This window comes from Myodes glareolus, chromosome 2 (assembly GCF_982192425.1).
Source record: "Myodes glareolus chromosome 2, mMyoGla1.1, whole genome shotgun sequence".
Classification (NCBI taxonomy): domain Eukaryota; kingdom Metazoa; phylum Chordata; class Mammalia; order Rodentia; family Cricetidae; genus Myodes; species Myodes glareolus.
In genome coordinates, this window is record NC_142027.1 from 108,205,931 (window position 1) to 108,274,282 (window position 68,352).

At 38.2% G+C, this 68,352-nt stretch overlaps 1 protein-coding gene across 3 annotated transcripts; it reads left to right on the forward strand.

Annotated features, from left to right (window-relative positions):
* The first annotated feature begins 23,062 nt into the window (after positions 1-23,062).
* LOC125398810 (uncharacterized) lies at positions 23,063-41,577 on the forward strand. Of its 3 annotated transcripts, XM_048431790.3 has the most exons (5): positions 23,064-23,223; positions 24,424-24,550; positions 27,386-27,478; positions 35,680-35,789; positions 36,524-41,577. In XM_048431790.3, exons 1-5 carry the CDS (start codon positions 23,221-23,223, stop codon positions 37,892-37,894), a joined length of 1,704 nt encoding a protein of 567 aa, XP_048287747.3. In that variant the 5' UTR covers positions 23,064-23,220; the 3' UTR covers positions 37,895-41,577. The 3 variants fall into 3 exon arrangements, with proteins under 3 accessions (XP_087759530.1, XP_048287747.3, XP_087759529.1); XM_087903404.1 differs by lacking the exon at positions 27,386-27,478 and having other exon boundaries at positions 23,063-23,223; XM_087903403.1 differs by lacking the exon at positions 23,064-23,223 and having other exon boundaries at positions 24,412-24,550.
* The last annotated feature ends 26,775 nt before the right edge of the window (positions 41,578-68,352 follow it).

A 68,352-nucleotide genomic window follows, 5' to 3' on the forward strand; every position in this document is an offset into this window, starting at 1 on the left:
CTGGCCAGTGGGGACAGCACCAGAGCAATGAAGATTTTTGTGTTGTTTCTTTCTCTGGGCTGTGACTTGTGCACTTGGAGTTATTTTGTTGTTGTTGTTGTTTTTATTTTATATATTTTGTCTTGCAAGTTCAACTCTTTTATTTCAGTGTTGGAGATTGCTGTGCTTTTAGAGGACTACCTTGTACTTAAGGCTGAGGGATATTTCTCACTTGGTACTATTGTGTGTAGCCAGAAGTTCTATCTCAGGCTTTCCATGTGAATCATGGGTTGACCTGTTTCAGTTCAGGTCTCCTGTCTGGTTAAGCAGCTTATGCTTTGTGCAGTGGAACTCACCACACTCCTATGAGCCTTACCCAGAGCCAGATTCTGCACCACACTGAGTTCACAGCTTCTGAAACTGCTAAAAAATGTGGAAATTCCAAATGACCAAATGGCTTTATGTGTGCTCAAAATCGGTTCACACACTGAGTCTCCAGCTTCTGCTGAGGATTGTGGGAACTATGGAGTTTCTCTGTGTCTATGGGTCTAACTCATGTCAAATATGGTCTTTGACCTGGATCTTCAGCTTCCCTTGAGGCCTCAGTAAGATGCTTAAATACTACAGCACTTATGAGGCACACATACTTGCATTTTAAGTTATACTGCCTATGAGTTCATAATTTCTGCTTATAAATGATCATCTTTGATTCATTTCTAATTAACTTTTAAATAGGGGAGAGCCATAGATTTAGTTTCTTTTTCTGCATGGGGACATTATACTTTATCCGGAGCATTTGTTGAGTAGATTTTGGGTTTTTTTTCTTTTAAAAATAGTATTCCTTTGTGGATTTCATATGATGTATGTTGATCTTATTCACCATCTACCTAAACTTCACCTAGACCCACAGTCACTGTTCTACCCAAAAAATGTTATGTGGCAAGAATAACTTTTCATCACACCTGTAGACTAGAGCATATCTCAACCCTCATTAGAGAAGTTTGGATTTTTAGCAGTAGGTGGCAATGTACCACAGATCTGCAACTGGCCAAGGTGCAGAGATTAAAAGGTTGAAAAATGTTTAGCACTAAATGGGTCAGCTATATTATATGCCCACTCTCCAAAAACCCAGAAATCATCATGGAAGATGGTCCATAAAGATAATAAAATACAGAGGCTGTTTTTGTGATTAAGTGAATGATGTTTGATGTATAATATAGGCAGTTGTGTAGTGCTATTTCTTTGTATTTTAATAAATAAAGCTTTCCTGAAGAGCAGAGAGTAAAACAGCCACACTGCTCAGTCTTATATATTAGGCAGTGATGACACACATCTTTAATCCCAGTAGCCACACTAGTTTGCCATAGAAACCAAATGGTAGGGTTACATGAATTTAATCCCAGCCCTAGAGAGGAATAGAAGATGGGAGGAGACAACTCTCAGGCAAAGTTTCATTCTGAGAATTCTTGGAAGCAAAATCATTATTTTGAACTTTGGTAGATGTAAGAGCCAGTGGCCAGCTAGCTTACTTTTCTGACCTACAGGTTGAACCCCATTATCTGTCTCTGGGGTTTTCAATAATCATACTGCATTTTGGTACCCAACATTTGAAATATGAATTCATGAAAAGAGCCATTTTCCTGAGGCTTTTTAGCCATCAGCACAGGCCAAAGCTTGACCCAAACCTAGACACCTGGTTTTGGGAGAAAAGCTAGCATCACCTCAATGTAACTTCTTTTTCTGCCATGCTCATCTGCCTGCTGCATTCCTTGGCACCCCCAGCTTGCTGCCACCCTGCATGGCACATACAGACTCCTTCTGAATTTGTTGTTTAAAAGAAAGCTGTAAAATGGAGAATGGTGACAGATCTAAGAGTGCTTAATAAGGTGATTCAGTCAATGGGATCTTTATAATCTGGAAATTCTTTGCTTTCACTATTGCTTAAAGGATGGCCTTTTACTTATTGATTTAAAAGACTGTTTCTTCACTATAACTTTACAGGAAAAAGACAAAGAAAAAAATTGCATTCACAGTGCCTACTTATAATAGTTCTCAGTCTGCTAAAAGGTATTAATGGAAGATTCTACCACAGGGAATGTTAAATAGCCTGATCTTGTGCCAATGTTTGGTAAGTCAGCCATTGGAAATGATATGTAAGCAATTTCCTGAATCATTAGTTCACCATTACATGGACATTTTGCTATCTGATGCAAATGTAGATACTTTAGGAAGAATAATTGAAGAAGGAAAGAGAATTTTTCCTTGTTGGGGATTGCAAATTGCTCCTGAAAAAATACAGAGAATAAATTCTATAGATTATTTTGGTTATAAAATACATTTACAGAAAATTAGACCACAAAAGGTTCAAGTTAGGAGAGATCAATTGCAGACAATTAATGACTTCCAATGATTGCTAAGCAACCAGCATGGCCTGGATGCCAAGACTGGCAGGAGGGTTTCAGGATTGAGACACGGAGGCTTCTTTTCAAGTGGAAGAAGAGCAACCCTTATTCTGCCCCAGCCAGACTTTTATACCTCTACCACCATGGCCAGAAAGAACATAAACATCCTTGTCAATTACAAATCACAAGGACGCTCTGCTGTTAGTCAGGGGGAGTGAGGGCAGCTGAATCACAACTCCTCCCCACCCCCATTTTATTTTATAAAATAAATGGTGCCTGTCTTGTTACTTTGAGTGGAATACCTTGCCTGTCATAAGGAATAGCCCTCTAATATTCCCTGTCTTAAGTGACATCCTGCCCCCAAATATTCCCCATCCATGGCTACCCAGACACATAGCCCTCATGCACTAACTGGGTGGTAAAATTAACAAAAGCAGTATTCCAAACCCCTCTCATATGACGGTTGAGCTCCATAACAGTAGCAGAAGCATTCAATACAGTGCCATGAGTAATACACATAACATGATTAACTGTTGAAAAGTCCAAAGATATTTCACTTGCTCCTGAACCAGAGCCACTTGTTGGTTCAAGGTCAATATGCCCAATTGAATATGTTCACTAGGATCATTTTGAATGTCCAAAGCATTGCTGATGCTTTCAGCCAGCTGGTTGACAGTCTCAGCCGTCTGCACAGTCTGGGAGAGAGCAACTCCAACAGCAGTACCTGCGGAGGCAGAGATAGCAATAACGGCAATCATAGCTGCAGTGATTCCAAGGTCTCTCTTCTGCTGATCTTCTATGGTCCAGCACTTGTTGCCACATTTGCTGATATTCCTGTCACTGCCATGGTGTCCCCTAGGCGGGCACTGACTGGGCCAGAGCAACATGCATTTCGCCACAGCCACCTATCAAAGTTCTGCTCCAGCTTCCTTCTGGCCCCAGACGCACTCTCTCTGGGTCCAAACTGCTGCATGGAGTGGAGCAAAACTCAGGGAAGCAGGCTCACTGCTCCTGCTCTGAATCCATTGAAGGGGCCCCACTTTAACAATCTTTTAGGAAATTTGGGTATCGTCAACCTGTCTGGCTACTTTGCTAAGCGGGGGTGCTGCATTTTCGGGGGGTATTTTATATCAACATTTCAGGGGGTCTCAGTGACTCAAATCACATAAATTTGAAATGAATCCACAGGTTCTCATTCTCTGTGGAGACAAAAGCAGAACCCCTTTTCCAAAGCATCAAATCCTTAGGCCCTTATTTTAAAGTCAAAATACCTTTCTTAGCAGTTCCCAGAATCAAAGGTCTTTCTCCAGTCCAGAACACAAAAGACAACATAATAACATACATCTGTACACATTCCATTTTCTGAAGCCCTCAGTTCACCCTCCTGCCTCATCTTTCCTTTTAATCTGACTTGGCTTGTTCCCAGTCTGGAACATTTAAACCCCCTCCCATAATAAACCACAGGCTAACTTGAGCTATTGTTTGTATGAAATCTTCGGCTGTCTTCCTTGTTACTTCGGTGCCTTGTTACTTTAAGGCTTTCAGTTACTTTTTGAGGCCTTCAATTCAGCCTCCTGCGTCTTTATACGTGCCAGTCTTTTGGAGGATGTCCCTCAGAGTATCTCTGGGGAAGAAGAACACATTACCTTTCCCAATATGCTCCTCTATTTAACTGGCAGACAGAGTGACCCCATTCACAAATACTCATTTTCCAGATCTCGGTGGGACCTCTATTTGCCTCACCACTGGCCACGCCAGCGCAGCCTGAATACCAAGACTGCTGAAGGTGGGTGCTGGGATTGAGACACAGAGGGTTCTTTTCAGGTGGAGGAATAGCAACCTTTATTCTGCCCCAGCCAAAGCCTTTTATACCTCTACTGCTTCTGTGGAAAACTACCGGCCAGAAAAAACACAAACATCCTTGTCAATTACAGACCACAAGGAAGTTCCGCTGTCAGTTGGGGGAGTGAGGGCAGCTGGATCACAACAAAGGTTCAAGTTAGGAGAAATCCATTGGAGACAATTAATGACTTCCAAAGGTTGCTAAGCAACATTTCACATATATGGTGTACTATTAGAATAGAACTTGGTGACCTGACTAATTTAAATAGAACGTTAGATGGTGACAAGAACTTAAATAGTCCCAGGGAATAATCAGCTGAACCTGAGAGGAAATTGTCTTTGAAGAAAAATTATAGGAGGCACAAGTAAATCAGCAGGATCCAAATATTAACTGCTTTCTGGTTATATTACCATCCAAACATTCCCATACATGATTTTTAATGCAGAAGGACGATATCGTCTTAGAATGGATCTTTCTACCGTGTAAACTGAGTAAAACATTTTTTAAAAAATGTGAAAAAGGTCTCTGAGTTAATTATGGAAGGAAAATTGAGTCTTCATCAATTAACAAGAATAGACCCAGCAGAAAATATAGTCCCATTCACTAATGATGAAATTGACAAATTATGAGAACAAAGTGAACTCTGGCAAAGAGTTTGTAGTAACTTTTTGGGAGAAATTAACAACTATTCCAAAAGTAAGAAAATTTGACTTACAAAGAGAACTAATTGAATCCTTCCTTGCATTGTATGTGACACACCAGTAACTGGAGTCTCTAAGTTCAATTCTGATGCAAATAAGCCAGGAAAGGCAGTTTACAAATCAGTTAATTTAAGTAAAGTAGAATAAAGTCCTTATGATTCTGTCCAAAAGTCAGAATTATATTCTATTCTTATGGTACTAAGGATTTTAAAGAAACTCTCTATATAGTTACTGATTTGCAATATGCAGAAAGAGTTGTTTTGCATATTGAAACCCCTGAATTTATAGTATATTATGCAGAATTGACTTTATTATTTCAGTTACAAGATATAATCAGGACAAGGCATCATCCATTTACATAACACATATTTGATCTCATACGAGTCTGTCAGGTCCTCTAGCACAAGATAATTCAGAAATTGATTAATTATTGGTTGGAATTGTGCTGGAAACCTCAGAATTTCATAAAAATGTCATGTCAGTAGCATAAGTTTTAAAAGCTTACTTTCCCATCACATAGCAACAAGCCAAGGAAATTATAAGGAGATGTCCTACTTGTTCTTTATATAACCTGCAGTAAGTAACTCAAAGGGTTCTCAAAGGAATGAAATCTGGCGGATGGATGTATTCCATTTTTTAGAATTTGGAAATTTAAAATATGTACACCATTGATAGCTATTCAGGTTTCAATGGGCAACTGGTTTGAGTTCTAAAAAGACTGATTCAGTAATCACATTTACCAGAAGTTATGGCTATCATGGGTATACCTGAACAAGTAAAGATAATGTTCCAGCATATGTCTCTAAAAAAATCAAGGAGTTTTTGCTTATTATAATATAAAACATTTTACAAGTATACCACACAATCCTATAGGTCAGGCAGTTTTGAAAGATCAAATTGAACTATAAAGGCTATGTTAAATAAACAGAAAGTGATGATAAATACTCCCAGAAATAGATTGCACAATGCTTTATTAACCTTGAATTTTCTTAATGCTAATGAGAAACGAACAACAACTTCAGAGATACATCGTACAGTAGGAAAAAATTCTAATTAAATCAGCTGGTGTAGTTCAAGGATGTGTTGAACACAGAATGGAAACCAGGAAATGTGCTATGTTGGGTAAGAAATTTCTCTCTTTGTTTCCACAAGAGAAAGGAAGCTATGGATACCACCAAAGTTACTCAAGATTCGGTTTGAAATGAGAAACCTCTTAATAAGTAGAAATGAGAGCTCACCCACAGAGGTAACAATTCCACAAATTGTAAGGAAACCTCACAAGTGTTGGAGCAAGATTCTGCCTAAAAAAAGAAAAGACTGTTATCTAGAAAAATAATCACCAAAAAAACTGATTTATGATATCAATACTCTCTACAGGGTAAAATTTCACTAACTAAACATCCATATCTCCTTACATTCAATGTAGTGGTAGTCCCAGCTTGCTTAAAAATCAAAGCTTGATTTGTCCTATAAATTCAAGCATATTGTTAAAAGAAAAAGTTAGAGTTTCTGTCTTATGTCAGAAGAGCAAACTGGTATGGGACAAAAGGAAGATAAAATCTAGGGACTAATGTTATCAAAATGATGCTTTCAAAAATTCTATGTCCCCATACATATTTTTGTCTATTTGGTACCTTTCTTTGTATATATGTCTATCAAAATTCAAACTTTCCAGTTTGATATGAATAATGTTTAAGTTTTCCTAAGTGAATAATGAATTTTCCTATAGTAATCTCTGAAGTCTCCAGGAAGAATGTGGGGCCCCACAACAACAATTCCACCTGGTTCATATGATGCCATTCAGCTGATAGCACCACTTAAAGACTGGATTTGGACTTCTAAGCTCAGGACAACTTCTAGGTGGCTAACTGAGATGATCCCGCCTAGCAGACTACTCTAGCCAGGACTTGAGACAATCCCTGCCCTTTCCCATTATGCAGAGGCTGGACAACAGTTGATAAGGCTACCTCTTTCAGGACTTGACAATTGACCAAAAAAATTTCTTTTCAGGATCCCCTAAAGATACCACCATCCCAAGATAGCAAAAAATAAATTTAAGAATGAGACAGCCACATTTCCAAGAGGTGGCAGGTTGGTTTTTGATTGTTCAATGGATTGTGGGTATTTGTCATTGTTTAGGGGAATTGATTAAAAGTTATTATTGGAAATGGTCAGAAGCAAATCTAAACAAAGGAAATTAGATTCAAGGTTCTTGTTTTGAAAAGAAAAATGGGGATATAAATATGAAAGGATAAAAGGGTAGACTGTTGAATATACTCTGAAAAGAAGAAAAGGAGGATATACAGATTCTAAGAAAAAAAGCAGATTATAGTTTTAGAAAGCAACTACTAGTTTGAAATGTTTTACATTGGATCGAACTTTTGTATGTTTTATACAAACTTTGTATGTTGATACAAATTTGAAATTGATTTTTGAAACATATTGTACATATGTTTATAATCTTGTTCAACATATTGTACCTATACAGTTCATTTAACAATGTAATGCCGATTTCTAGTATTTGAAAGTTATTTGTTATCAACTATTTAAGATAAGAAAATGCAGGTTAGTAATTAGTCACCTATTATAATTGAACTTGTAGTCACATTAGGTATGTTTTGTTTTGATTTGTTTTTTTATTTTCAAGGCATGGTTTCTCTGTAACTTCAGAGCCTGTCCTGGAACTAGCTCTTGTAGACCAGGCTGGCCTCAAACTCACAGAGAACCACCTGTCTCTGCATTCTGAGTGCTGGGATTAAAGGAGTGTACCACCACCACCCAGCCATAAGGTAAGTTTTCAAGGTCAAACAAAAATATATTTTAGATAGACAGGTCACCTTCAAACACTTCAGATATCTACAGAATATGGCATTTAAGATCTTTTAAAAACATAGGCTCTGTTTTATGATATCGAGACATGTCTACTCCTGGCAGCACCGTTCTACTTGAGAGAAGATAATGGGCTTCAAAGAAACTCCATGAGGAGTTTACTTTCTTTGTGGCAAAAGTAAACCACTGGGCAAGAAAATGCCCTTGCCTTGACTGCTGACAGTATTCTGTCCAAATTGGACAAGCAATTTACAAAAGAAAGTGATTGCCAAACATTGTGAAGACAAGGAGAGACATTCTTCAGAATACTCTGTTTCACAGAAATGTCTCTTACATATGCTAAGCCTGTAGGCTGAAGATAGATGCCCCAATGTTGCAGAGGAACTTTGGGTGACTATCCAGGCATCCAATTGTTTCTGTCACTTCTAACATTTTTGGAAGTTGCTTTCTCTTGCTTCCTGCTTACTCAGTTTATTATTTCCTTCTCGTGTCTCAGAAGGAGTTGAAGACTATATAGTTATACTGAATAATTTTTCTTGTTTGCCTGATGTAGAAAGCAAGTTATGATAGAAAGTAAATTAGGTACAAAACTTGGGACTCACAAAGACAGGATAGATAAGGAGTATTTTTTCTGAATTTGTCAAATCCAAATGGATTAGGCACTGCTAATATATTTTTTGCCTGTATATATTACATATCGTCAGTGTACTAATTGTGTATAGTTTTCTTATATTAGTTATACTCTTCTATATTTTAAACAAAAGGGGAAAATGTAGTGATATCTCATTTGTATTTTAATAAATAATGCATGCCTGAAGAGCAGAGAGTAAAACAGCCCCACTGCTCAGCCTTACAGACCATACAATAGTGATAGATGCCTTTGATACCAGTAGCCACAATAGTCTGTTACAGATACCAGGTGGTAGTGGTACCTGCCTTTAGTCCCAGCCCTAGAGAGTAATATAAGATGGGAGGAGATAATTCTCAGACACATTCTCATTCTAAGGATTTCTGAAGGCAGGATCACCATTTCAGTCTGAGATAGAGGTAAGAGCCAGTGGCTGGCTCTTTTGCTTTTCTGACCTTCATGTTGAACCCCAGTATCTATCTCTGGGATTTTATTAATTGTGCTACACATTTGCACATATATACCCACAGTAGTGGTGAGAGTGGGCTATCCATATTTTCAGTTCATGTTTCAAATACTATTGCCATATCCATGTGCATTCATTTCTCTGTCCTCTTATATTGGTTACTTTTCTATTTCCATTATAAACAGCATGACTAAGGCAACTTAGAGATACAAGGTTTTATAGGCCATACAGTTCCAGATTGTTTAAGAGTCCATGGCAGTAGCAAGTGCCAGGCACTGTGGCAAGAACAGATCAGAGTGCACATATCCTATACTAGGAATAATCACATCCTTAAAGAGTAAGCAGATGGAACAAATTGGGAATGACCCAAGACTTTTAAACCTGAATGTTATCCTTAATGATATGCTTCCTCCAGCAAGGTCATACTTCCTAAGCCTCCTAAGACTCCTCAAACAATATCACCAACTAGGAATCAAATATCCAAATGTCAGAGTCTATGGTGGATATTCTCTCTTAAACCACTACACACTTTCACTGATCTACATGTATATTTTATTTCAGTATAATGCTGTCTTTTTCACTATGGCTTTATTGTATAGTTTGAAGTCATATATTTTGATACCTTTAGCAGTGTTCTCTCTGCTTAGAATAGCTTCATCTATGTGACTCTGTGTTTCCATGTGGTTTTGAAATTTTTCTATTTCTGTGAAGTATGGTACTATAATTTTAATGGGACTTGCATTAGAATTTTGGCATTATTCACAATATTAATTATGCCAAACCTGGAACATGGACAGTTTCACTGTCATCTAAATTTTTTCTTCACTTCCTTTTTCTACACCTTAATGCTTTTGTTGCAGAAGTCTTTCACCTTTTTGGTTATGATTATTTCTAGGAATTTTGTCATTTTGTAATTATTGTGAATGTGATACTTTTCCCCAATTTATTGCTTAACCATTTATATTACTGGTATACATAGATGCTACTGAAATTTACTTTGATTTTTTTATCCTGTCCCTTTACTGTACATATTAATTGGGCATAAAATAAGTTTTTTATAGAGCCTGGGGCTCTAGTAAGTATAAATACATGTCATCTGAAAAGAGGAATAGTGTGAGTTTTTCAGTTTCTTTTATTTGTCCCATTATAACTTTCTCTTTTTCTCATTGTAATAACTATGACTTCAAATGCTAGATTAGATAAAACTATTGTATACACAAGACACTGATTTAAAATAGAAATAGAAATTTAAATGGAGGAATACAATATATTTTATAACCACAGTGTACCTATATTATATTACAATAAAGGACGATTAACTCATCATATATTGTGAGATGAAGAATACATATTGAAAAACCAGTTTCTGATTTTCCTTCACCATGAATTTATGTAACAAACTTTGTATGCAAAGCACAATGTTTCTTAACAGTAATAAAATTTGTTAATTTTTAAAGAAGATAACCTTCATTTGTTATATATGTCATTTTAAATTAAATTATGCTTAAATGTGTACTATCAGATGATTGAATATTTTGAAGAATTTCTTGACAAAATATAGGAAATGACAAAATGAAGATGGCTGAATATCTTGTTGATGTTTATTCATGATGTCTGTGTAATGCAAGGGGTGACAAATGGCCACATATCAGTCATAAGCCATTATGGTAAGCAGTAAAATGTCCAGTAGTGAAAAGAATTGAAAGGAAAGCATTTGGGTGATGCAGTCTCTATATATTATGAACATACAATATAACTGGAGATTCACTAGCATCTTTGGTACAGTGATGGAGGTGAAACAGATGACAAGTTAGAGAGGAAGAAGTTCACAGGTGTGTGCAGGTGAGAATCTGAGACTGTGATCCTGATGATGAGCAGGTTCCCAAGCACTGTGACCAGGAACATGGCCAGGAACAGTCCAAAGAGGACAAGCTGCAAACTTGGGTCCTCTGATATTCCCAAAGAAGAAATTGTGAAATTTGAAGGTTATGCTTTGCCTCCATGTTATTTATTTTACTAAAAATTAAAAACAAAACAAAAAACCAAAAAAAAATGTAATGATGGAATAATGTAAAGTTACAGATCTACTATCATATTCTATGGGCAAGCCCTGAATTCTTGGGTTTTGCATGTGAATCTTATTTCGCATAGTCCTTCCTCTAGCCATATCTGATGTGAAAATCTTCTCTCACTTGAAGTCTTTCTCAGGAAGTTATACTATGAAATCTTTAAACATTTACCTGATGGGGGAATCTCTTAACCAATTACACCTAGTTGAGGCATGGCTACCTGGAACCCAGGAAGAAAACTGGGATGGACCAGGTGTGAGCTCTCTCTGTGTGATTCCCGCTGGACACAGAGGAAGTTGGACTCCCCATTCTTGTGCCTTGAGTTTCCCATTGTAACCATTAAAAATATAATTGTTATCTTTAAGCTGGCCTGGTTATTTTCCATATCAAACACGTTTGCAACATCTGGCGCCCAACATGGGGCCAGTGGAGTCTCTGGTAGCTCTGGCCAGCTGCGGCCACACTGCCTTCATTTGGGCATAGACTGTCCTAGCTTGGCACACAGCTCTGAGCCCCATAGCCATCCCCGGATGCTCCCCCTTTGGCTCCCCTTACTACCGCCACTGCAGGAGCCAGAGCTATCTCTGCTGCCACTGCCGGAGCTGGAGCTGGAGCCAGAGCGGAGTGGGAGACTTGTTTAGTGTGGCTACTGAACAGCCAAAGACCTACACAGAGCACACAGTCTGTGATTTATACTAACAACTTCTTGATTTGAGTGTATTTTTCAGTATTCCACCTAAATTCAGATCCAATCCGAGCAGGTAAATTCAAGTGCACTGTGACACCTACTGGCAGACAACGGTTACTGCACCTACTCCAACTGATTAAACCACAGGTGAGATTTATTATTTTTTAAGTATAACTAATACATTACTGATTTTAAAAGGGGCAATGTGTCAAACAATCTAACCATCCAAGGTTTCAATAGCCTTTTCACTTACACCACTGCGTGCTTGCTGTCTCTTTGAATTTGGCAGCTCTTTTCTCTAATCCTAATGCTGTGTATGGGTGACACCCCCCTCCCAAAAAAGTTTGTCCTCAGTGTTGGGAACACCGTTTAGGGGTTGTTGATTATTACTTGTAACAGGTAGAGGGTTGGGGTGGAAACTATGTTTGTTACAAAAAAAGGGGGTTAATAATAGTGGGTAATAGAATGAATACTTGTTAGCTATTATTTATGGATAATTTATATTGGTAAAGTTTTTTGTATATTGATACAAGTTCAAATTATATTTATTTCTGTTTACAATATTTGTGCACCTATGCAAAATTATTCTGTTTCTACTTCTGTTTAGGACATTTTGAATATTGATACAACATTTAGGATATATTTTCATATTTCATTATATATTATTCTTACCTCTGATCAAGATACACATATATTGTTTACATTTTGAGGTCATTTTCCTCATTTGCTGCACATTTGTTTACAGATTATTTAATATTCTGACATGAAGTTTTAGTCTTTAACTTATATAGGTATTAAATATTATAAATCAATAGTTGTTCATGTTTATTATACATAGTCAGATTAATTAGGTTCTTTAGATACATAGAGATTATATTCTGTATAGTTAGATAATCTTCAACCTCTTTAAAGAGCTCTAGAAAATGACATTTAATCTAACTTAGAGCTCTGTGGTGGTGAGACACAATCACTCCTGGCAACACCAATCTATTCACGAGAGAATGTCGAACACCAAAGACACTCCACTGGGAGCTTGTTGTCATCTTGGCAGAACTGGCCTTTGGACAAAGAAATGCCCATACCTCAACCACTGACGAAGATACGTAATATCCATGAATGGATAAAACAGGACTGTCAAATCCTGCCAAGACAGGGTAAGATAGTTCTGAAAAGTTTCTTGTCTTTGAAAATGGTATGTCAATTATGTTAGGCCTTAGCCAAAGTTTGTTGCCTCAACATTGCAAATGAGACTTGGGGTGACTGCCCAGGTAGCCAGTTGTCTCTATCATTTGTTGCACATTTTGGAAGTTTCTCAATTGTACTTCCTGTTTACTCAAGTAATATTATTTTCATTCTCAGGCCTTCGATGGAGTTGAAGATTAGATAGTCATAGTTACCTTCCTCATGATTTAGCCAAGCTTATTTTTAATGCAAGATTTAGATTCCTTGAGATAGAATTTTAGTAAAACTTTTATGCGTTCTTTGGTTAATATTATTTATATTGTTTGTAATTTTATATTTGGTATCTGTTCCTATTGTATATAGTTGGTTTGGGTTTGGATCAATCTCATTTAGACAAAAGGGGGAGATGATGGAAAAGCTCTGTTAACCAGTCATGCCCAGTTAAGGTGTGGCTACCTGGAAAACAGGAAGAAAACTGGTGTGGACCAGGTGTGTGCTCTCTCTGCACAATTCCCGCCGGACACAGAGGAAGTTGGACTCCCCATTTTTGTGCTGTGAGTTTCCCATTGGAACCTTTAAAAATATAATTGTTTTTTTTAAGCTGGCCTGGTTATTTCCCATATCGAGCGCATTTGCAACATTTATCCTTGAGCTGAATGGTTTTTTTAACTTGAAATAAACCTAGACATTTCTGAGAAGAGAGAATCTAATTAAAAAATAAAAGAAGAAGCCTCCATAAGATTGTCCTGTGTTCGAGCTTGTGTTGTGTTCTCTTGATTTGTGATTGACATGGGTATGCCAATCCTATGAAGCAGTGTCAAAAAGTAGTCAAAGAATCCAAAGTCTTTTCAGTCCCCATAAAGAAGCGGATACCTGTGGTTATGTTTATAGAAAGCCTTTAAACAAGAAAGGTAAGAAGACCAGGGCTAAATAAACCAAGATCCAGTGTCTTGTTATTCCTACAAGCCCTGCAACGCTAATGGTGATGTATTTCTCTGAATAAAGAACATACTAAGATGAAGAAGGAAGAGATTGCAGAATATATTAAGTTTTCACTAAGATAATTAAAGAAGGCAAAGAATTTTGAATAGAGTGTGTAGAGAGGGAGTGACCATAAAGTTGGGGGGGAAGAACAGGATCAATAAAAAATTTAAAAAATAAATTTTAAAAAATAAAGTCTTTGAAAGTAACAAATGATAAAAATTTGGAACAGGAGAAAATGATGAGAAACAAAGTACCTTTGATGTTGCTAAACCATGAAGGTACTGGTGGTGACTCTGATCACTAATTTAAGATGCACGTTAATGTGGCTGAAAAGGTGCTTTGTCCATTGACCTCTATGTTATTTACATGTGTCACTTTTTTGGTGTGTTCTGGCATCTATGATATGTGTCTCATTTGGCATATATTGAGCAAAACATGTCTTATCAAATCTACTCTGGTCTCCACTGTCATATAGAACATACACACAAACATCAATGTATGCATTCCTGAAAACAAGTCACAAAATGTGGTCGTATGACCTCATGTGATTCTTGGTCTCTTATTAACATCATGTGCTTCTTTCCCCTTCCACACTATAGACAATTTTCTTGTGTTACTCTAAAACTTTCAGTTTTGAAATCCTAACAAAATCCAATAAGCATATTCCAGTTCTGCTATTTTTTTCTTTGAACATGCAAAAAGCTCCCCTCAGCATGTTCTCTGAAATCCTGAATTCATCAGAAAACTATTTCTTCTCACTTAATTCAGTTATTTCTGTGGCTAATCCCTGCTGCCATCACTGTTGAATTCAGGCATCATTCTGGCCTGGCCTGTCATCTGCCAGGATGTACCTAGACTATGCCCTGGCCAGTCAGGGTCCTAGTGTGTAATCAGGTGCAAAGATCCCTTTAAAAAACAAGCTCTACCCACTTGCTTCTTGCTTCCTTTCCGCCATTCTCTCTGAGGAGGCAGCTCTCTGTCTCTCTCACTCTCTGTGTGTCTCTCTGTCTCTGTCTCTCTCACACAAGGAAATTAAAATTTGTGGTATGTAAAGAATTCCAGAGACTATAGACAAAGTGAAAGAATTTCACACAACTGTATTTTAAAGATTTAGATTAATCAAGAATTAAATAAGTACATAATACAAATAACTGAATGTGATAGTTATCTCTATATCTCTCTATCATTACCATCATCTATATATCCATCCATATACTTATCTATCAATCACAAATCTATCATTTATCTATCTATCCACTTGTCTTCCTATTACATAGTAATAAGTATACTAAAAGACTCAATGAACGATGACCCTCTAATATTTTGACCCACTGAAGCAACTTGCTAATTATGTACTGACAATGATATTTTTGAACATTTAGCACATGACAAGAATACATTTTAGTTGAGTTTGAAACCTTGAATAATTAAATAAAGGTTAAAGTTCATGGGTGGGTTAGATGAGATGAAAAACTCAGAAGAAAAAAGATAGACTTATTTCACTTAGGAAATTTTTGTAATATGTTGCCATATTCTGAAAGCACAACTGACTCAGAGGCACAAGTGGCTCTGCCATGTTGGACTGGGTGGGGCAAACTCATAGTACCTGTTTTTTTGACCTAGGAATGTCACAGCTTAGATTCTTAAGTGCTTAGCAATTTAAAAGCACAAAGCAAAAATGTTCCTGGACAGTAAAGAATTACAGACAATGCAATAGGACAGATTCAAACATAAAAGACCTCTAAATGGGTCACAGTCTTAGCTAGACATATGTAGGCTTGGGAGAGAGAAAAAAAGAATATAGAGAATAAAGTTAATGCTTTTAAAAAGGGTAAACTCTTTAAAGAGATAGAGTACAGATAGTTATAGATTAAAAGAAATAAAGAAAATAAGCCACGTAAAAATGGAAAATTCACAGAGAGTTTGGATTCTGTATATTATTTTATTTTCTTTCAGTTTTTTGATTGTGAAGGAGCTAAATACAGAAAGACATTTCATTGTGTGGTCTGCTAAACTAATCTAACATGTGTATTATGAAGCTATCTTGACTTCAGAATTTGGATCTAAGGATATGATGCTTTTGAAAAGAAGTTCTTCCTTTGTTTTCACAGAGGATGAGACCCTATGGATTGCATTTAGACCAATATGGTATGATAGACTATGCCCTCCTGAAAGGTTGCTGTGAACACCCTCAAAAAATTATTTTGCTCAACTGTTGACTGAGAGGGACCTAGAAAACAGGATATACCATGAAAGACCTGATTAACAGCACCCCCGTCTAGCATGAAGCAGTTTGGAGAGAAATGACTAAATCCATATTCCCAAATATTGCTTATTTTATTGTTCTTTTACATTAAAATGGGCTATGATATAGATATGAATAATTTGCATTGGTATAAATTTTGCCTTATTGATAGAAATTTAAGGTCAATTTTGTTATATGTATATGTATTTCTGATCTTGATTAAGGTATTGTGATTGTGTAGTTCATTTAAAAATGTAATGTATAATTAGGAAATATAGGTTGTTAATTGATAATCATCAATAATGGTCAAGATTGTAGTAATGTTGGTTAGATTTTCTAGATATATAAAGATATAATTCAGTTAGATAGGCATTCTTCATATCTTTCAAACACTACAGAATATGGCATTTAAATGTTTTAATAACTTAGGACTTTTTATGACAATGAGACACGTCTGCTCCTGGAAGCATCAATCTGCTTCAAGAGGAAGATGGGCATCGAAGAGGCTCCTTATGGAGTTGGTTAGCCATTTGGGCAAGAAACTGCTCTTGTCTGGACTGTTGCATAAACTGGACATAAAGAACCCACAGAGAGAGGACTGCTGAACTTGCCTAAAGGTGAGATGATCCTTCAGGGTTCCTGATTCATGAAAGAATCTGCAAGACATTCTGAAGGATACAAAAGAAAGTGACTGAACTGTCTTTGAAATTTCCTGCTTCATGGAAATGTCTGCTAAACACTATGAACCTGTAGGCTGAAGATGGATGCCCCAATGATACAGAAAAACTTTGGGTGATTGTGCAGGCTGTGAGATGTCTCTGTCATTTCTAGAGTTTGGAAGTTGCTTATTTCTTGTTTAATTAGGTAATATTATATCCTTCTGGAGTCTTTGATGGAATTAATGAATAGATAAGATAGTTATAGTTTTTCATTATTATGACAAAGATAAAATAGATATAAATATTGTAACTGTAATTCTTGCTTGATAACTGTTTTGTTATATATAATTTTACTATGTTAAAATGAAAGCCTTTCTTTTTTGTTTAAACAGAAAAGGGGGAAATGGTGTAGGAGGATCTTCTTTCTGTGTGTTGTTTTCATTGGTCAAATAAGGAAACTGCCTTGGCCTTTTGATAGGGCAAAACTTAGATAGGCGGGAAAAAGAGAACTGGGTGCTGGGAGGAAAGCAGACAGAGAGCTTCCCACCATGAAGCTGCCAGGTCAGACATGCTGAATCTTTCCTGGTAAGCCACGAGCTCATGGTGATACACAGATTTAATAGAAATGGGTTGAATCAAGATGTGAGAGTTAGCCAATAAGAGGCTAGAACTAATGGTCCAGGCAGTGTTTAAATGAATACAGTTTCTGTGTAATTATTTCAGGGGTTAAGCTAGCTGGACAGCTGGGAGCTAGGTGCCTGGAACACAGCCAGCCACCCTCTTAACTACAGAGCTTGCTTGAAATTTCAAAGGTTTAGTCCATTATCATCAAGGCAGGTGAGCATGACAACATGCAGGCAGATACAGTGCTGGAGAAGTAGTTGAGAGTTGTACATCTGGATCTGCATGCAGGACTGGAAGAATATCCACTGGACCTGGTTTGGGCTTTAGAAACCTCAATGTCCACTCCAAGTGATACACTTCCTCCAACAAGACCATACCTCCTGCTCCCTTCAAATAGTGGCATTCCCTAAACATTCAAATATATAAATCTACATGGTTTATTCAAACCATCACAGTGGAAATAGATGAAATATTCTAGCTATATGTTTTGTTTCTTTATTTTTACCATTTCCTCCCACAAATTAATATTGTTGGGAATTTTTTATTTTTCAAGTCTTTTAGATTTATATTTTCATTAATTCACATGTATTTTTTAATTTTATGATCCCCATTTTAACATCAGATTCTGTTCTCTGACTTTTTAATCTTTCTTTTCCCCCATTCATTTCTTTCCTTTTTGGTGTTTCAATTTTTATTTTACTTTATATTTTGTTGTTGTGACAAATACCAAAACAAAAAGTAACTTGGGGCAGAAAGGCAAGTTACAGTTCATAATTTTGTGTGTCAAGGCAGGAATTGAAGCGGCTTGTCACATCAGATTCATAGTACAGCGCATGGGGAGAATATATGCTACCTGCTTGCCTATTTAGTGAATAAAAAAGAAATAAAAAGAAAAGAAAAGGACATTACTGTTCCTAGGTGTGGTGGAGAGGAAAGTTTAGAAAGTTTATTATAGTTGTGTGGGAGAGTACATCCAGAGCCAGGGGCATCTGGGAGTTCAGTGTGGACATGACCAGAGTGAGGGGGACCATGAGGGGAGAGAGGGAGAAGAAGGAAGAGGTAAGAGAGGGCAACCAGGTGCAGCAGCCAGGAGGCCAAAGGTACAAAGGGGTGGGTAACTAAAATGTCAGGATTATACAAGGAAGAGCCTCTGGGATAAAGACAGCCCACTTCCTGTGCTGAAGAGATCGGGGTAGGGGAAAGGGCATACCAGCCATACTCTGTACCAGGTAGGGACTGGGAGGAGGAGCTCTAGGAGAACCTGCTAGCCAGGGCTGAACTGATTTGTTAAACAGGCACCTCAACTATTTGTCACAGGCTTGAATCTCAATATTTAGCACTCAGTTTTTCATATTCTTACCCAGTTCAGCGCCTAGACCATGAAATGGTGACCCCCACAATGGGTTGGATCTTCGGACATCAATTAACAATCAAGACATATCCCACAAACATGCCCACAGCACAGCCTGATCTAGATAATAGGTTTTTAATACTCTCTTCCAGGTGAGTCTAGTTCTTGTCAGGTTGACAGTCAATGCTAACTTTCACACTAGCCTATTTTACTTCATCCTCCCAACTCTATTGTCTTATTTTTCTTTAAAAAAAAACTTACCATCATAAATTGGTCTTTTTTTTAAAACATATTTTTGTAGTTACTGGTGCTTTATATGTCCTTAGTTTTGTTTGACTTTTGTCTGATTTATTTTGGTATTGGTGTTCTAGAAGTTCTTTCTCTTCATGTAGCAGTGGAAATTGAGGGTTACACAGAGGCTACTGAGAAGATCCTTTTTATAAAATAGGAGGAGCTCTTCATACCTGCACAAATGGTAACATGGAAACCCGGGACTAGGACAAAAAAAAAAGGCAAGTAACGATACCTCCTCACAAAGTGTACATGCAGGCAATAACTGATTCTGAAAATACAGAGGTGATGGGAGACCAGGTCCAAGATGCAAAAGTGTAACTTTAGTGACTTAGTAATTAATTGGGAGACTGTTCAAGTAGATGAATTACCTGGAGTCCACTGCAAGCTTCCACAACTCATTCAGCATCTCAGACGACAAAATCAGCAAAGGGAGATTCTGAAAGAAAATACAATCTGGAATCTTTAAAGGAAAAATCTCAATAAGTAAAACATCCATTAGAAACTAGCAATGGAGTAGATGATGTCGCTGAAAGAATAAAAAGGAATGAAGATAAGGAAGCCTTACAGTGAGATGATTGTCAATGAAAACGAACACTCACGAATATGGCAGTTAGGACTCCCTTGTGAATGATTAAGGGATAGCACCTCTGAGTCTGTGGAGTCCAAGAGGATGTAAAGTACATCCAAGACATTGAAAATATATTCTGAAGATTTCTATAAGAAAATCACATCACTCTAGTCTTCCTCCCAAACCAACTAAAACAAAACCAACACAAAACAAAAAGACAATCATCCAGCAATGGAAGCCCTTAAGATAAACAAATTGATGTGAATAAGTACCAAAAGGACTTTCTTCAAACCATCACTATACGGGTAGTTAAAATGTCAACAGTACAGAACAGTGAAGGTTGTAACAGGAAAGGGTGTAGTTACCTATTAGCATAAGAGGTTTTTAAACTGAAACTCTAGTACCAGAAAGCATGGGCTTACGTTTTTCATTCTCTGAAACAAACAATATTGCTAAATGAGCAACTATATCCTGCAATGTCATTCATTAAAAATAAAAGAATAATTTACAGCCTTTCATGGTAAACCTAAGATAAATAATTGTGTAAATCCTAAGGTGCTATTGCATAAGACCCTTAAAGGAATATTGAACGCAGAGAAGAACAAAAACAAGCAAAATTTAAAGCTTAGGAAATAATGAAAGTTACTAACACCACACATCAGAATGAAGAAAGCACTAAACATTAGTAATTCAACAAACTAGAAAACCTTTCAGAGAAATAAGATATGATGTAAATATATATCATGCAAGAACACAAAATGTAATTGGCGTTAGGTTTCTTATTTAAAACTAAAAACGGGCAACCTGGATTTAAAGAAAAACTTATCTGCTGGGAGGGGTTTCACTGCCTGTCAGCAGGGATCTACCTTGTCACATGGGTTCCTTCACCTCCATCCTCCAAAGGGATAGGGGACGGGTCAAATGAGTTAGCTCCTGTCAGCACAGATCTGGGACAGCATAAGGTCTCAGTGCAATATGGCTGCGGTGGTGCACTACTATAATCCTAGCACTTGGGGCAGGTGCAGGAAGAAAAGAAGTCAAGGCTGTGGAAAGCACTGTCTCAGAAGAAAGCAAGGGAGAATGGACTGTAACGCAGTCATGGAGCACTCACCTACCATGGACAAAGCTGTCTCTTGGATCCTGAGTGGCACAAAGAAAACAACAACAAAAAAAGCAAGCAATCAAACTCCTACTGCAGAGAACAAACACCTCCACAAAATAGAACAAAATAATGTGTCATTATGTGGCTGACAGAGCATACTGATCTGATTTTTTTCAATAAAGGATGTATGATGCAGCTGCTAAAAGATGTTAGTGATGATATCTCAGGGGTGACTCCACTAATATCTACCACTGTTTGCTGGATGGAAACAAAAGTCTTCAGAACCTCTAGCATGGCTGAGCCAGATGGAGATAGGAAGGTCCTGATGTTTCTACCGTTGTGGGTCTTCTTTGGAGGATGGAATCTGTCTCAGTCTCACGGCACTGCCACATAATTAAGTCTGGTTTTCTTTTTACTGGGTGTTGTACCTCATCAATCTGTAATCCCCTTAGTGTCAGATAAATGTTTTATATTTGGGGGTGACAACCCACCCACCATACAGTTTTGGAGTCTCTGCTCTTTCTCCCATGCACCTGTTCTTTCTTCCCCCAGTTTCCCTTTAGAGTCCTATTATAATGGCAGTGAATATTAGAATGTGACAGAAGACACAGTTGCCTGAGAGAACCAAAGTCTCTGTGGAGCATCTGTCTGCACGTGCTTAAAAATCCAGGGTCCTGGTATCAAAAAGAACTGTCCTCCACTCTAATATCTGGCAGTGTGTCATCCCCAGGATCCTGTCTTCTCAAGGTACTTGGTGGTGGTGTTACTCGTGGTCCCAAATGCACACCTCTAAACACTCCTCTAATCAAACCCATGGGAGTTTGCCAAGATGGCTCCTCAAGTAAAAACTTTTGCTGAAAAACTAAATGACTTAAGTTTGATTTCTGGGACTCATAATGTCCTACAAACTGGCAAACTGTCCTGTGACTTTTGTATGCCAGTACATACAAACACAGATAAATACATAAAATGAAATTTAAACTCATTGGTACATGTGGTGGTTTGAATAAGAATGGGCCCTATAGGCTCATATATTTGAATGTTTAGTCATCAGGGAATGACACTACTTAGAAGGTTTGGGAAGTACAGCCTTGTTGGGGTAGATGTGGCCATGTGGGAGAAAGTGTGCCAGTGAGGATAGATTTTGATGTTACAGAAACCAAGCCAGGCTCACTGTCTCTCTCCCTGCTGCCCACTGATCCAAATGTAGAACTCTCAGCTATGCCTCCAGCAACATGGCTGTCTGTGTGCCACCAAGTCTCCACCTTGGTGAGAATAGACTAAACCTCTGAATCTGTAAGTCAGCCCCAGTTAAATGCTTTCTTTTATAGGAGTTGCTTTGGGCATGGTGTCTCATCATAGTAATAAAACACAGACTCCAGCAGTGTACCAAGCTTTGTAGGAGTAGAACTGATTTTCCACTCTGCTGCTTTTGTTCAGTCAGGATCAACTAGACATTTGCTTAGGAAAATGTCATAAAACCTTTAAGAAGCCCCGAAGAAGCAATTTTATCAAAGTTGGTGTTTGTAAGCAGTTGTTTTGGGGATTGGGCTCACACTGAATTACTCTGGAGAGCTTTAAACATTATTAACATCAGTGTCTGAGAACCTGGGCTCTGATTTCACCGTTCCTTTATAAATTGACTTTGTCAGATTTTAAAAGTTCCTCTGGAAACAGTTGCAGAGAGTCAGAGGTTACAGCCAGGAGTTCTGTACTTTGAAATGCATGAGCGATACATGTCATTCATGAGTGCTGTAACCCTTTGCCTGATGCAGCATCTTAGTTCTAGAGGAAAGAAACAGCTTTGTCTAGCTAAAATCAAAAAACAAATTCAAGATATGCTCCCTCGTTTGGCTATAAGAGGAAATGCATTCTCAGTAGACACATCTGTATGAATGCCGGTAGCTTCAAAGGAAGATGACTTAAGCACAGACACTGGATTATTGTCTGTGAGGGAAATTAATAATTACATCCAGCAAACCCAAAAGGAATAGATATATTTTGCATGAATGTAGGATGCATTATACATATTTTCAAATTTTTCCTAAGATAAGCAATGAAAAACACAGCATTGGTTTGCTAAATGATAGTTTTTACAGTCCAGTTCAAAGGCTTGTTTTGATTTTTTTTTAAAGTGAAAATTTAAAAAAATAAATAAATTTGCTCTTCTTGGAATCCATAGGACACAATGTATATAGATTCAGATGCAATTCATAAATTTTCCTACTTTATTTACAAGGTTAAATACAGACCAATAAGAAGGAGGTCCTGTCACGGGCAGCCCTGCCTTAATTTACCTGCAAAAGCCTTGGCATTCTGACTTCACCCACCCACAGAGTGAAGCCTAAACTGTCACTCAGGGTGGGACCTTAAACATTACCCAATCAGAGGCACTGGGCCGAAGGCTACCCAATCAGGCACACTGACAGGGTCGAGGGGGCGGGGCGTTCAACTGCGCGTCCGTTGTTGCTGACCCCGCCATCTTGGCGTCTGTGGCCGCTTTTCTTCTCTGCCTTTGCTTCCGAAGTGCACCAGGTCCCGTCGCCTTGTGACTCGCTGGTGCCTGGACACCCAGCGTGAGGGGGCCGCTCACCCGGAGTCCCGAAATGGTGCGTGTACCCGCGGCAGCGTCCCCAGCCCCGAGTCCCCGATGGGAGCCGCCAGGCGCCCGGGCCCCCTGCGCTGTGGCCTGGCCAGGGCAGCTGCACTGGGGACCTGCAGTGGCGTTCCCGTGGCCAGTGCCGAGCTTCCCTGCAGCACCCAGATCTGGTACGACTCCGGTCAGCTGGGGATGCTGACTGGGATGCTGGCTGTTCGGTCTCAGGGCCACCTAAGGGGGCCACCGGCCTCCTCGAGTTTTCCTACTGCCGCCCCGCCCCTCTCTTTCTCTTGCACCTCCGCGTTTGTGCCCGGCTGCCGGTGTTACAATCTTGTGCCTTGTCTCTGATGCTCTGTCTGTGGAAGTCTGTGAGCGGAACCTCCCACCCTCTTCCTCTGCTGCTAATGGTTCATCTTTCCCTAGAGTCTCTGGATTTCTCAACATGTCTCCTCCATGAGACCTTTCCTTCAGGTCCTGGAGCCCCTTGGTGACCTGGAGTAGGTACATCCCATTCTGAACCATTTCCTTCACTCTCCCTCTGTGACTTGATGGAACCTAAGAATTCCTTCCTGCAAAATAGTGCATGAACGTGCACAATAGTGCTCTGCTGAGAACTAAACTAGTTACTCCTCTTTTTTTCCATAACGTTTTTAGTATCATATTTTAATGGTACATGGTAATGGCTTTCATTACATTTTTATACCTGTGTATAATGTGTTTTCTTCACGCCAATCCCAGTTATTCTCCAGGTCCCTTCCACACTCCCACTAATCCCCTTCCTTTTTCCTATATAGAAAGAGGGACTTGAGTTCATGCCCCTATATCTTCTGCACTCTGGCACAGTGCTACCCTGCCAGCCCCAGCATCTGCCTTTTCATTGTGCTCTGCATGCCTTACAGATTTAATCTTGTTTTTATATGATTGAATTTATAGAATCCATTCTCTTCCTTTTAGTGAAAACCTTACAAACACATGCTCCTATACAGTTTTGTTTCTATTATAATTCCGTGGAGAGCTCTTTAATTATAATTTCTTCAGTTAGCTCTTTAACACAGAGGTAAGATACTTGTGTTGATCTTAATGTGTCCCACAATACAGAATACAAGTCAAGCCCCAGCTTCTATGTGACACTGGCAAGACACAGCCACCTAGAGAAAGGATTTTTTCCCAGTTCTGAGGCCTTGGGTTGACAAGAGGTATGTCATTACAGGGCTTGGTGTCATTTGAGGACGTGGCTGTGGACTTCACATGGCAGGAGTGGCAGGAGCTGGATGCTGCTCAGAGGACCCTCTACAGGGATGTGATGCTGGAGAACTACAGTAGCCTGGTTTCCTTGGGTGAGTCTGACTCCCAGGGCAGCTAACTTTTAATACTAAGTTGATAGACATTTTAGCATATGTGCATATATTACTTTCTTCCTGATAGCTATTTTTAAAGATTTAATTGTCAAACATATTTATTACCACACTATGGAACATAAGTTCCTTGTCCTTTGCCCCAGGTACTGAAACAAATGCTAACCATTCCCTGTCTACCCATGTCCCCTGTGTCTTTGCTCTACTCTTATAACTGCCATTTTCTCTACTTCTTTGAGGTTACGTTAGCTTGCAAGTATAATGAGGACATGTGAGATTTCGCTTTTTATGACAGATGTGGTTCATTGAACTTGTGTAGACATAAGAAATCTTCTGTTTACCTCAATTGTGGAGGAAGTCAATCGCTCAATAAAACTTCCATCTATTCCAGTATGGTTAATCAGAAAGTATATTTGTTCTGGTCAGACAGCCAAAATGACTCTCCGACAGTGGTAATCCTGACAACTCCACATCTTACTCAGTTTTGCCTTCTGTGGTACATGCAGTTGGGCAGAAGGGGTCTGGATTGGAATCTCTCTTGAGGGGTTCATGACAGTCTTCTGAGGGAATATTGGCTCCATCATTATTGCTGTGCTCTATCTATTTATTTTAATGCTATATTTGTATACCAAGTTCTTTTGTGGACCACCAGTTATTTAGTTTTAAGATAGTGGAGGTTATCACAGGCTCAGAAATAGCAATTTACATCTTCACAAGTGCTCTCCATTTCTGTTCCTGGACAAGTGTTTCTGTTTGTAGGGTGATACCCCCAAAAAGGATGTTAATATGTCAGCCTGCTCCCCCTTCCTTTGCTTTCTGGCTGTGGTAAGGTGATGTACATCGCTCAGCCACTGTGGCCTTTTCTGTTCAGGTGATTTTGAGTTTGATGTAATACGTTTTACTGACTTGGCTTTGATGACTGTGCATCTGGCAGACATCACAATACTCTTTGTCTGCCTCACTGTCCTGAGGTGTTTATTGTATATGCTAGAGACAGCATTATGTCTAGTCTTACATTTTAACCTTTGATTTACTTTTGGAGTTTCTTTTTCCTCACTATGTATTTATAATGCAGTTTTTCAGGTTGGCTTTGAACTCACTTGATTTTGACCTTCTGATTCTCTTGGCTGTATCTCCTGAGTGCTGGGATTTCAGGTGTGTGGTAGCACACTCAGAACCTGATCTGTTGTAGTTGATGTCTGTAAATTTAGAGAGAGGATCTCTTGCCTTTTATCAGCATGAATAGTCCATACTTCTCTGCAAGAGTTACAGATGAGAACTTCCCTCCTGGTTGAAAGAACCTTTGTTGAAAATTAACTGACCGAATATATTAGTCAGCTTTTCATCACTCCAACACAGTACTTCAGTGAAATCGTAAAAGGAAGATTGACGTTGGTTCATAGTTTTCCCAGGTTTTTCCATGGTTTTACTTGGCCACGTCACTTTGGTCCTGTCGTGTGGAAGAGTCACATGAAGGAAGCACATAACTGAGGAATGCCGCTTACTTCACTGACACTGGAGAGCAAAGAAAGGGTTCTGACATGTCAGCATCCCTTTTTGGGCATCTCCTCATAGCCACATTTTCTTCTGCTAGACTGTACCTGCTAACTTTATCAAAAATTAGTAACCATGATTTCAGCATTTGGAATGCTATATTCTTTGGAATATGCTTCAAATCCGCATTATAACCCTGAATAGATATTGTTTTGTTTGGGGCTGTGTGTTCTCTTCCAGTAGTGTCTAGGTTTCTTTTTGTGCCAGTTCTCCGCTGTGTCTTTGTAGTGGGTTTTGAAGGTAGGTACATGTTGGTGCTTTTTCAGCAAGATGCTTAGCTAGCTTCAGGTCTCTTGCACTTTTCCATGATGTATATTGTTTAGGAAGTGCTTTTCTGTTTCTGGAGATGTGCATTAATTTTACTATGAAGATATTGTTAAATCCTGTAAATCATTTTAAGAAGTATGGGTTTTGCATCTTTTAATATTTTTATTTTATTTCTTCCATTTATTAACATAAAATATGGTGACTTATTTTTGTGGTTTTTTTTTATTTCACAATATTAGTTTATTTTTACTCTGATAATCTCATACATGATGCAGTGTATTTTTCAGCTTTACCATCTGTTGTCTTCTTATGCCCTCCCCATTCCTCTGAGTGTGTGTTTGTGTTTGTGTGTGTGTGTGTGTGTGTGTGTGTGTGTGTGTGTGTGTTTTATGACCACTGAGTTTGATTAGGATTCTTTGCAAGAATATGGGATTGTGGATTAATTCCTGGATGGAGCATGGACAATTTGTTTTCTTTTTTTTCTGAACCAGTGTTTCACTGTGTCTCCTGGGTGCCATTGAACTTACTTTGTAGTTGAAAGTGTTTTCAAACTTACAACAGTCCCCCTCTTTCAGCTATTGTATCCTGGGATTTTTCCATCTGGCGAGGAGGAGGGGATGGCCTCTTTTAACTTCTCAGTGTTTGGGAATTTTCAGACTGGTATTAGACTTGTTGGTTAATAAGTTTTACAGTAGAGCTGGGGACATAGCTCAGTGATAGTTGGCCTGCAGCTGTTTTGAATAGGAATATAAAATTACACTTCTCAGTAATTAATGTTTTTTGTTTTTGATTGCATACATGGTGTTTTAGTTTTTGACTGTGTGTTCTCTAAGAAGTTTTTCATCTAGCTTCTAGGTTTTCTTTTCTTTTTCTTTTGAGTCCTTTAAGTTTTTTCTCTGTGTAGCTTCATTTACCATTCATAGGGCGCTATCATAGTCCGTCAGTGAAGTGAACTTTCTGCTTGTGAACAATTTTTATATCGCTTTCTATTTACAGGGCACTGCTTGACTAAACCTGAGTTGATCTTCAGGTTGGAGCATGGATTTGGGCCATGGAGTATAGGAGAGACCTCACTCTGGAGTCTTCCAGGTCAGTGAATGTAAACTGAGGAAGGGAAATCAGCAAGGACGACTGACTGCTTATAGAATATGTTGAGCTGTCTTTACCAGCATTCCACAGCTAGTCTAAGTAACAACTAGTTTTTTCTGTCAGGCGTTTATTTTATGCAGATTTCAAATGGGGAATTCTGTGTCAGTCTCTCTCCTTATTTTTATTATTGAAGTCTGTTTTCCTAAATTTGCTAAAAAAAAAAAAATCAATCTTTGTATAGATTTTCGCTGTAGTGAGGAGCTGTGGGCAGGCCTGGTTTTCATCCCACCTGGCTCCTGCACGGCTAGCTTAACCCCGGAAATAACAACACAAAAATTGTATTCATTTAAACACTGCCTGGCCCATTATCTGTAGAGAGTTAGTTACTGGCTAACTCTCACATCTTGATTAACCCATTTCTAATAATCTGTGTAGCACCACGAGGTGGTGGCTTACCGGGAAAGATTCAGCATGTCTGACCTGGTGGCTGGTTCCATGGCGTCTGCCTCATTGCCCTCTTCTCAGCATTCTTTCCTGTTTACTCCGCCTACCTAATTTTCTGTCCTATCAGAGGGCCAAGGCAGTCTCTTTATTAACCAATGAAAATAGCACATAGACAGAAGGCCCACCTACAGCATTTCGCAGGCATTTTTGTTGTTGCTTTGAGATGGGGGTCTCATAGCTCACACTACCCTCCATCTTGTTGTGTAGTTAATGCTGGGCTAAAAGTCTTCATCGTTTTCCCTCCATTTTCCACTACCCACATGTATGTACACACATATGATCACACATATGATCTGTACATTTGTCAGTTAAATACTCTTTCTAAATACTTCATCTGAATTCTCACTGTCATTCTTACCTTGTTTAATATTGAAGATTTATGTATTTCAGTGTTTAGTCTTGATCAGAAATTTTATTAACATTCAAATGTATCTCTTGAAGGGCTTAAGTTTAGTGAGAGAAAAATGAAGCAGTACCATAATAATCTACCACAGTGAGCTAAGAGACACCAAGAATATTAACCTGAGGTGGGGGGAGAAACACATGAAGTTTTATTTTAGGAAAAGTATAAAGTAAGGCATTGTTGAAGAATTATTCATTTATTTTAGTTTAGTGTTATGATTGCCCTTTTTTTATTATTATTATTAAAAATTTCCACCTCTTCCCACTTTCTTCCCCTCCCCTCCCCCCACCTCTTCTCTCCCTCCTTCTCCAGGCCAAAGAGCAGTCAGGGTTCCCTACCTTATGGGAAGTCCAAAGTCCTCTCGGTTCCCCCCCCCAGGTCCAGGAAGGTGAGCATCCAAACAGACAAGGCTCCCACAAAGCCCATCCATGCAGTAGAATCAAAGCCCAGCGCCATTGTCCTTGGCTTCTTGGTCAGCCTCCACCATCAGCCACATTCAGATAGTCCAGTTTGATCACATGCTCCATCAGTCCCATTCCAACTGGCCTTGGTGATCTCCCATTAGATCTGTCCCACCATCTCAGTGAGTGAACGCGCCCCTCGCGGTCCTGACTTTCCTTCTGCTCCCCATTAGGACCTTGGGAGCTCAGTCCAGTGCTCCAATATGGGTCTCTGTCTCTATCTCCAGCCATCACCAGATGAAGGTTCTATGGTAATATGCTAGATATTCATCAGTGTGGCTATAGGAGAAGGCCAGTTCAGGCACCTTTTCCTCTGCTGCTCAAGGAACAAGCTGGGGAATCTCCTTGGACACCTGGAAATCCCTCTAGAGTCAAGTCTCTTGCCAACCCTAAAATGGCTCCCTTAATTAAGATATATATTTCCATGCTCCCACATCCACCCCTCCTTCATCCCAACCATCCCATTCCTCTCAAGCTCTCCCCATCCTCCCCTTCTCCCTTCTCTCCCCACATCTCCCCTTATCCCCACCTCACCCCCACCCCCGTGCTCCCAACCCCTGCCCAGCAATTTTGTCAACTTCCAATATCCAGGAGGATAACTATATGATTTTTTTTAGGTTCACCTTCTTATTTAGCTTCTCTAGGATCACGAATTATAGGCTCAGTGTCCTTTAATTATGGCTAGAATCCACTTATAAGTGAATACATACCATATTCCTCTTTTTGCGTCTGGGTTACCTCACTCAGTAAAGTGTTTTCTATTTCCATCCATTTGCATGCAAAATTCAAGATTTCATTGTTTTTAACCACTGAGTAGAACTCTAAAGTGTATATGTGCCACACCTTCTTTATCCATTCTTCTATTGGGGGGCACCTAGGTTGTTTCCAGGTTCTGGCTATTAAAAATAGTGCTGCTGTGAACATAGTTGAACAAATGCTTTTGTGGTATGATAGGGCTTCTCTTGGGTATATTCCCAAGAGTGGAATTGCTTTGTCCTAAGGTAGGTTGACTCTCAGTTTCCCGAGAAGCTGCCACACTGATTTCCACAGTGGCTGCACAAGTTTGCATTCCCACCAACAATGGATGAGTGTTCCCCTCACTCCACATCCTCTCCAGCATAGGATATCACTGGTGTTTTTGAATTTAGCCATTCTGACAGGTGTAAGATGATATCTTAGAGTTGTTTTGATTTGCATTTTTCTGATCGCTAAGGAAGTTAAATATGACCTTAAGTGTCTTTTAGTCATTCGAACTTCTTCTGTTGAGAATTCTCTGTTCAGTTCAGTACCCCATTTTTTAATTGGGTTAATTAGCATTTTAAAGTCTAGTTTCTTGAGTTCTTTGTATATTTTGGAGATCAGACCTTTTTCTGATGTGGGGTTGGTGAAGATCTTCTCCCAGGCAGTAGGTTGCCTTTTTGTCTTAATGACAGTGTCCTTTGCTTTGTCCTTCTCTGTTTCAGGAGGTCCCATTTATTAACTGTTGCTCTTATTGTCTGGGGTTCTACGTAGGAAGAGGTCTCCGTGCCCATGTCTTGTAGACTACTTCCCACTTTGTCTTCTATCAAATTCAGTGTGGTCAGGTTAATATTGAGGTCTTTAATCCATTTGGACTTGAGTTTTGTTCATGGTAATAGAAATGGATCTATTTTCATTCTTCTACAGGTTGACAACCAGTTATGCCAGCACCATTTGTTAAAGATGGTTTCTTTATTCCATTGTATACTTTTAGCTCTTTTGTCGAAAATCAGGTGTTTATAAGTTTGTGGATTAAGATCTGGGTCTTTGATTCGATTCCATTGGTCAACATTCATGTTTTTGTGCCAATACCAAGCTGTTTTCATTACTGTAGCTCTGTAATAGAGTTTGAAGTCAGGGATGGTAATGCCTCCGGAAGTACTTTTATTGTATAGGGTTGTTTTGGCTATCCTGGGTTTTTTGTTTTTTCCATATAAAGTTTATTATTGTTCTCTCAAGGTCTGTGAAGAATTGTGTTGTGATTTTGATGGGGATTGTATTGAATCTATAGATTGCTTTTGGTAGAATTGCCATTTTTACTATATTGATCCTCCCAATCCAAGAGCAAGGGAGATCCTTCCATTTTCTGGTATCCTCTTCAATTTCTTTTCTTCAAAGACTTAAAGTTCTTGTCAAATAGATCTTTCACTTTCTTGGTTAGATAGTGTTACGATGACTCTTAAAAATTTTTTGAACTACCAGCACTCGGGAGCATAAGCAGGCAGGCAGATCTCTGAGTTCGAGGCCAGCCTTGTCTATAGAGCAAGTTCCAGGTCAGCCAGGGCTACACAGGTAAATCCTGTCTTAAAAAAGAAAAAGAAAGAAAAAACTTTATATATATATATATATATATATATATAAAACACACACATATATATATAACATATATATATGGATGTAAATTGAGGACATTTTATGGAGAAAGAAATTTGGAAATGTGGTAGCCTAAGAAAAATCAACTGCAGAATATAGTTTTAAATTAGGAAAGAACACATCGGAAGTTTAAGGGTAGGATGGCATTTAATGCATATTTTCCATGCTGATACACAAATGCCCAGTGCCAGAGTCACAAAGGAGAGAATGTTTTCCAAAGAGAACATGAGAGAAAGAGTACTTGGGATCAAGAAAGAGGTGACAGGACAGTATACATTAGAACAGAAAAGCTATTTTCTCTCTTTTTGAGAAAAGTGTGGCACAGACTATACTTTTAATCTCAATCCCAAGTGCTTCAGGGTATCTCTCCTCCTCCAGTTGGTGCAGGTGAGACCTGTGGCTTAGGTGGTCATTCTACCTCCTGGTGCAGGTGGAGCTGTGCCTTTGCTATTTGCTGATGTGGCTCTGGGGGCTCCTCTCCAGGTGCAGTCAGGACCAAGACTCAGGTGGTAATAGGTGCAGTGAGGGATGGTTGAAGGTTTGTGGAGGCTGCTTGGGGTCTCTGGGGTTTGCTGTTTGGCGGTGGGGCACAGGATGTTCCTCTGTTGGCTAGGGTCAAGAGAACAGGACAGTCCGACTGGGAACCCAGACATTCACCTCTCCAGGGACAGTCAGGGCCAAGTCTCCAGTCATCAGAGATGCAGTGGGGTGTGGCTGCTGGTTTGGAGAGACTGCTCCCAGGTCCCTAGGACTTCCCTAGGTTGGGGTGGGGCATGGCACATGCCTTTGTGAGCTAGGGTCCAGCTCTCTGGATCCTCCAGCCAGGAACCCAGACAATTACCTCTCCAGCAGCAGCCAGGGCCAAGGCTCCGGTGGTTAGAGATGTGGTATGGGATGCCTGCCTTTTAAAGTTTTTAGCATTATTCCTATGTCTGATTTGTTTTGGTGTTGTTCTTTCAGCATTTTGATTTCTCTCTGAATGATGTTGGGAGTTGAAGCCAAAGGTGAAAAAGGCTGCTAGGACGCTTTTTAGAAGATGAGGGGTGCTTTCCATCCCCATTCTTTCAAAGTGGCTGTCAGTGGCACACAAACCTAATATGCATGACAGCAACGAGGTAAATGGTGATAATTATTGGAAAAACTAGGACATATCCAATAACTGATTCTGAGTATTTTGTAGATAGTGGAATGTCAGGTATAAAATGCAAAAGTGTGGTTTTAGTAATGATTTATGCACTAAAGTGGTATTCAAATAAATAAGTGAATGGAGTCTAATGCTTCTGTGACAAATTTAGTGAACAGAGATCGTGACAGAAAATACACATTTAAATAATTAAAGAAAGAAGTTCAATAAATAGATCACTCAATGGAAAGCAACATTTGTTGGAGTAGACTGTGTAGAAGGAAGAATTTTAGGAATGAAAGTAAGGTCGAGAAATTATTGTAGTGAAAGAACTCTATAGGAAAAGGAAGCTCAGTCATGACTATAAAGGAGGTGCACTCTATGACTGTGGTACAGAACAGAGAAATGAGAAGTAGACTAAAGACACAGAAAATGTAATCCATAAAATAGAGTTGAAAATTGCACAAATACCTGGAAAGAACGAAAAACCAAAACCAGAAAACATGTATACATCCAGAAAAGGAGCCATTCAGAATCACTGACCAATATAAATTAGAAAGACTTGCTCAAACATGGTTTTAGTTAAATGCAGATGATAGAAAAGGGAAAGACATCTTACAGTGTAAGAGGCAACAGCTTTGTTACTATAATAGCAAGCCCATTTAGCCTTCTAAATCTTTTTAACTGAAACCTTGATACCAGAAACCCTGTGAGTTCATGTGTACAATGACCCTATTGTATCTGAAATATGCTGTTTATCAACAGTCATCTACTACTTATGGCCTTAAAATCTTTCTTCCCCTTCTTTTGTGGTGTTCCTTGACCCTTGGGATTTAGGCATTTGATACAGACGTCTCTTTAGGATTGCCACTCTGGTAAATGATTGTTGAAAACTACTAATCTATGAATATAAAGATAAGTACTTAGTGGACTGTTTAATACTGTAACTATTTAGTAGAAAAAATGGAAGTAGTTTGTGCCTGACAGCCTATGACCTACCCAGTCACAGGTTCTTGTCTCAGTTACCAGTATCAGGCATTAGTTCTATCTTATGGAGTGGGGCTTAACTACAATTCAAGTGCTTGTTTCCCCCACAAATTTCATGCCACTTTTGCAAAAGTAGGTATATCTTTTTAGGCCAGTCATTATTGTAGTTCTCAAGGTTCACAGCTGGTTAAGACCATTGATTACTTTTTTCTTTCAACACTATGATGGCACTTCCCAGGACTATGAAAGATAGGAAGTAGGGTTGAAGCTTCCAGATCAATATCAGCTTGATCTTTCCATGTCCCATAGTTAAAGTATGTAGTGTCTTCGGAAATTGGATTTTAACATCAAGTTCTGAAGGGTAACTCAGAGCAGTAGCAATATCTTGTAATGTTGGGGCAAGAGAAGTCTTTGGAACCATACTGACAACACCTTGAAAATAGACAATCCCTATGCATTGAACATTTTGTTCAATAGCCTGTAACATCTAAGGCATTTTTCCCCATATAGGGTAACTAATTACATTTTGTCTGTCTGTCTTGGGAAGCATCTAAAGTGGGTTTCCATAAGACTTCAAAAGGTCTTTAGTGTTAGTTATCTTTCACTATATACCTGTTCCTGTCCCTGTCCTTTCACCACCAACCCACTGAACCCTACCTGTAGCATTATTTCCTTTTACTCCTTTATAACACATGTGTTATATCCTCCATTCCTTACTCCCTTCTCCCATGTCATTCTTAGTTCTCCTAACTTCTACAGGTCCTCTAATTTAAGCACACACATCTAAAGATTCAAAGCTAGGATCTACATATGAGAGAGAGAGCATGCGTCATCTTTTTCTGGATCAGGCTACCTCCCTCAGAATAATTTTTTTCCAGCTCCATTTATTTACCTACAAAGCTCATAATTTCTTTTATGAGTGAATAAAAGCTTTTGTTGTGTATGCATATCACATTTTCATTATCCATTCATCATATGATAGACATCTAGACTGTTATTTCAATTTTTTAGTTTGAACAGTAATGTATGTGTTTTTTAACCACCACCCAGTGCAATAAGAAACTTCTCTGATCAAGTTTTAGAGTAGCACAGATGTATAGATAGAAACATAATTGTTTAGGATGCAGTTTGATAATATGGCCATTAGAGGACAAATTAGGTTCTCCCTTAAGGACTATGACTTCCCTAGCCATGAGTTTGGATAAATTATGTCCATAATTCTGTGATGTGGGAGAATTGTCTGTATTCTGTCAATCATATTTTAATAAAACACTGATTGGCCAGGCAGGCAGTATAGGCGGGAAAGCCAGACAGCAAGAGGGGTGGAGCAAAGAGACTGAGAGAATTCTAGGAAGCAGGAAGCTTCCTCGGCAGTTTTGCCCAGACCACCAGAGAGGAAAGATGTAAGCTGCCCCGCTGGGAAAGGTACTGAGCCTTGTGGCTAACGTAGATAAGAATAATGGGGTAACATAAGTTATAAGAGCTAATAAGTAGCCTGACCTAATGGGCCAATTAGTTTATAATCTTATGGAGTCCTGTGTGTGATTTTCTTTGGAATTTGCCGGCTGTGGGGTACTGAGTGGGACAGAAACCCCAACAAGCCGGCCCTCATGTTACAATCCTGTACAGTTGATATACAGTATAAGTCACCTAAAAATATGTACTTAAAAAAAAATATGTACTTGATATTCTCCTATATGTACAGGTACAAACTAATCTGGATTTGCGCATAACTATTTCTTAGTATTTATTTTTAATAAAATGGTTTATTTTCAAAAATGTATTTATGTCTAAGAAACAAAAGAGATTTGTAGAACAGAAGATGGATTATAAAGAATTTTTGAAGAATCTGTCCTCTAGTGTGAGAGAACGGTGATTTTATACATTGATCAATGAAATGCTGCTGCAGATTTTCAGGGCAAATTAAACAAATTTCTATCACATACATAATAATCCTTTTAACAACCTACATTCTTGCTCATAACAGACTATGAAACCTATGTCAAGTGGGTAGATAGTGAAAGAAAATCTTCCCCCGCCACATGGGAGAGATGTGATGTCAGGTGGTGTGTATATGATTAAAGTAATGGAGAAAAGGAGCTCAGGGTAACCCCAGCAGTTAAACAGTATGCCAGAAATGACAGAGAAGGCGGTGGATGACCTCTTTCCATGTGTTTCACAAGAGTAAAAGCAGCAAAGGAACATGACTTAGCACCACCTTATCTATTCATGTAATCTTCCCTTATACTTAGAAGTATCTACTACACGATTTTATTTGAGCAGAGTAAACAATATGTTTGCTTAATGAATTTTTTTTAATATATTGTTTCAGGTGTTCTTGAAGTGTATGCTTCAGATAAGAGTTGCCTGGAAAATCAGGGGAGTCATGTGTGGCCAGTGGGAAGCATCAGCAGGAATCTGTCAAACAAAGAGATGATTGAAGTAGGTAAAACATGGATGTAAGCAGAACTTTCACATTTTGAATCTGGGCATAGGACTAGAATTTTTTCCTAGGAACCTAACCAGTGGTAGAGTGTCCATAGTAAGGCTAATCTGACGCTGGCAGTGAAGAAGCTGATAATATAACTGATAAGCCCCTCTGGCACCCTGAGTACCTTAGTCTCCCTAACAAGTTTGAAAGGTCACATTATGATGTTCAATATACAAAGACTGTTATGAAAAATGTTTGATATTTAAGAAACCTCTCATTTCATGCTTTGGAAATCTTTTGCTTGCATAACACTTATTCTGTAAAACATACCTCATGAAAGAAAAGTATTGCATTTAACAGATCTCAGAACAGAACATGGTAAAGTATAGGACTGAGAGATAGCTGAGCAGTTAAGAACATGAGCTGCTCTCACACAGGACCCGAGCTAGGTTCCCGGAACACATGTCGTGCTGCTCCTAACTACCTATAATTGTAGCTCCAGGGGAATATGATACCTCTGACTTCCATGGGTACCTACTCCTGAATGCATATACCCCTATACATATATGCATAATAAAAATTATAGAAAAAATAAATCTTTTTTATGGCAAACTGTACACTAGGGAAAATATTGGGAATGCACTTTTTATAACTTAAAAGAATTTATTATCCTTACAGAACATTAAGTACATGCTAGAAAATAGCCCTACTGATATAAAACCTTGACATATTCTTTTGTCTCAAGGCAGAAATGAAGGTTCAATTGGAACTCCATCGAGGTATAAAGCCCTATGAATGTAAACCATGTATGAAATCGATTAATGTGCCATCGCAGCACAACAAGCCGCGTGAATATTACTCAAGTGTGAAACCCTACGAATGGAAGGAATGTCAGAAAGCTTTCTGTTATAAGTCAGCACTCACTGGACATCAGAGAACTCGTACAAGATTGAAGATCTATCAGTGTACAGAATGCAGGAAAGCTTTTCCCTCCAAATCAGAACTCACTGTACATCATAGAATTCATACTGGTGAGAAGCCTCATGAATGTGAAGAATGTGGTAAAGCTTTCTATCGTAAGTCAACCCTTACTGTACATCAGAAAACTCATAGAGGTGAGAAACCTTATGAATGCAAGGAGTGTTGGAAAGCTTTCTATTATAAGTCAACCCTCACTGAACATCAGCGAATCCATACAGGTGAGAAGCCTTATGTATGTAAAGACTGTGGCAAAGCTTTCTTCTACAAGTCAAACTTAACTCGCCATCATAGAACCCATACAGGTGAGAAGCCTTATGAATGTGAAGAGTGTAGGAAAGGTTTCTCCTCCAAGTCAGAGCTCACTTCACATCATAGAACTCATACAGGTGAGAAGCCCTATCAGTGTGAAGAATGTGGTAAAGCTTTTTACTGCAAATCAACCCTCCGTGTACATCAAAAAATTCATACAGGTGAAAAGCCTTATGAGTGTAAAGAATGTCAGAAATCTTTCTATTATAAGTCAACCCTGACTGAACATCAGAGAACTCACACAGGCGAGAAGCCCTATGAATGCAAAGACTGTGGCAAAGCTTTCTTCTACAAGTCACAGTTAACTCGCCATCATAGAATTCATACAGGTGAGAAACCTTATGAATGTGAAGAGTGCAGGAAAGCTTTTTCCTCCAAGTCAGAGCTCACTGCCCATCATAGAACTCATACTGGAGAGAAGCCCTATGAATGTAAAGAATGTGGCAAATGTTTCTGTCGCAAGTCACATTTAACTCTACATCATAGAATACATACAGGTGAGAAGCCCTATGAATGTAAAGATTGTAGAAAAGCTTTTTTCTGCAAGTCAGGACTTGCCCGACATCTGGGAACTCATACACATGACACTAATACAAAGAATAGAGAAAAGCATTTTCCTGCAACTCACATGTCAGCCAATATCAGAAATGTCATACAATTAAGAAACCCTGTGAGTATAAAGAATGAAGAAAAACTCTCTACTGTAAATCAGTCCTCACTCCATACCATGGATTTCTTACAGTTGAGAAGTCCTGTCGATGTGCATAATGCAGGAAAACTTACCTTTGTGACTCATGCCTCTTTCAGTATGAATGAACTCAGATGAGACACACTAATAGTGTAGAGAAGGCAAGAAAGCTTGCAGTCAACCAAGATGACTTGACATCAGAGAATGTAGAATGATGACAGCAAAGAACATGTGAAAACTGCCACAAGGGAGGCCTTCTTCAACATCTGAAAATCCATACTGGTTGGTGTGTGACCCTGTCTGGAAAGAATGTAAGAAAACTCTACTGTAGGTATCTCACTGTGAGCATCATACATGTGAAGAAGCTTATGGATTTCAAGTTTAAAAGTTTTGAATGATAATTCAAATCTCAGTTGATATGAGTATACATGCTATGAAGAGTCCTGAGGATGTTAAAAATCCAACATTTTATAGTGTAGAATATTATATATGTACTAATCATGCAAAACAAACATTTAAGGGACCTTGCTAAAGAACATAGGAAAACTTGGATAGTCAAATCACATTCTGCATCAGAAAAGTTATATAGGTGAGAGACTATGTACAAATAATAATTTTGTCCTGTATGATACTTGTTTATGTTCCATGGTCATTGAGATATTGCTATTCAAGACTAGAAATATAGCCTGTCCAACTCTGGTGGGCCTGGAGTGGTATATAATAGCATGTATAAAATTTTATGTAGTTCAGAAGTGGTGCTAAGGTATGTTGGATGTGACTGTGACATTGTACCTGGTAGGCACTGTCTTTTGTGGGACCATTAAAGTCACTGATGCTCTGTGTTTTCTTATTTTCATCTGGCAAGAGAAAAGATGGTGGATCTTCTCAAAGTCGTTTTAATTGGACAGTCACTGCCATAGGAGTCAAGAAATTAACAGTACTTATTTCCCAATCCTCATAGAAATGACGGTTTTGAGTGGTAACCGTTATCTCAGATTAGGAACACGTGAGAGACCAAGATACATGGGGTTTTGTACCACATTTTGCAGATATACAAAGTAATTTAGACCAATGCCTAAGATAACGAATGAAGTGAGTGTTAAGAGCCAGGATCAAATATCCTGTCTGAGCACAGTGGTGATTTACACTAGCTTTGCACCATTTTAGTTGGGCCAGATACACACAGTTTGAGGTCAAGGGACAGTGCTGTTTGTGACTGAAGGGAGAATAATCTTCAGTACCATTTTTCAACTCTGGCAGAAAAAAAATCTAAATAATTGTGTCCTAGGTGTCTGTCCTCTGAGCAAAGTAGCTGCCATCTTGGGAAATTCAGCTGTACCACCTTGCAAAAGCTAATCCCAGCTGGGCTTGTTGATGGTTTATAGCCTCCTCCCCTCCCCTCAGTAGCCAGCTGCTCCCTATCAACTGGCAATTCTATAGACTGCCTGGAGAAAAGATTTAAGACAGTGTGTGTATGTATTTGTTTCTATATATATGTGTGTATGTGTATGCATTCCAGGGAAGACTAGTGAAGGCACCATATTCCCCATCTATGCTGTTTGGAGGAAACCCAGTTCTTGCTGGGTAAAACTTTCCAGATGTGGCCCATTAGGGATGGAGAACCCACACTCTTGGAGGTAACCCTCCAAGAGTTTTCTCACTCCGTAAGAAAACCAAATAAACTCATTGGTTTATTTGGAACTTGGTTTGCCTTTAGGACCTTAGGCTCTTAGAAGAGGTAGACACTGATTATGTCTCCCCCTGGAAGGAATTTATAACAATATAGAGTCATCATTAGATGAACCCCCAGCCAAGATGAGGCAGTGGCAGCATAATATGAATGCTCCTATAGTAAGTTGGATGTTCAGGAATTCAGGACAATCTTTTTTTCTGCTATATTCTCTAAATCCAGTCTTTCTCGCCTTTCTCCATGTTACTTACTGATACTCTAATAGAGAGAGTATGTAGTGCAAAAAACTTCTGTGTTTAGAAAATTCCGTGCTCAGGTTGAATTAGGGTATGAGGTACTGATTTGTAAAGTTAACCTGAGATATGCTATAGTATTACTATTTACCTTAATACCTTCCAAGAATTTTAGCAATCCACCCTGACTCACTGGAGTGAGAAAATAAGAGGGAGACAAATAAGGGTTCCAGTAACTCCCAAGTGGTGTATTGAAAATGAGTTCAGTTCAGCAGTCATCTGGGCCTTGAGTGGGCACCCAAGCATGTGTATTCATCAGTACTGTGATGGCACAGTGTCTTCTCTTTACATGCCACCTTTCTCATTGACCTGGCAATTCTGGATCATTGAATGATTATGTGGATAAGGTGATCCTGGAGCCAAAGCTTTTGGAGGAGGAGTATGGCTAAGGCTTAGGAAGAAGTCTCAAAACCTCAACACATAGAAAAACTCCCTTCAGAGAAAGCAGACCAGAGAGTATGCTCTGGTGCATATTGTCTGCTTTATCAGATGTCATCTTGACAAGATTCAAACCAGCCAGATGTTAAGGTGCCTGAATACACAGAAGTGTAAGGTTTTTACTGACTTGGAGTTAGTTTCTAGTGTTAGTAGATTAGAGATAGAATGTGTCCCTGCTAAATAGAAAAACTAATGGCCAAACACATTTTCTATGTGAGCCCACATTTTCCCAGCCTTTGATCAGAGATTTAGATTTATGATAGTTCCCATATTTTCTTTTAGAGCCAAAGCCTGGTGTATACCCACACATTTTCCACACACAAGGTCTGGGAAATAGTGCAAATGATAGCAGGTGTGATGGCAGTGATGCTGGGGTGGGAGTTAGGGGTGAGATTTGGATAGACCTTGGCTGCCTACCTTCCTCCAGTCTTACATTGGTTTCATATCTGCCCTTGGCATTGGGTACAGGACCATCTCTTAGCCACCACAGCTTAAGCTCTTACATTCCAAACTTATTAACTAAATGTAGTTCTTGTATACAACTACCAAATGTTTTGAGAATCACAGTGAATGGAATATAATAAGTGAGTCTATGTATGACATACTCATTGAAAAAAATGATGGAAGGTGCTAAATCATACAAGCAAGCTTTTGACTGTTTTCTCCAAATATCAGACTATACAAACTACTCCAGTTGCCAGATACTTGAATTGCAGGGATAGGAGTTTGCACTTGTGAAGGTACTCTCTAAAAGAAATACTTTGTAGATAAGTGGGATTGATTCCTGCACTCTAGTTGAACAAATTGTAAATAAAATGAAAATGCTCGAGTAAGCATTGTCTGCCTGTGTATAATTGGGATCATTAATGTGAATGTATAGTTATTGTACATTTTAATTTCTTTGTGACTGTTTTTGTTTGCACTGTGGGGTTTTAACTCTTTGAACCAGTATTGCTGTATATGGACACTAATTTCTGTATTGTGTCATTGGTATAAGAATGTCAAATACATTCGTGAGCTTCATTTTCCTAAATGAATAATTTAAATACAGTATTATTTGCCCTCTTCCCTTTCCTTCCTCCAACATTTCCTTTGTAGTCCCTTGCTCTTTTAAATTCATGGTATCTTTCTCTTTAACTTTTGTTACTGATGTGTATTCCTAAATATATAAATACAGCCCTTTCAGTCTACTACATGTTACTTGTATGTATATGATTTCATGGTATTGGGTAACCAATTTATATGTTTCCCCCCCCCAGGAAACACTGTTTCCTGTTGTCAACATTTTTTAGTTGTCTATAGTTCTTTGTCTAGAGTTAGTGTGTTGTAAGATTAACCTCCACCCCCCACCCCGCTAATGTGTGTTGATGCTATCATTTTAAAAGACTTTCAAAATTGTATGTGTATGAGTGTTTTGCTTGTGTTTATGTGCATATACCACATACATGCCTATTACCTGCAGATACCAGAAGATGTTGGAGCCAAGGGAGCTGGAGTTACAGATGGTCGTGAGTAACCATGTGAATGCTGAGAACTGGATGTAGGTCCTCTGAAAGAGCAGCAAGACTCTAACTGCTGAGCTGTCTCTCCAGTCAGCCAATGTCAGTAGTATTTTAATTTGTGTTATCTGCATTGCTTTTGTTTCTCATGTTAAGGGTATGATGATTGAACACTTAGGTATGATCTATAAAATGTGGCTGTTCAAGTCTCTTGCCTATTTTTTTTCTTCTTGGACACTCTGTTTTGTTCTTTTTTTGTCATCACTTTAGATGCATTCAGCTTTTATAAATTTAATGAGGTGTACTTGGAATAATACTTTGGATATATATTTAGTCTGTTTCTGATATGCAGCATTCATAAAATCAGTGCTAGTCAAGATAATTAAGACATCTATCTCACTAAATTGTTTTCTAGTAGCTTTATAATTCTTTGTGCACCTTTCCCACTAGTTCAATTTTTGTAAGATGAAAAGCAATTTTGACAAATGATACAATTATATAGATCAATGAAATAGCACAAAGGAACATATGTAATTACCTATTTCAGGAAATTGAAAGTTCATTGTACTTCAGAAAACACTTTAATAGGCTTGAAAACTAAATTGAATGCTGGGAGAAAGAAGGCAGAATCAATGGGATGCCATGTAGCTGCCGCAGGAGACAGACACCCAGAACCTTGCCAGTAAACTACAAGCCTTGTAGTAAAATATAAAATAATGGAAATGGGTTATTTAAGATATAAGATTTAGCCAGAAATACACTTAAGCTATTTGCCAACTTGTATTGTAATTGATACAGTTTCTGTGTGGTTATTTCTGATCTGAGTGACCGGAGAACAAACAAACACGTTTTGCCAACATCCTGTATTTATTTGAATCCCTCTCTGTGAAATTGTGAATTCTTAAAATTTGTCATCTGTTTAGTTACTCCTTATCCTCATGATGTGGCCCTAGAGATTGTTGGTGAGGAGAACTACTGATAACCTAATGGCTGATATAGTAAGATAACGAGAATAAACTGGTAATAAAACGATTAAAATTAACCTCCATTCATACACAGATCTAAAGAGGTATTTTAAAGGATGAGTTTATGCCTAAGTTACTTTAATTGATAATTGGGGTACACAAATTGTGTGTGACAAAGATCCATTTATCAAAGTACTTTTTTAAATCTCATGTTGATCTATGGACCTGTGAACAAAATTCTGACATACTTGGGACAACTGAAATGTCTGTCCCGAGAGAAACTAGCATCCAGTACAACTGCATTTGAGTAAATAGTTCATATATCACTAAGCATTCAATTTCTCGAGGACAGTTTGATAAGGGGGCTTTTTACACACCATTAGCTCTTCTGGAGTTCAGTGTAGAACAGGCAGCCCTCACCTGTGCAGCAATCCTTTTTCTGCCCCTGAAGTGTTGGGATTATATACATGTACCATCATACCCAACTACATTCAATCTTTAGATCGTGATTATTACAGGGACTTCCAGATGCAATTTGTGAAACTGCAAATCAGCAATAATACATGCAAAAGTTGGTTGTTACAACTTTTGACATGTTTATTCTCTTACAAGTTCTTGTGTTTGAAGCCTGTTTATGTATGTGACAGTGTTGAGGTGCTGGGTTATAGTATGAGGTCTCTACTGTCCCATCCCATCATAACTGAAATTTACTCCCTGCTTCCTTTCCATCCCTCCCTCTCTCCTTTCCTTCAACATTGGTGCTGGTTATAGGACCACTGTCTTAGCCACCACAATTTAAGCTCTCAGACTCCAATTTTTTAACTGAATATATATGTGTGTGTGTGTGTGTGTGTGTGTGTAAATTAAATTAAATTTGTATATACATATGTAAATTACAGCTATTCCGTTATTCTAAAATAATTTTACATATATATTTGTGAGTTGTTTTTTAAGGTAGCAATTGTTCTTGATTTTTATTTGTCCTCTCTTCCTTGAGAAAAATGACCAGTGATGAAAACTAGAAGAGGAAATGCTTATTTTGCTTCTTGGTTTTCATGAATTATTAGTCCATCTTAGCAAGACAAGTGTATTAGCAGGATTCGCTAAATGCCAGGTAGTGAGAGCTGGAAGTATCCATTCCTCATATGGTAGAGAACAAGGAAGCAGAGACTGAAGGCCAGAATGAGGAGTAGTTATAAACTTCAAAAGTCTGTGAGTAATGACCCACTGCCACAGACTCAAAGTTTTATCGCTATTATGAGAACCATGAAACAGAAAGGAGTGGAGCTTCCTTTCCCCTTTCTTGGGACTGTTTAGAATGGACAGGGCAGTGAAGGAAATGCATGGCCCAGGAAACTAGTCCTCCCTCCCTTTGTACATTCCACATAGAATACAGAGTACAGGGGCCCTGGATGACAGTCTTAGCCCCTCCACACAGGGACCAGTATGTCATTGGAGACAAATGATGAAACAAACAGCACTATATGAGTTGGAAAAGTGTTTTTTGTTTGTTTTGTTTTGTTTGTTTTTCTGGGTGACCTGACAGAGACAAAAGGATTTAGGCCCCCAACAAGATACATATAGATCCTAAGCTAGGGTTGGGTGGGGGGGAGTTTTCTACTAGAGAAAGGCACTGGGAAATAGAACTGACAGACATACATAGAATGATGGAGAGAGACTGTAATGACAACCAGCGGTGGCTAAAATACATTCATGCACCTGAGCAGACAGACAGATTTGTTATAAGAGGAGACCAATTGTTTTCCAACTGCCTGGCTAGCTCAGTTGGTAGATTATGAGACTCTTAGTCTCAGGGTCTTGGGTTCGAGCCCCACATTGGCCACCAATTTGTAGTAAGGAGGCCAGTTGTTCGTCCTGGCAGCCCAGAACTGAAATAATCACACACAAACCGTATTATTTAAATCCCTGCTTGGCCCAATTAGCTCTATCTTCTTATTGGCTAACTCTTACATATTAATTTAACCTATTTCTCTTAATCTGTATATCACCACATAGCTGGGACTTACCTACTAAGGTTCCAACATCGGTCTCTCATGGCAGCACCATGGCTTCTCTTTAACTCTACCTTCCTTCTCCCAGCATTCAGTTTAGTTTTCCCCATCTAGTTCTGTTCTACCCTATCAGGCCAAGCCAGTTTTCTTTATTCATTAAAGGTAATGACAGCATACAGAGGGGAATCCCACATCAGGGATTCAGTACAGTACAGTAGAGTACTTGAAGAAGAGCAAACATTGAACATCAAAATCAACAAAAATTAAAATCACCCCCCAAACAACTAAGCAGAAGTGGTCATAAATCTGACAACGCAATTTTCCAAACAATTCAGATGTTCAGCAAACACATTTTAAGATGTTTACCAAAGACAATAATACAAATAAAACTTTATTTTTATTTTTTATCCTATTTTTTAATTTTTTTTGCAAATAAAACTTTAAGAGACTGGAAGTGTCTATGTGTAAAAAATCATTTTCTGTACAAACATGGGGACCTGATTCAAGTCTGCAGCACACTTTGATGGGGAAGCTCAGCCAATCACATTCTGTTTAGGGTGTGCCCCCTGGGACCAAAGAAAACAAATAAAAATCCATGTGTGCTTGACTCTGCCCTTTTGTTCCCTGAACTTCTGAATTGCTGGAACCCTGGTTTTGTAAGTTCCCTTCTGTTTATTTTTTTTAATTGATTTGTTTATACAAAATTTCCACTTCCTCCCCTCCTCCCCATCCCCTCCCATTCCCCCCACTCCCTCTCCTCCCCGCCCCACTCCCTCTCCTCTTCCCTCTTAAACCTGCCCTTTGGGAAGTTCAAGTTCCTCCCCTCTCCCTCCAGGTCTAGGAAGGTGAGCATCCAAACAGACTAGAATCCCAAAAAGCCAGTACATGCAGACAAAACAAGACCCAGTGCCATTGTCAATGGCTTCTCAGTTAGCCCCCATGTCAGCCATATTCAGAGACTCCGGTTTGATCACATGCTCGTTCACTCCCAGTCCAGCAGGCCTTGGTGAACTCTCATTAGATCAGTCCCCTTGTATCAGAGGGTGAACGCACCCCTCGCAGTCCTGATATCCTTTTTCATGTTCTTCCTCCTTCTGCTCCTCAATTGGACCTTGGGGGCTCAGTCCAGTGCTCCAATGTGGGTCTCTGTCTCTATCTCCATCTATCGTCATATGAAGGTTCCCTCTGGTCCTGCCTTTCTTGCTCAGGTTCTCCCTCCTTCTGCTTCTCATTTGGACCTAGGGAGTTAAGTCCAGTGTTTCAATTTGTGTCTCTGTCTCTATCTCCATCCATCGCCAGATGAAGGTTCTATGGTAATATGCAAAATATTCATCAGTATGGTTATAGGCCAAGGCCAGTTCAGGCACTCTCTTCTCTGCTGCCCAGGGAACAATCTGGGGACCTCTCCTAGGCCTGGGAACGCCTCCAGAATCAAGTCTCTTGCAACCCCTAAAATGGCTCCCTTAGTTGAGATATATACTTCCCTGCTCCCATATCCATCCTTCCTCCCTCCCCCCATCCCATTCCCCCAAGCCATCCCCAATTCTTCCCCTCTCCATTCTCTCTAACCATCTCCCCTTACTTCAACCCCCTACCCCCGTGCACCCAAGTTTGCCTGGCAATCTTGTCTATTTCTAGTATCCAAGAGGATAACTATATGATTTTCTTCAGATTCACCTTATTTAACTTCTCTAGGATCATGAATTATAGGCTCAAAGACCTTTAACAATGGCTAGAATCCACTTATGAGTGAGTACATACCATATTCCTCTTTTTGGGTCTGGGTTACCTCAGTCAGTAAAGCATTTTCTATTTCCATCCATTGGCATGCAAAATTCAAGATGTCATTGTTTTTTACCGCTGAGTAAAACTCTAATGTGTATATCTTCCACACCTTTTTTAACCATTCTTCTATTGAGTGGCACCTAGGTTGTTTCCAGGTTCTGGCTATTACAAATAGTGCTGCTATGAATATAGTTGAACAAATGCTTTTGTAGTATGTTCGGAAATCTCTAGGGTATATTCCCAAGAGTGGAATTGCTGGGTCCTGACGTAGGTTGACTGCCAGTTTCCTGAGAAACCGCCACACTGATTTCCACAGTGGCTGCACAAGTTTGCATTCCCACCAACAATGGATGAGTGTTCCCCTCACTCCACATCCTCTCCAGCATAGGATATCATTGGTGTTTTTGAGTTTGGCTATTCTGACAGGTGTAAGATGGTATCTCAAAGTGGTTTTGATTTGCATTTCCCTGATCGCTAAGGAGGTTGAGCATGACCTTAAGTGCCTTTTGGCCATTCGAAGTTCATCTGTTGTGAATTCTCTGTTCAGTTCAGTACCCCATTTTTTTAATTGGGTTAATTAGAGTTTTAGTGTATAGATTCTTGAGTTCTTTGTATATTTTGGAGATCAGACCTTTGTCTGATGAGGGGTTGGTGAAGATTGTCTCCCAGTCAGAAGGTAGCCTTTTTGTCCTTAGTGTCCTTTGCTTTACAGTAGCTTCTCAGTTTCAGTAGGTCCCATTTATTCATTGATTCTCTTATTGTCTGGGCTACTGGGGTTCTACTTAGGAAGTGGTCTCCTGTGCCTATATCTTGTAGACTACTTCCCACTTTCTCTTCTATCTGGTGCAAAGTGGTCAGATTAATGTTGAGGTCTTTAATCCATCTGGACTTGAGTTTTGTGCATGGTGATAGATATGGATCTACTTTCATTCTTCTCCAGGTTGACATCCAGTTATGCCAGCACCATTTGTTAAAGATGCTTTCCTTCTTCCATTGTATAGCTTTAGCTCCCTTGTCGAAAATCAGGTGTTCATAGGTTTGTGGATTAATATCCGGGTCTTCTATTCGATTCCATAGGTCGACTTCTCTGTTCTTATGCTAATACCAAGCTGTTTTCAATACTGTCGCTCTGTAATAGAGCTTGAAGTCAGGGATGGTAATGCCTCCAAAAGTTCCTTTATTGTATAAGATTGTTTTGGCTATCCTGGGTTTTTTGTTTTTCCATAGAAACTTGATTATTGCTCTCTTAAGGTCTGTGAAGAAGTTTGATGGGATTTTGATGGAGATTGCATTGAATCTATAGATTGCTTTTGGTAGAATTGCCATTTTTACTATGTTGATTCTCCCAATCCAAGAGCAGGGGAGGTCTTTACATTTTCTGGTATCCTCTTCAATTTCTTTCTTCAAAGACTTAAAGTTCTTGTCAAATAGGTCTTTCACTTCCTTGGTTAGACTTACCCCAAGATATTTTATGTTATTTGTGGCTATTGTGAAAGGTGATGTTTCTCTGATTTCCCTCTCTGTTTCTTTATCCTTTGTGTATAGAGGGCAACCGATTTTTTGGAGTTGATCTTGTATCCTGCCACATTACTAAAGGTGTTTATCAGCTGTAGGAGTTCTTTAGTAGAGTTTTTGGGTTCGCTTATGTACACTATCATAAGGTCTGCAAATAACGAAAGTTTAAATTCATCCTTTCCAATTCGAATCCCCTTAATCCCCTTATGTTGTCTTATTGCTAGAACTTCAAGCACTATATTGAAGAGGTCTGGAGAGAGTGGACAGCCTTATCGTGTTCCTGATTTTAGTGGAATGGCTTTGAGTTTCTCTCCATTCAATTTGACGTTAGCTGTCGGCTTGCTATATATTGCTTTTATTATATTTAGGTATAATCCTCGTCTCCCCAATCTCTCCAACACCTTTATCATAAAGTGGTGTTGAGTTTTGTCAAATGCTTTTTCAGCATCCAATGAAATGATCATATGGTTTTTTTCTTTCAGTTTATTTATATGATGGATTACATTGATAGATTTTCATATGTTGAACCAACCCTGCATCTCTGGGATGAAGCCCACTTGATCATAATGGATAATTATTCTAATGTGTTCTTGGATTCGGTTTGTCAGTATTTTATTGAGAATTTTCATGTCAATGTTCATGAGTGAGATTGGCCTGTAATTCTCTTTCTTGGTTCTGTCTTTGTGTGGTTTTGGTATCAAGGTAACTGTAGCTTCACAAAAAGATTTTGGCAATGACTCTTTTGTTTCTATATTGTGAAATACATTAAGGAGTGTAGGTATTAGCTCTTCCTGGAAGTTCTGGTAGAATTCTGCATTGAAACCATCTGGTCCTGGGCTTTTTTTGGTAGGGAGATTTTTAATAACAGCTTCTAATTCTTCACGACTGACAGGTCTATTTAGATTGTTCAGCTGGTCTTGTTTCAACTTTGGTAAATTGTACCTATCTAAAAAAAATGTCCATTTCTTTTACATTTTCCAACTTTTTGGCATATAAATTTTCGTAGTAAGATCTAATGATTCTCTGAATTTCCTCTGTGTCTGTGGTTATGTCCCCCTTTTTATTTCTGATCTTATTAATTTGCATGTTCTCTCTCTGTTGTTTGATTTGTTTGGAGAGGGTTTTGTCAATCTTGTTGATTTTCTCCAATAACCAGCTTTTTGTTTCATTGATTCTTTGGATTGTTTTCTCTGTTTCTATTTTGTTGATTTCAGCCCTCAGTTTGATTATTTGCAGTCTTCTACTCCTTCTGGGTGAATCAGCTTCTTTTTTTTCTCGAACTTTCAAGTGTGCTGTTAAGTTTCCAATGTGTGCTTTCTCTGTTTTCTTTAATTGGGCACTTAGTGCTATGAACTTTCCTCTTAACACTGCTTTCATAATGCCCCATAGGTTTGAGTATGTTGTGTCTTTGTTTTCATTAAATTCAAGGAAGACTTTAATTTCTTTCTTTATTTCTTCCTTGACCCAGGGGTGATTCAGTAGTTGACTGTTCACCTTCCATGAGTTTGTTGTCTTCCTGGGGGTGGCATTGTTGTTGAATTCTAACTTTATACCATGATGATCTGAAAAGACACAGGTGGTTACTAATATATTTTTGTATCTGTGGAAGTTTGCTTTGTTACCGAGTATGTGGTCAATTTTCGAGAAGGTTCCATGAGCTGCAGAGAAGAAGGTATATTCTTTCCTATTTGGGTGGAATGTTCTATATATGTCTTTTAAATCCATTTGATTCAATACCTCCAATAATTTTCTTATTTCTCTGTTAGGTTTCTGTCTGATTGACCTGTTCATTGGTGAGAGAGGTGTTTTGAAGTCTCCTACTATTAGTGTGTGTGGTTTGATGACTGCCTTGTGTAGAAGTGTTTTTTTTTTACATAAGTGGGTGCCTTTATATTAGGGGCATAGATATTCAGTATTGAGACTTCCTCCTGATGAATTGTTCCTGTTATGAGTATAAAATGTCCATCTCCGTCTCTTCTGATTGATTTTAGTTTGAATTCAATTTTGTTGAAAATTAGAATGGCCACACCCGCTTGTTTCTTGGGTCCATTTGCTTGGAAAACCTTTTCCCAACCCTTTACTCTGAGTAGATGTCTGTCTTTGTGGTTGAGGTGTGTTTCTTGTAAACAGCAGAATGTTGGAGCCTGTTTCTGTATCCAATCTCTTAGTCTGTGCCTTTTTATAGGTGAGTTGAGTCCATTAATATTAAGTTATATTAATGACCAGTGGTTGTTGACTCCGGTTATTTTTTTATTTTTATTTTTTGTGTGTAGTAGAATTTGTGTGTTTCCCTTCTTTGAGTTGTGATTGTGAAGGGTCGCTAGATGTCTGAGTTATTGTAGGCAGTGTTGGCTTTCTTAGGTTGCGATTTTCCTTCTATTACTTTTTGTAAGGCTGGATTTGTGGCTACGAATTGTTTTAATTTGTTTTTATCCTGGAATATTTTGTTTTCTCCATTGATAGTGAATGATAGCTTGGCTGGGTATAGTAGTCTGGGTTTGCATTTATGGTCTCTTAGTTTCTGAAGTACCTCTATCCAGGACCTTCTGGCTTTCATGGTTTCCATAGAGAAGTCCGGTGTAAGTCTTATAGGTTTACCTTTATAAGTTACTTGACCTTTTTCCTTGCAGCTCTTAATAGTCTTTCTTTAACCTGAACATTTTGTGTTTTGATTATTATATGGCGAGAGGATTTTTTTTTTATCAAGTCTATTGGGTGTTCTGTATGCTCCTTGAGCCTTCATAGAATATCGTTCTTTAGGTTGGGAAAGTTTTCTTCTATAATTTTCTTGAATATATTTTCTGGGCCTTTGATCTGCAATTCTTCTCCTTCTTCAATCCCTATTATTCTTAGATTTGTTTTTTTTTATTGTGTCCCAGATTTCTTAAATGTTTTGTTATGAGAATTTGTTGGATTTGCCAATTTCTTTGATCAGAGCATTTATTTTCTCTATGGTGTCTTCAGAATCTCAGATTCATTCTTCTATCTCTTGTATTCTATTGATTATGCTTGGTTTTGTAGTCTCTGTTCGTTTATCTAGATTTTCCATATCCAGCCAGCCCTCAGTTTGTGTTTTCTTCATTGCCTCCATTTCAGTTTTCAATTCTTGAACTGTTTCCATTACCTGTTTGATTGTTTTTTCTTGGTTTCCCAGGGTATCATTCATGGATTTACTCATTTCTTCCAACTTTTTGTTATACTTCTCATCCAGTTCTTTAAGGGAGTTATTCATATCCTGTTTAAGGGACTCTATTGCTTTCATAATGGCACTTTTTTCCACTTCTTCTGGATTAAGGTGTTCAAGTTCTTCTACTGTAGGGTCATTGGGATCTGGTGTTTTCATGTTGTTTTTCAGATTGTTGGAGGAGTTCTTGCCTTGGCATCTGCCCATCTCTTTCTTCAAATGCTCTCTATTGGATCTTCTGATATCGGGTCAGGTTCCCTTGTTGGGCAGGGACTTCACTGACAGAAGGCCTACCTTTCCTCAGGCAGGCTATTGAAACACAGGAACTGCCACCTGCCAGGTTGTGCTTACCACCCAGGCCCAGCAGGCAAGGGAGCTGAGCTGGGGAAATTTTATGGCCTCAGGGGAAAAGGAGGAAAAAGGAAGGTGTACCTGGGTGAAAGCTGGGATGGGAGGCGGGAGAGCTTAGCAGGGTGGAACCACCACTGCGGGGTGACCAGGGAGTCAAGGGGGATGGGGAAAGTCTGAACTCCTCCAAGCCGGGCTTCTGCCACGGGCCAGGGGCAAACTCACCCCTCCGATGTACATCCGCCAGAGGCTCAGTGCCTTTCTTCTGTTTATTAAAGCTAAATATTTTATATTAAGCTAGTCCGGTTAATTCTAACTACAGATCGACCATGCCCTTCATTTTGGCACTCCATCGCGGGGCCCTTTGGAGCCTTTAAGGCTGTAGAAACATCTCATTTCCCTGTACTGAGCCACGGGGATTTGGCATTGGGCTCTTGATTGAGAGAATTGCTTGTAGTTTTCCCGGCCCGCCGGCCAAGGCACGCATGCACACTGCGCTTGCTCGAGCTTCCCGGTGCCTGTGCTGCTGCAGGCACTGTGCTTGATCTTCCTGGCACTTGTGCTGCCACCACCACCTAGCAAGCAAGTGAATGGAGCACAGGAAGTGCGGCCTGCAGCTGCCCTACTCCCTCGGGCGGTGCACTCTCCACCACACCAGCTGAATACAGCCACTGTCCACCTGTAGTTATAACCCACACAGCACACAGTCTGTGAGTTTAGCCTCTGGATTTGAATATATATATATTTCAGAATTTTCTTCCGGTTCTGACTCGCCTGCCACGTGGATTCAGGTGTACCCCACCACCTACTGGCACACAATGGTCATCACAGGTAAGATTTCTTTGAGTTGAAAATAAATAAATAAATACAAGTAAGATTTCTTTTGATTGAAAATGTCAAACAATATAACTGTTCAAGGCTTTCACAGCCTTTTTAATTACACTATGGATGAGATTTTACAAGATGTTTATGATATTCCTCTTGCTTGGCTATTTCTGGGGCCTATCATTTTTCTTGTTTATGGTAGCCTCTTTAAAATGATGCAGTCTTTACAAACTGAATCCAGGAATTTTAGGAAAGAGGTTGAAAACTTAAGGAAGGGCATGACCATCTTGGATGATAAGTTTCAGTCAGTTGAGGTAATTTCAAAAACAATTCAGACTGACACCACCCTCCACAAGAAAGAGTTTGTAGTTCTCAAGGAGAAGACTAGATCTTTCTTTGTCTAATATGACTCGATCAACTGAGCAAAATTTTGAGATGGTATAGTCTAATATTAATTCATTAAAAGAGAGCTTTGCTGCTCTGGAGGAGGGAACAGCTGATTTGGCCCGTAAAATCCACTCCGAGACTGTAAGTGCTGAAACATTAGCTGAGAGGATTAAAACCTTTGAATGTATTAATCAGACTTTATTAAAAGGGTATGATAGATTAATTGACAGAATTACCATACAAGAAGGCACAGTACATGCCATGAGGATTATGTCCAAGGATGAGATATTATCTCTAATGGACAAACTTCATACCTTAGAATCCTCAATGAAGGCTTTGAAGCATAATACTGGACAGTAGATTCCGGCCTTACAGAAGGCAATGGTAAACAGATTTAAAAATATTGAGGAAATTATAGACTCTGATGAACAGGAGCAAAAGGTAGAAAGGCAAAATTTAACTCCGTCAGTAAGTAAAACTTTCGGTTTCCGCAGAATTCTAGCTGCCTATCCAGTAATAACATCAGAAAAGATAACCGGCTCCAAAAACACTAAGATCATTAAGGAACATACATGGGAGCCTGTGCATATGAGTGATCTGAAAGAAATTAAACAAGTACCTGTGAATTACAGACTACAATCGTCCTTTGTTAGAGAGATGGTCAAAACCTGGGCTCTCAGTAATAAGGCCACATCTCATGATTGGGGTCAGTTGGTCTCAGCTGTCCTAGAGAGTGAAACTCTATTACATTGGAAATGCCTTTTCAAACAAGAGGCCAGACTTTTGGACCAGCAGGAAAGAGCAAAAGGAACTGATATTTTCCTAGATCAAATTCTAGGTGGAGGACTTTACTCTGATCCTCAGGAACAAGCTCTTTATGATGACCACCTCTTATCCATATGTGCTAACGGCAAATCAATCCCACACCAGTTATGTTTTAAGGGGTTATTTATTTTGAGGGGTAAAACTTACATACACCATAAACCGTCAGGAAGGGAGCCTAGTCGCTGAAGCAGGAGCCGGGAGCAGGAGCCAGGACCAAGCGCCGGAACCAAGAGGCCCGAGCCGAGATCTGTGGCTCTTTTTAAAAGAGAAATATACCACGCCCCAGTGGGCTGGTATTTCAGCGGCTATTGGCTGACGGAGCGGAAGGCCCTCCCACAGTACCGTGGGCTCGTGCTTCAGCGACTATTGGCTGAAGCAGCGGAAGATACTCCCGCAGCATGTGCCACAGCATCTTTAAAGGCTTGGGACAGGGTTCAAGACCCAGGACAGAGAGTGGAATCATATATCAGGGTTAAGCAGGGTCAAAGAGAACCCTTTAGTGACTTTTTACAAAGACTAACTAAAGGCTGTACAAATAGTGATACCTGACCCAGAAGCAAGACATATAATAATTGAATCTTTGACTTATGAGAATGCCAACGTAGAGTGCAAAAGGATCCTGGGGCCTTTAAAGATCAGATCAGCCCCCCTTGGAGGAATGGGTCTTGCATACAATGAATGTTGATACATTTGACTATGGCACTGAAGCATGGGTAGAAGAAGCAATTTTCAATGGTAAAAGAAGGTATCAAGATACCAAATGTTTTAATTGTGGTAAAATGGGACATATGAAAAGGGACTGCAGACAACGAATTTCCAGGAGTAATGCCTCTTCTAGAAATAACAGGAATAGGAGGACTCAGCCTTCAGGTTTATGTAGGAGATGTGGAAAGGGCAGGCATTGGACAAATGAGTGTAAATCAATAAGAGATAGACAAGGCAACCCGTTACCATTGGGAAATGCAATGAGGGGCCTCTCACAGGCCCCCATGGCAAATGTGGTCCAGTCATTTCCAGTTACTGCAGAGAACAAGCCTCGTCAGGAAAATTAGAAAGCCCCATGCCTGCTGTTAAAAGCAATAATGGCCTGAAGGATGAGTTAAATGTGGTGAATGAATCAAGAAATCTGGTAGGACAGAGGAAACGTATATTTTGGCAGCCTTCTATAAATGAACAAAGACCAAAGCTAAGAGTCTGTGTAAATGGCATTTTTATTACTGGCTTACTGGACACAGGTGCAGAAGTAAGTATCATTACTCCAGAATCTTGGCATCCGAATTGGCCTCTTCAGGAGGTAGATTTTCAGTTCCTGGGAATTGGAACCCTATCTCGAGTAAGACAAAGCACAAGATGGGTTAAGTGCATAGGGCCAGAAGGGCAAATAGGAAAAATAAGGCCATATGTAGCTAATTTTTTGGGAGAAATTAATAACAACTATCCCAAAAGCAATAGGCTTAACTTTATAAAGAGAACTTCTTGGATCCTTCCTCAAATCATCCGTGATGCTCCGATAACCAGAGCCCATACATTTTATACTGATGCTAATAAGTCAGGGAAGGCAGGTTACAAATCAGAAGAATTGAGTAAGGTAGAACAAAGTCCTTATGATTCTGTCCAGAAGGCAGAATTATATGCCATTCTTGTGATGCTAAGAGACTTTAAAGAACCTCTTAATGTAGTTACTGACTCGCAATATGCAGAATGAGTTATCTTGCATATTGAAACTGCTGAATTTATACCAGATGATACAGAACTGACTTCATTGTTTATCCAGGTACAAGAAATGATCAGGAATAGGCTCTGCCCTATGTACATAACGCATATCCGATCCCATACAGGTCTGCCAGGTCCTCTAGCACAAGGTAATGCAGACATTGATCAATTATTGATTGGTAGTGTGCTTCAGGCCTCTGAATTTCATAAAAAACATCATGTCAATAGCAAAGGCTTGAAGAAAGAGTTCTCTGTTACATGGCAGCAAGCTAAGGATATTGTAAAGAAGTGCCCTACTTGCTCATTCTATAACCAAACACCACTGCCTGCAGGGACTAATCCAAAGGGTACTCAAATGAATGAAATCTGGCAGATGGATATGTTCCACTTTGCAGAATTTGGCAAATTAATATATGTACACCACACCATTGACACGTATTCAGGTTTTCAATGGGCAACTGCTTTAAGATCAGAAAAAGCTGATTCAATAATCGCTCGTTTATTAGAAGTTATGGCCATCATGGGTATACCTGCACAAATAAAGATGGATAATGGTCCAGCTTATGTCTCTAGGAAAATGAAATGTTTTTTTGCTTATTACAATATTAAGCATATTACGGGTATATCATACAACCCTACAGGTCAAGCAGTCATAGAAAGATCAAATCGAACTATAAAGGATATGTTAAACAAACAAAAAGGAGTGGAAAATACCCCCAGAAATAGGTTACATAATGCTTTATTAACCTTGAATTTTCTCAACGCTAATGAGAAGGGGACAACGGCCGCAGAAAGACATTGGATAATGAAAAAGTCTGCTGAATTAAATCAACCAATTTATTTCAAGGATGTACTAACCTCACAATGGAAGCCAGGAGATGTGCTGTGTTGGGGAAGGGGTTTTGCTCTTGTCTCCACAGGAGAGGGAAAATTGTGGATACCATAAAAATTAATAAAGGTTCAGTTTGAAGAAGAGAAACCTCTTGGAAAAGATAAATAACAACTCGTTCACAAGGATAATAATCACACCAATGGTAAGAAAAACATATAGGTTGGGGGCAGGGTTCTTTTTTTATCTCCACAGGAAAACACTTACCTTCCAAGAATTTAAGGAACCCTGGATATTTGAATACTGATGGATGGAAACTAGTTACAACCCAATATGGATCAGCAATAAAACTAAATAAGGTTCAGTAAGTATGAACATTTTTTAAAATATGTATTTATACACATTTAATTATAAATATTTAGAGCTGGTTTTAGAGTTGGACTCTGGCTCAGTCCCTCTCCAATTCCAGGCCTGTTGATAAAAGATATCTCAGAGTTTCTGTCTCATGCCAGGAGCAATGATATGGAACAGAATAAGAATAATAATATTAATAATAATTGATATCTTTCCTCATATCTGTTTCTGTCTTTATTACACCTTTCACTGAATAATGTTTAATTTTCCCGTAACAAGCAATAAATTTTCCTGCAGTAATCTTTAAAGTTTCCAGGATAAAGATGGGGCCCCACAACATCAACTCTACCTGGTTACTATGATGTCATGATGTTGATAGCGCTACTGTTAGACCTGTTTTTTGGTACTGGCTGCATAAAACAGTTTCAAATGGTGCACATTTTTGACAACAATCTGGCCGGACCTCTGCAGAACACTCAGAGACTATCTGCAATTTTCCCAGACCAAACATTGATCTTGGAATTTTATCATCATTTACTTTCACAGGACCCACTAAGTAGAATGTCACCCCCATGTCAGCTGGAAGCAATTTTAGAGAAAGACGTCCCCTCTCCCAGCAGAGTTTGCCCTCAGGCTTAAGGATATCATTTAGGGGTTGGTTATAATTGGTATAGGGTTGAGGAGATGAGGGAGGTATTTTATAGGTTCAGGGATGTTTATTGAAAAAAGAAAGGGATTAATTGGTGATGGGATAATAATATATTGGTATTTGCAAGTTATTGTTTTTAGAAAATTATATTGGCATTGATTCTTTTATATTGATATATTGAATATTGTATGTGAGTATGTTTCTACCTCTGTTTAAAACATTTGTTATCGTATTGATATATATACATATATTTACCATATTGCAGTGTACATTTCTACCTCTGATATATTATTTACGTAATGATATACATTGTTTACATTTGGAGGTCATTGTCCTCATTTATTGCACAGTTGTTTATTCTCTTAGTCTTCAAGTTAGATAGGTATCGAGAATTATAAATCAATAGTCATATATGTTTGTCATATTTATATTTAGGCTAATTAGGTTCTTTAGATACATAGAGATTATATTTAGTATAAATAGTATAATCTTCAACCTCTTCGAAGAGCTGTAGAAAATGGCCTTATTCTAACCTAGAGTTCCGTGCTAGTGAGACACAATCACTCCTGGCAACACCGCTCTACTCCCGAGAGAACACTGAGCACCAAAGACACTCCACTTGGAGCTTGTCTTCTTCTTGACAGAACTGGCCTTTGGGCAAAGAAAAGACCATACCTCGACCACTGACAGAGTTACAGACTATCTGTAAATGGATAAAAACAGGATTGTCTTATCCTGCCAAGACAGGGTAAGATAGTTCTAAAAAGTTCCTTGCCTTTGAAAATGGCATGTCAGTTATGTTAGGCCTTAGCCAAAGTTGGTTGCCTCAACATTTCAAATGAGATTTTGGGTGATTGCCCAGGTAGTCAGTTGTCTCTGTCATTTGTTGCACATTTCGGAAGTTTCTCGTTGTACTTCCTGGCTGCTTAAGTAATATTACTTCCCTTCTCAGATCTTTGATGGAGTTGAAGATTGGACCTTCCTCATAATTTAGCTAAACTCAATTCCAATACATTATTTAGACTCCTTGAAATAGAATGCTTAGTAGAACTTTTTTTTATATGTCTCCTGCTTAATATTGTTTGTTCTTTGTAATTTTATATTTGGTATCTGTTCCTACTGTATATAGTTGTGTTGACTTTGGTTCAATCTTGTTTAGACAAAAGGGGGAGATGATGGGGAAGCTCAGCCAATCACATTCTGTTTAGGGTGTGTCCCCCTGGGGCCAAGAAAACAAATAAAAATCCAGGTGTGCTTTGCTCTCCCATTTTGTTCCCTGCGCTTCTAGATCGCTGGAACCCTGGTTTTATAAGTTCCCTTTCTTCTGTTTATTAAATCTAAATATTCTATATTAAGATAGTCTGGTTAATTCTAACTACTGATTGACCACACCCTTCAACACTTAAGAATTTTGATGTGATCTTGTGGAAGCATAAAATCGCAGTGTAACAAAGGTTGGCTAGGAGAAAGAGATACTGGGCTTCAGATGCCTGCTTCAGTGACAGTTCTGATATCAATGGCTTCTTCATGTGCATGAACTCCTGGAAACATCGCACTCATGTACACACATGACCCACAACCACATATTCCCATGTGCAGAGATACACATATGAACACATAGAAAGATGGAAATGCTTACTTTGAAACTCAGTTTCCACCTAGTCAAATGGGGCAAGAAAGAGAGCTTAGAACTTCAGAGTATTTTCTGCTTTTATAGGACTTGGGTTTGGTTTCTAGCACCTGCATGGTAGCTTAGAGCTCTCTCTATCTCCAGTTCCAGAGGATCTGTGCACTCTTCTGCCTTCTAGGACAGCAAACAAACAAACAGTGCACTTACAAACATTCAAGCAAAACATTCATACACATAAAATAAAACAAGATAAATCATCAAATAGCAAAACAATGCAAAGTAGAGAAAAATGATTATGAGAATGCTAGGAAAAGAGAAAAACCCTCATACACTGTGGACATTTTGCCACAGTGGAGAGAACTGGAGGAGTTTCGAAACTAAGCATAACACTACATTATGACCATTATCTTCCACTTGTGGACATGCACCTAAAGACCTATATGCACTTCCACAAAGATACTTGACAAATATGATTTATTATGGCCATTTTTTTCACTACAGCAAGTAAATGCAGCAACCTAAATGTCCATCAACAAATAAAAGAAGAATGAAAATATTTGTCTTCAATGCTTTGGAAATTTTGTCAAGGAAAATATATAGATCGGAAAAATATGTTAATTAAAGCAACCCAAGCTTCAAAAGACAAGTATTACATGCTCTGTCTCATATTCACATCTTTGTATTATTAAATATTTGTGTTTGCATGCATATGTGGATAGAAATGGGAGAAAGGGGAAGATAATAGAACTCTTGAAATGTGAGAGTAGAAGGGGAAATACTGGCGCAAAGGGTTCTGTGAGCTGTATAGTGGAGCAGGAGCAGGAAGAGAATCAATCAAACCTAAGCTTAAAGGACAATGCCCTAAACCAACTCATTACTTTATGAGTTAATTTTAAAATCTAATGTTAAGTGAAAGGAAAACTAAGATCTTTGTTCTGCATCAGGTCCTAAAATTGTTCTCACCCTCAATGTTTATGGCTCCTTATTTCCACAGTTCTTTCCAGACTGCCGTGCACACATACTGGGTTCCAATTTCTAATCTCCTGCTGACATATGAAGACTTACTTTGGCATACAGAAGATAGAATATAGAATAAAGTCTGAATTTTTCAGAGCTAATTTGAAAAATCCAGTTTGGACACCTGATGGAAAATGAGAAGAAAAATTTATCAGCTTCATAGAAGAATTGATGGCTAATTGTGAATTTTATAGGGCACTACGTGCTTAAAATGAGTCATATAAGCCAATTCATCAATATACTTAAGAGTATTGTTCCAGTAGTTCTATGACAAATACCTGAAAGGGAGAGTTTAAGAACATGAGATATTTACTTTGCCACAACACAAGGACACAGAATTTCAACCTCAAGCACTCTCTGGGCCCATTCATACTCTGATCCTCAGGAACAAAATGATGTGTCTTTCTCTAAAAATCAAGTGATAAAGTCTCAGCCATTCTTGCATTGAAGCAGCAACATTTCCTTCTTTGTCTGGGTCATACCATAGGAAGGTCTTTACATTATAGATTCTTAACCACATCTGATCCAACCATAATGACCTTATTTACACTGGTCATATCTGCAAACAATAGATTGTCAAACAAGAATTGCATGATATCTAGGCATAGGGACATACTAGGGGCTTTCAGTAGACACAAATTTAAGACCATCTATAACCTTTGTTAAGATAAAGGAAAGGCAGGTGAGTGTGACAGTAAATGCCTTAGTTGTCTGCAGAAGGGAGAACCTCTGGTCCTCTATAGAGATCAGATATATATTTGACCTGTGTGGCAGTGTTCAGTTTAGGAGCTACCTGCTATATTCACCTTTGTCACATAGCTCACATACAAAAGTAAAAAGCTATGATTGTAGTGTTAAGCATGAATATTTGTGTGGAATTTTTCAAACTATATTTTTTATTCTCTAGAGCCTTTTCTATTCTGATTAACTTCACTTCAAGTGATCATAACTAACCTGTGACTAGTAGAAACTTGTTAGGCTTAATATTTTGAAATAAAGAAGTTGTATTTTTCGGGCCATATCAGAATTATAGAAAATTTATAGAAAGAATATTTCTAGTTACCCCAAACACATATAAGCTTTCTATTTTTTCTTTTGTAGAGACCTCATATTATTGAGTAGTGTGTCCCAATTAATAAACTAATATTATTTCATTATTATCAGGGGAAGGACATTATTTACATAATAGCTCACACTTTTTCTTTGGAATGGCTGACATAGTAAATTTATACGAATATGTGTCCATGTCTCCACTAATATTGTCCATAACACACACTAGTTTCACAGCCCCTGAATCTCTCATACTTTAGGAAATGGAGCCTTATTTTCTATTTCCAAATTTTCAATGTTTTGAATTATTGAATATAGAGATATTTTTCAGCTATTGTGTTTTATTGTATGTTTATATAAAACAATATATTTCTCACAATATCTCACACTCCAATAAAAACATAAATAATATCTGAAACCTTAGCTCTGGATGTTGGGAGGGATCAACAGTATATAATGAGTGAATGACTCAGTACGTCCAAAAGAAGACACAGTAGCACAGAATGTCATAATCCAGAATAATAAAAGAAAACACAATTTGGGATTGAGCTGCTGTTTCAAAATTTTAAATCGAGTATGACATTCACATGGTAGATCTTCACAGATAGGTTTATAGAGCAAGATGTCTCATGATTTTGACAGGGCCATGTCTGGGTTTGGGTTTTTCTGGCCCTTTTCCTTTCACCTACACAACATCCTCTCATGTAACACATTTGCATCATCCTAAATGGTTGTCACATGAAAGTCTCTTGGTAAAAGTCCTGGTAAAGATGTCATCCCTGGGATCTTGCTATGTGTAATCCTAGATAAATCATGGGGCCTGTGGCTATCAAAAACACACAAACGTATTAGTATTAGGAGCGTTGTCTTTATCTTGAATGCAGGACTTTTGGTGTGAAGTCTCAGGGGAAAAATATTCTAGAATTTTTCATGGAATAGAGATGTGTTTTAAAAAGTAAATAAATAGAAAAAATCTGTTATTAGAGGGATGACCTTACTCATTAACAACATTACAAACACATGAGCTGAACATATAACTGCTGGACACTGTGGGATCCAGCCCCCCCCTAATGCTTACAGGTTGGCACATACTTCTATTTTATGATGTTCTCTTGAATTTCTATTTTTCTGGCTCCTGAATACTGCTGCTTGTGTGAGTTCCTTTGATGCCTCTCTGAGCCAACTGAAAGAGCAAAGTCATCTGCACAGTAATGGATATGTGTTCATTGCAGCATTTGTTCCTCTTTTTAATTATTATGTCAAGATAAAAAAGACTTATTTTGGATTCCAATGAGAATAATTGATCAAATAATATACCCTTTACAAAAATTATTTTCAGAATTCAATATTTGTCTATACTTGGAAAGCTTGGATTGACATTAGTATTACTTTTTCTCCCTTTTTGACAACCCTTATCATGTATTCACAGAACTCTTATTCAGGTGTGTCTTCCTATTCACCCCTTCTCTCAAAGCAGAGAAAATGATTTTGTTTTTAATTTATGTCATTTTCCACAAATGGTGCTCTGAACTATTATGTTGTAGTATCTTGCAATGATTGGAATATTTTTAATGTCAGCTCTTTGGGAGAAATATTTTATGAAAGGATAATACATTCCTTTTTGTTATTTTGTAAGTTTAGTTGTTCTCTGAAATGAAATGATGCCTGTGGTTACAGTAACTGGAGTTCCTCATAGGCTGCTATAGTGACAAGCACTGTTTGTGCTTTTTGGAGTAGGAATAAGAGAATTTGGAGCTGGGATCTCTTACTTTCTATAAAAACACCTTTACTATGTCTTACAATTTTATGGAACGTCTTGATTACTAATCTCTTACATTGTGCAAGTTTTGTCCTGTTTGCCCCATTTTATTTCTGTTTTCCCATGAATTTTTTCACTGCTGTGGATGTGTTCAAGCAGAGACATCGATGGTGATGTTGGGCAATGTGGGTTGTTTCTTCACTAGTTCTTTCTAATCTGCAAGATTAGAAGACAGGGGCAGATAAATCGGTATAATTTCTTTTATTCAACTAATGAGAAATGATAATACAGGACTCTGCATAAGGAATTAAGATCCATGCCATTCAATGCAGTTGGTCCTTTAACTATAGGATCCATGTTTTAGTATCTGAACTGGAGGAAGATCGTCTGCCCTCAAGTTTCAACACAACACTGAAAATGGAAACACAGAAGCAATATCCAGGTTGGGAATCAAATGAAAAATTAAGAGTAAAGATGAATTAGGTCCTTGTAACGGGGTTGTGTTTTTTTGCTGAAACCTGGATGAGGTGCTAACTAAGCTGAGGAATAGCAGAGAAGAAAAGATAATCAGATAGGAAAATTTGTTAGATACTAAGTATGTATTGACAACTTCTGAAATGGATACAACCAAAGTGATCAGATAATTGCAAATATTGATATTTCAGTTAAATAGTTCCTGACATTATATATTTGCCTCAGAAATCATTAAAAAATTTCTTGTTACATTTTTCTTATTACATCTTGATTTATGTGTACATATGCATGCGTTTGTTTGTGTGTGTGCTTGTTTGTGCTTATTAATGGTGCAAGTACAGCCTTCAGAGAACTTGCAAGAGTAAGTGTTCTCTCTACACCTTGTGGGTCTCTGTGATCTAACTAAGTTCATCAGACTACTAGCAGATGTATTTTATATGTTGAATTCTGTTAGTTCTGGAATTATTTTTATTTAAACTAATAACAGAAAGTTGTCTGAAATGCTGAATGATTTGGGAACATTCTACATTGTAGAACTTTTTTCCTAAGCTTTATGAACTTTCTTCTACATCTTCTTTTCTTAACATAAGATCTTCTTTAGTGTGTATAGGTGGTTCACAGCTGGACTTACTGTATCTTGCAAAAATCAAACTTCCAATAAACTTCAGTCATACTTAATATCATTATGATTGATTTCCATTGACACATACTCATGTGTTAACATCAAGTCATGTACCTGATATAGTCCGAAGTAGCTCACTGAGTGTAGAATATAACTGTTACTAATCTCCAGAGAATTTGCTGCTGCCAGTTGTGGCACAAGTTCTAATTGGTTTTAATAAGAAAAGCCCAGAGACAGATATAAGCTTAAATGCTGAAAGATCAAAGAGATAAAGGAGAAAACCACAGTTATCTTACCTCCTCAACTTCCCAGCCAAGCCGAGACCAATTTCCTGTCTCCTCCAACCTATATTCTTCTCTCTGCCCAGACCTCCAGAATTCTATGGTTACCTAGTGGTTATCTCTGCCCTCTGATCTTCAGGCAAGTTTTACTTGTTAGAGTACAAATAAGATATCACCACATTTCCCCATTTTTGTCTAAAAATAAAAAAGGCTATAACTAACATAAGAAAAATATAGACAATAATTGCAATAACTATATGCAATATATACAGGTAATAAATAGATCAACAATGTCTAGATCATGACAATTGACAAATTCAAAGAAAATACTCCATATCTATCATATCTTGGTGAGTCCATAAGGTTGTGCCCAATTCACTTTCTATTCTAACTTGCATTACCAATACTACCTTTTTCTATCTCTCAACCATATACACTTTACAATTTTTAGTGAATTTTTTTCTGAATCTGGTTACAAGGAATACTATAATTATTAAGTCTTCAACTCGATCAGAGACCCAAGAAAGAAATAGTACTACCTGAGTAAACAGAAAGTGCAAACAAGTGACTTCCAAAAACTGTGAGAGTTTTAGAAACATCTTATTGCCTGGGCAGTCACTCAAGGTTCCTCTGCAACATTGAGGCATCCATATTTGACCTAAAGGCCGAGCATATCTGCCAGACTTTTCTGTGAAGCAGGATATTTTGAAAGACTGTCTTACCTTGTGTTGGCTATGTTTGGCAGTCACATTCTTTTGTGTCCTGCTTGTCTAATTTGAACAGCATACTGTCAACAATTGAGCCAATAGAACTTTCTTGCCCAGGAGCTAGCTTTTGCCACAAAGAAAGTAAACTCCTTGTGGAGTTTTGTTCATGCCCATGTTCTTCTCTGAAGTAGATTGGTGCTGCTAGGAGCAAACATATCTTATTGTCATAAAGAAGAACCTATATTATTAAAACATCTTAAATACTATATTCTGCAGATCACTAAAGTGTTTGGATATGACCTGTCTATCTACAATATATATTTGTTTGATCTGGAAAAGATGATTAATATGACTACAACTTCTGTTGTAATAGGTGACTTATTAATAACCTGTATTTCCTTATTATCCTAAACAGTTGGTAGTAATAACTTTCAAGAATTAGAAAATTGCATTACATTGTTAAATGAACTATATAAGTACAATACCTTGAACATAATTAGAAATGCATGTACAGTATGTTCTAGAAAAAATAATCTTAAATTTGTATGAATATGCAAAAATTCATATCAATGTAAAATATTTAAAACTGGTAGTTCCTTTTTTGGTTTAAAAGTAGATTAAATAATCTGCTCCCCCATTTTTATATCCCCCTTTATCTTTTCAGAGTATATTCAATAACCTTACCTTTTATTCTATCATGTATGTGTGTGTGTATCCTTTTTTCTTTCAAAACAAGAACTTTGAATCTCATCTCCATTGTTCAACTTTTTTTCCTGATTATTACCAATAGCAAATTGTAACCATCCCCCCAAACCATGACAAATATCCATAAGCCATTGAACAACCAATACCACCCACCCCACTTCTTGGGAATGTGGGCTTGATGTTCTTAAATCTACTTCCTGCTGTATGGGAGTGATGGCATCTTTAGGGGATCCTGATAAGAAAATTTTGGGGTTATTTGTCAAGTCCTGGGAGAGTATATCACTTTTTATCTAGTATCTGCACAATGGGAAAGTGCAGGACTTGGCTAGAATAGTCTGTGAGGCTAGATCATTACTTGAAATCATCCTGAGCTGTTTATAATCCATAGATGATATTATGGGGTGTTTTTTACCTTAGTGGTGTTATCATAGTCCTGATAAAATTGTCATTGTGATGCCTTATACTACTTTTGAGGATTTCAAATGTTGTTGTTAGGCATACCTCTTGGTTTGCTGCAGAAAACAAACATTTTAAATGTCTTATGCAATAGATCTCAAAGAGGTTAAAGGACTATACTTCATTATGTACATCCAAAGTACAAAACTTAACTCCTAGTTTCCTGATAGAGACCCAAACCCAAAATCATGTACAGGAAGCTAAATGAAGCCTTTTTCTAGAATTAATCAGTACCCTGTATGACCATTAATATTATTACAAAAGGTAATATATATAAATTTTATAAATTTTGAAAAATATTTATGCCTTGCGAAAAGCTCTAAAGACTCAAAACCAAAGATTTATGAGATTAGTCACAATAAGATAGTCCCTCATTTTTTTATTTTATTCTGTTCCATATCAGATGGCTCTTCTGACATGAGATAGATTTTGGAGTTTAAGCTAATAAACATGTCATAGCAAGAACCTGGAAGCAACCTAAATGCCCCTTGTCTGAAGAATGGTTAAAGAAGATGTGGTACATGTACACAATACAGTGGAAAAATTTAATAATATCTTGAAATTTGTGGGCAAATGGATTTATCTAAAAAATATCATATTGAGTGAGGTAATTCAGACATAGAAAAGCAAATATAATATATACTCACTCCTAAGTGGATTTTAGACATAAAGCAACATAAAACCAGCCTACAATTCACAATCCCAGAGAACCTAGACAACAAAGAGTTCCCTAAGAAAGACATACATGGATATAATTTACATAGGAAGTAGAAAAAGATAAGATCTCCTGAGTAAATTGCAAGAGTGGGGATCATGGGAGACAGTAAAAGGTGAGGGGTGAGGAAGGGAAAGAGCCAAGATAAATATATAGCTCAAAAAAACAAAAAAGAAAAAAATACTTCTTGAAAATAGAAACTTTGCAATTATTTTTGTGAGTTATAACTTACCTTATATCAAAATTTACATGTTGAGACTGACTATACATATCACCAAAGACTTTTTGTGCATATGGATGCTTCATATATATGAGGTGCATGGTAAATTTATGTACATGTTACATGTATGTATACACTGGAGGAAACATGAACCACCCACACCAAAACCTGCATGATTGTGGTTTAAGACTATCCTTTGAATCAATCTGAGAAGCTAATCATAATCAGCACACACATGCCAAATGGTTTAAAACAGAGAATCCTATTGTTCAAATCCTGTAGAATAAGCTGTATCTGTCTTAGAACATTAAACATTTAAATCTCTATAAAATATTTACATGTCTTCTATGTCCTGTGCTTTTATACAGAAGTTATGGATTTGAACTTATAAAATGTAATTAGAAAACCAAGAGCAAGTATTACATGTGATACAAAAGAGAATGGGTACCATGAGAGTCAAAGGCTATTACAAAGACACATGCTGATAATGTAATAAAGAATACTGTTGGTACTAGCAAAAACATGAATTCAGTAACTGTTTGGAACAGTTTTTCAATAAAAATAAAATTTAAAAAGCTATTTTGCAAAATACTGAATATTTTGACAGAATGAAAATATGAAACAAATACATTGATATACATATCTTGATAATTTAAAATAAACTAACAAATTATGGATGACAAAGTACCAAAAAATTGTTCTATGACAAACTAAGACTTAAAAAATTCTTAGATCTATATGTTAAGTGGATATTTTTACATTACAAATGACTAACCAGTTTCATATATGGAATGTTTGAAGCTATCAAGAATTTAATAATTCTCATTCCTGCAATCTCCTTCATAGAATGAACAATCTGGGAATCTAATAAACACTATGGGGCCAGTGACTGAGAACAGAATTATAAGAAAGGAAATATAATGCCCAATCTCCTGAGCCTCACTTTGTAATTTCTAATGAATGCTATACAAATATATAAAGTATGTGAGAATGTTACTAGTGTGGGCCTTTACCCTCGTCATCTCTCTCCTCAGAGTTCTTTTTGATAGTTAAGGAACGATAGACATTCAGGAACAGAGAGACAGGAAATGTATTAAAATTTACAATTAAAGTAGAAACCCTTTAAACCAGACTTCGAGATTTGGCTTAGCCAATGACTGATTCTGAAGGAATTTGTGTAATTCATATTTACTGTAGTAGCTCCTTTCAATTTTCTCTTAGTAATTATTTTTTTATACATCGTTAAAAAACCAAGCCTCTTACTGTGGAGAATTCTAACACACAGAAGATGGATGTGAAGTATCTTATTAAACAACTAAGGCCTAAAAACAGTAAGTGAGTGCCTGGTCATGTGTTAGAAAGAATAATGTTACAAAAACATTATATTAAAGTAGAGTCATGAATGTTGAGCTGAATTGTACAAATGTTCTATGAAAGACAGTTTCTAAAATCTACAACAGAGACTAGAATAGAAAAATCTGAGTAGATTTGAGTTCTGCACTGATTCACTGGAGAATTTTGGTTATTAGTTATAAAGCAGTCTACATCATGGATATGGACAACAAAAGAATTGAAAATTCTTTGAAAAAATAGGGTATAATCTTTTGTAAAATGTCATGAGAACTCATCATGGAAAAAACATCTGGATG

Coding starts and splice junctions, on each gene's coding strand:
- LOC125398810 (XM_087903403.1), top strand. CDS start 24,412: ATGTCATTACAGGGCTTGGTGTCATTTGAGGACGTGGCTGTGGACTTC. Junction 27,479..35,679: donor CTCACTCTGGAGTCTTCCAG/GTCAGTGAATGT, acceptor ATATTGTTTCAG/GTGTTCTTGAAGTGTATGCT. Junction 35,790..36,523: donor CAAACAAAGAGATGATTGAA/GTAGGTAAAACA, acceptor TTTTGTCTCAAG/GCAGAAATGAAGGTTCAATT.